The sequence below is a fragment of the Hoplias malabaricus genome, chromosome 17, assembly GCF_029633855.1.
Source record: "Hoplias malabaricus isolate fHopMal1 chromosome 17, fHopMal1.hap1, whole genome shotgun sequence".
NCBI classification, from domain to species: Eukaryota; Metazoa; Chordata; class Actinopteri; order Characiformes; family Erythrinidae; genus Hoplias; species Hoplias malabaricus.
In genome coordinates this window covers 15,269,223-15,341,311 of record NC_089816.1, presented here as the reverse complement: position 1 = coordinate 15,341,311, position 72,089 = coordinate 15,269,223, and the positions used below count along the sequence as shown (strand labels likewise).

Genomic DNA, 72,089 nt, shown 5'->3' with positions numbered 1-72,089 from the left:
CCTTATGGCTAATGGGCTGGGCCCATGAGGGCTACTGTCAAGGGAGAAGGCATAAGCATCCAGGTTCCCCTCCTCCTCCTCCGCCTCCTGGTTACATCCACAAAACGGACACAGGAACTAAGAGCCCAGTGCATGAATATGGGGCTCTTGAATTAATGTCTGAATTTTTTTAAACTGAATATCGTCGCTGTCCAAAGAAAACCGCGTTTCTCCAAAATAGTAACTTCACAGGAGGAGGAAAAAAACGTCTTAGCTTTCAGTGGAAGTCAATGTAAAAAGATTTTATTTCAAGTAATTTTGCAGCATTTTGATTGGTCCCTTTCCTCATGACATTTTCACACAATGTGAAGGAAACCTAATGTAGAAGTAAATAATGCAGTAAACTCAAAATCTTCAAAAATGGAGATACATGCTTTCCTTTCTACAGCAATGATGTTTGAAATGAGTTTTTTTTTTAAATCTGAGTATTTCACCACATCACAATTTCAAGATTATCAAATGCCGTCTAAATAGAATTAAAATATTAAAAAATGAATTCAGTGTCTGTAAGTGCTTACCCAGAAACACTGGCCACACTCCTCACAGAGAGTCACCCGGAGGAAACCCACGCAGACACAGGGAGAACACACCACACTCCTCACAGAGAGTCACCCGGAGGAAACCCACACAGACACAGGGAGAACACACCACACTCCTCACAGACAGTCACCCGGAGGAAACCCACGCAGACACAGAGAGAACACACCACACTCCTCACAGAGAGTCACCCGAAGGAAACCCACACAGACACAGGGAGAACACATCAACTCCTCACAGACAGTCACCCGGAGGAAACCCACGCAGACACAGAGAGAACACACCACACTCCTCACAGAGAGTCACCCGGAGGAAACCCACACAGACACAGGGAGAACACACCACACTCTTCACAGACAGTCACCCGGAGGAAACCCACGCAGACACAGAGAGAACACACCACACTCCTAACAGAGAGTCACCTGGAGGAAACCCATGCAGACACAGGGAGAACACACCACACTCCTCACAGACAGTCACCCGGGGGAAACCCACACAGACAAAGGGAGAACACCACACTCCTTACAGAGAGTCACCCGGAGGAAACCCACACAGACAAAGGGAGAACACCACACTCCTCACAGACAGTCACCTGGAGGAAATCCATGCAGACACAGAGAGAACACACCACACTCCTCACAGACAGTCACCTGAAGGAAACCCACACAGACACAGAGAGAACACACCACACTCCTCACAGACAGTCACCCGGAGGAAACCCACGCGGACACAGGGAGAACACACCACACTTCTCACAGACAGTCACCCCAGGACCCTACAGCTGTGTGACTGTGACACTACCTGCTGCGCCACAGTGCCACCCTTATAGTTCAGATCCTGTGCCCTGTCTATAAGGTGTGTTCCTGCCTTGTGTCTGTAGGGAGCATGTTAGCCTTCACTGCTCTTCACTACTCTACTCTTTAAGCAAGGCTTTCCAGGAGATGCTGAAATATTGCCAGCTGGATCATAACGGCTACGCTCCATCTCATCCCAAATATACTGAAACTGCATCATCCCCCCAGAGAACGAAGCACTAATCATTATTCCTCTGTGGCTAGGGGAGGTCACTACTGACCAACACATGGCCATCCCCCATTACCCAAACTAAATATGGCCAGCCCATCAATTAAAATCATACAAATTTACCACATATTCACATGCAGCCTGTTTCTGTTCACAAACGAGGCCCCAGTCATACGCACTGAGCCGAAAGGATTCTTCTACAGTGTTGTCCTCACACTCAATTGACTGTGTGCTTATGTGTGTGATTGTGTGTGTGTGTGTGTGTGTGTGAGAAAGAGAGAGAGTGAGAAAGAGCAAGTCATTATGTATAATTTGAGCGAGCACGTGGACAAATGTGTGTACAGAGCTTTCAATCACCTTTATGAAAGGCTCCTAGTGTGTGTGTGTGTGTGTGTGTGTGTGTGTGTGTGTGAGTGAGAGAGAGAGAGAGGCTGCTTGTATTGTGCTCCATTAATCTTAATGGAAGCTGAATACTTGAAGGTCCTCCACTGTCAGCTTCATTGGCAAACTCTCAGCACCCACAAATCACAACAGCAAACAGTTTTACACACTGCAAAATATGAAATCTAAGCAAGTAAAATTGACTTAAATCTAGTCTAAATATCTAGTGTTACTCATTTGGAAATTGTTGTAAGGATATAATAAGATTATTCAGCTTATTTCTAACTTTTTTTACCTGTTGTAAGTCATTTTATCTACTTTTTTTATCTACATTTTATATATTTTATTCTATCTTTATTCCATTGGCAGATGTTTTTTCTTAATTCAAGAAATAACATAAAATGATGCTTAAAAGAAGCAAAAATATCACAATTGTCTTTATCCAACAACGGAAGCTTGTGGTCGTTTGAAGTGGTTCAACTGCTCCTTGGATCGGTGGCCAACGAAAGTATCCATTAAGAACTGGACACTGCAAAAAGGAAATAAAAAACGATACATGGAGCTGCATTCAGTGCCAAACAACAACAGCATGGCAGTGCACGATGAGAAAACAATGCTTAACCTTACCGAAGCCTTTGTTGTGGTTTACAAAGCCCCAAGTTCCTGTTAGAGACAGTGATTTGAGATGTCACCGGCTACATTTCAGGGTGGGTTTGGGGCTGTGGTAGCACATAAAGAACCAGGCACCAGGGACCAAACAGAGAGGCCAGTAGAGTAGTGTATTGTTGGAAGGCATCATTACCCTGCTGAAAAAAACAGCATGACCAGTTCAGTTTAGCTGGACTAAAAGAATGATCAACCTGACCAAAGCTAGACAACAAGCATGACCAAGCAGACCATGCTGGATGACCCCCATGACCAGGCTGGTTGAGAGCTGGGCGACACGGCGGTGCCTCAGGTAGGTGTCGCAGTCACACAGCTCCAGGAACCTGGAGGTTGTGGGTTCGAGTCCTGCTCCGGCTGACTGTCAGTGAGGAGTGTGGTGTGTTCTCCCTGTGTCTGCGTGGGTTTCCTCCGGGTGACTGTCAGTGAGGAGTGTGGTGTGTTCTCCCTGTGTCTGCGTGGGTTTCCTCCGGGTGACTGTCAGTGAGGAGTGTGGTGTGTTCTCCCTGTGTCTGCGTGGGTTTCCTCCGGGTGACTGTCAGTGAGGAGTGTGGTGTGTTCTCCCTGTGTCTGCGTGGGTTTCCTCCGGATGACTGTCTGTGAGGAGTGTGGTGTGTTCTCCCTGTGTCTGCGTGGGTTTCCTCCAGGTGACTGTCTGTGAGGAGTGTGGTGTGTTCTCCCTGTGTCTGCGTGGGTTTCCTCCGGGTGACTGTCTGTGAGGAGTGTGGTGTGTTCTCTTTTAAAGGCATGCCCTCACTAAAGCTCGCTCAGCATATCTGGCCTCGCTGATCTCCAATAATAAAAATAATCCAAGAGCACTGTTTAGTGTGTTTTTTAGAATTACAAAAAATCCAGCAGGTTCTGAACAACTAATTCCAGCAACTCTCACCAGTAAAGATTTTATGGACTTTTTAAATAATAAAATTGAGAATATTAGACAACAAACTCAAGCCACAGGATCAAATCCATCCTGGCTGCCACCCGATGTGAATGATATAAAACATAATATAACTGTAAAAGAAAGACTTGAAACCTTTTACCCACTCCCACAATCAGAACTAGAGAAGATTATCACCTCCGCAAACTTGCACACTTGATGCAATTCCCACAAAGTTGCTCAAAGAAGTACTACCAGCTATTATTGATCCTCTTTTAACTATAGTAAACTCATCCCTTAGTCTGGGCCATGTACCCAAAGCTTTTAAACTAGCAGTTATTAAACCTATGATCAAGAAACCAAATCTTGATGCTAGTACACTGTCTAATTACAGGCCTATTTCTAATTTGCCATTTCTGTCTAAGATCTTAGAAAGAGCTGTGGCCCAACAACTTAGTTCATATCTACATAAGAATCATATATATGAAAAATTCCAATCTGGATTCAGGCAACATCATAGTACAGAGACAGCTCTAGTCAAGATAACAAATGATCTTCTTCTTGCCTCTGATCAAGGCCACGTATCCCTGTTGGTGCTTCTTGACCTAAGCGCAGCCTTCAATACAACAGACCACAATATTCTCATAGAAAGGTTAGAAAACATGGTTGGAATCACAGGGACAGCCCTATTATGGTTCAAATCTTACTTAACGGAACGTTACCTATTCGTAAAAGTAAACAATCTAAATTCAAATTATTCTAAAGTAAGATTTGGAATTCCACAAGGCTCTATTTTAGGACCATTATTATTTACATTATACATGTTACCGCTAGGCACAGTTATAAGAAACCATGACATTAACTTTCACTGTTACGCAGACGACACACAATTGTATATTTCAGCCAAGCCCGATGACAAACACAGATTAAAGAAAATAGAGGACTGTGTAAAAGACGTGAAAAGCTGGATGTTGCGTAACTTCCTCCAGAGGTCCTGCTTTTGGGTCCAAAAGTGGCAAGAAATAAATTATCAGATTTAATTTTAAATCTCGCTGACTCTCCAATTAAACCTGGTTCAGCAGCAAAAAATCTTGGTGTCATAATTGACCCGGATTTATCATTTGATCAACACATAGGTAGTATCACTAGGACAGCTTTTTTACATCTTCGCAATATCGCTAAGATTAGAAATGCCTTATCCCTCCAGGACGCAGAAACATTAGTACATGCCTTTATTACTTCAAGGCTTGACTACTGTAATGCACTACTGTCAGGATGCACCAGCAGCAATTTAAGAAAACTTCAACTAGTTCAAAATGCTGCAGCTAGGGTCCTCACTAAAACTAGAAAATTTGAACATATCAGCCCAGTTTTATCATCACTTCATTGGCTGCCTGTTAAATTCCGCATTGACTACAAAATTTTGTTATTAACATATAAAGCTCTACATGGGCTTGCTCCTGAATATCTTCAAGATACAATTTCCTATTATGAGCCTCCACGTTCACTCAGATCACAGACTACTGGATTTTTAATTGTTCCCAGAATTCAGAAGGCCTCAGCTGGGGGAAGAGCCTTTTCTTATAAAGCCCCCCAACTCTGGAATGATCTTCCAGAAAATGTTCGGGACTCAGACACAGTCACAATCTTCAAATGTAGGCTAAAAACTCATTTGTTTAGTTTATCATTTGGTACCTAATGCTCCCCCATAGATAAAGGCGGCAGATCCGGGGGGTCCATGGACACAGGGAATTATAGTAAACTGAGACGCTGGTGCTGTCGTTCCGCCGCTTCTCGCGATCACTCAGGTTTGTTGACGGTGGAGCGGAGGGATGCCAGTGTTTCAGGATGCTCCCGTGTCTGTGTGTCCTCCTGGTTCTCTCCTTTTAGTTAAATCTGTCATAGTTAGATCTGCCGGAGTCATTAGCCACACTCTGGAAATGTTCATATTTTCTACTTTACAAACACAAAACAGTTCAAAACTAATTCCATCCCTTTACATCTTTCCGAGTAAACAACTGCCCACCTGTCTGTCTGGACACTGATGGATGACTGTCGAGACCCTCCTCCGTGCTTCAGACCAGCTGCCCACGCTCCAGCAACCACCAAGTGCCTTGATGCTGTCCCTACACTGAAGTTCTCATGGACTACTAATTATTATTACCGGTAGATTGACCAGAGGAGGATAGGTCACCCCTTGTGAGCCTTGGTTCCTCCCAAGGTTTCTTCCTCAGCCTGGGGAGATTTTCCTTGCCACGGTCGCCCCTGGCTTGCTCACTTGAGGGTTTTACATTTGTTTTTACATTTCATGTCAAATCTTTGTCTTACTGGAATTCTGTGAAGCTGCTTTGTGAAACATCAGTTGTGAAAAGCGCTATATAAATAAATTTGATTTGATTTGATTTGACTTTTTCCCGCCCACTGCACGCCCTGCCTTAGCAGTTTAGCGCGGTGGATTCCAACTGTCCCGTTTTTATCGCGATTTTAATTATTTTTGCTGTGTGTGAAGAGCGAAACAGACGGGAGTTGTTCTGGCGTTGCATCCTGGGATTGCCTTTGCGCCTTAAAATTCAGCCAGATTAAGTTATCTTAGTAGGCAGCATAAAGAGGTGTCTAAGAATTGGCACAGCCTATGTGTCGGGAGCGTGCACACTGTGACGTAAAATGCTCTCTAGTTAGACAGCGCACTAGGTTTTGGGACAGACCCATACACATCTGTTATCATAGTTCTGACATAAAATTGTCATGAATTCTGTCCAGTCAAGACAGTGGTCAACACTGTAAGAGGTCACCATGGGAAAAGCCAACAGGCTGTTATCCCAGAACAAGGAAGAATCAAGAGTAAATCTCGAGATGATCGGAACATGTCTAAGGCTGTTATACGTGTTAGACTTTCAATGCCAACCTTAGCAAACATCTCTGCTACTAACGTGTAAAAGCGAGCGCTCCTGCCGACCTCTAATTGGCCGCGTGTGTTTGAAGGCTACGATGGTGTCAGGGCCTCTGGGACATTCACCTTTCTAAGGCAATAACAAAATAAGCAATTGTCTCGCAGATAGCACCTTTAATTAGCCCGGCCACATTTCCCAACACCAGCTCCTACTCATTAGACCTGTGAGGGACTAGGGGCCAATCAGAGGCCTCGGCCTTGGGGGGTCCTGATCTGACATCATTAAGGTAATGTGTGTGCGGGGGGGATGATTTGCCTCTGTGGGCTGGTCACTGTTACACTGTGTTTGGTGTGTGTGTGTGTGTGTGTGTGTGTGTAATTCTGGTATACTACTGGTTTTACTTAATCTCTGGGCAACTAATGAGGCCATAATGTGAGGAGAGATGCTCGTCTAATGTTGGGGCGGTCTTAGATGTCACACACTGCTACATTCATTTGAATGAGAAGTCTTTCTTGTTGCCAGTGTTTACTGCACAAGTTTAAATTTAAGTGTTGCACTGTTCTCACTGATTAAATCAAAGGTCAAGGCACAGTCCCTGTAAACACAGTAATACATCATTCTCTATGTGTGTATGAGGGTTGAGGGGTATGTATTCACCTGTTGCTGTGTCCCCCGGGTGTGTGATTGCATCTCTGTGGGGAAAGTAGCGCTTTGTTTCTGGTCCAGTCTAATGTGGCAAAAACAAGCTGGCGCCTCCCTCAGGTGAAGACAGCCTGCTGCGGCCAGGGAGCATTTAACAGTGAATAGACACTGGTCACGATGGACACTCACACCCATGCACAGCTGTGTGCAAAACGTTGGACACCCCTGGTCACTTGACATTCTTTTGTTGATTTTTTTGGTGAAAAGTAAGCGAACACATCCTCTTTGTTTTAACTTAAATATGGCACAAATTGAAGTGCAGAATATTTTAAAACCTGTTTGTCGAAATGGGGCTGCAGTTAATGACGCTGCCTGACAGCTCCAGGATCTTGGGGTCCTGATCTCACCTGTGAGGGTGTGTTCTCCCTGTGTCTGCGTGGGTTTCCAAAACATGAATGAATCAATGAACATGCAAAACAAAACAAACAAAAACAGTAAACAAGTATTCAATAGACAAATGTGTTTTTCCTGTAGAGACCGTGTCCTTATTTTCACACAGAAACCAGACCAAACATTTGCATAAGACACTACTGTATAAAAGTCAGAGGCCAGTGTTTTATTTATTCAATTTCTAGTCAAAGCTCCCACTATTAGAGAACCACTGTCACTGAAACAACCCACAAGTGTTTAGTTCTATGGGTCTGAAAGGAAGTGGAGCTGTCTAGAAGCTCTTTCAGAGCTCTTTCATTTTCAGTGAAACACAAACCTAATCACAAAGTCCTGATCATTTTAAATGTCATCATCATTTCCGCTTATCCTCTTTATCCACACTGTAAAAATTGCTGTAAATTTACAGCGAGTCTGCTACAGTATTTTACTGTAAATCACAGTATTTACAGTAAATTATTGTATTATTCAAATACAGTAATAAGCTGTAAATTTGAAATACAGTAGTGTTCCTATAAAAATACAGTAAATGGCTGGGAACTCTGCTGCCAGTATTTTACTGTAAAATTTACAAGACATTTTTGACAGCGTATATATGAAGTTTTATTTAAGTGTTTTGGACATGACAATAGACTACAAGGGAAGCTAATCCAGATAATACAGCATTAGCTTCCCTCTGCTGCCAGAATTTTACTGTAAAATTTACAAGAATTATTTTACAGTGCATTCTGTGCATTTTAAATTTGTACCTGGGAGTTCATCGCTCCTGAGAAGCAGGAAAGGCAACCACCTTTAAGACTAAAATGTAAATTAATGTAAAACATATGAAGGAATCTTCATAAATCACTCTATTGCTTGATAAATGTGGTAAACAAACACAAACCCTGCCTTAAGTTCAGTGTTATGCGAGGTTTAAAGGCTGATTTTCAATGTTGGGTTGCCAGTAATTCACATTAACCTCACCAAATATATTTAGTAAACAATATATTAATACACTCTGTATGAATCTTGTGCGTGGTCTTTAAGTCAAATGTGTACAAACTCACACTTTAAGACCAGTCTGTCGCAGCACTACGGTGTGCTTTCTTCAAAATTAATCAGAAAAGCACCAGAAGAAATTTGAGTGCAAAGTTAAAACCAAGTCTCTCATCCTTCCATGAAGTGACCACCTCAGGTCTGGCTCTAAAACGCTGGCCCACTCATATGACAACAGTTGGGACAGGGGTTATTCCCCACTGATGACAGGTCTAAAGCATTGTCCTGCTATTCACATGACCATTCCATGCATTCTTCTCCCAACAGCGAGACCTTTCAGCCTCATATCTCCACAGCCTCATGTAAAGGAATGAAGCTGCTCTCCAAAATGCCCCAGCATCCTCCCGCATCCTCCCACCCCGGCCTATTTGTATGGAAAACAGAGGTTACGCCTTGACCCCACCCTCTATCAATCAAAACACTCACAATGCCCCTCCATCTGTCTGCTGATGTGCAGCAGCACTGCGCCTCCGTCCTTCCTCCTGTGAATAGAAGGCCGCCCCCGAGAGATCCACTGACCCCCCCCCACTAAACTCCCACCTCCACTGCTGACCAATACTCAGGGGGGCCATTAAAATCACAAACATCATTGGGCCGTAATGATCAGCAAAAGATTCACTTCCTCTCACTGTTTTTTTTTTTCCAGGGTTGTCCCTGGCTCTCTGTGGCCCACCACTTTCTCCGTAACCCCTCAGAATGACCCCTCAAAGTGATGCCTCTGAGTGACCTCCCTGGCCTCCAGTGGCAATCCACAGCAAGTTGTGTCTCCAGCAGCAGGGCGTAGACGAAGCTAGCCTGAGTAGACTGATAAATCAATGTGAAGGGAGTTGAAGGAGTTGCCCAGATGCCCAATGATTTCTCTGGGCCCACTGTAAGGACATTTGTTATGTATCAACATTGAAAGTGTTCTTTAATAATTTAGGAGAGTGTATTCTGCATTAAATCATCACTACTATTATCAGTTATCATAAACCACCCGCTCCAGGTGACTGTCTGTGAGGAGTGTGGTGTGTTCTCCCCGTGTCCGCGTGGGTTTCCTCCAGGTGACTGTCTGTGAGGAGTGTGGTGTGTTCTCCCCGTGTCCGCGTGGGTTTCCTCCGGGTGCTCCGGTTTCCTCCCACAGTCCAAAAACACACGTTGGTAGGTGGATTGGCGACTCAAAAGGTGTGTGTGTGTGAGGGAATGTGTGTTGCCCTGTGAAGGACTGGCGCCCTCTCCAGGGTGTGTTCCTGCCTTGCGCCCAATGATTCCAGGTAGGTTCTGGACCCAATGCGACCCTGAACTGGATGAGGGTTACAGATAATGAATGAATGAATAAACCACCCTACCATCACCTGAACCGTCAAAAGCTCCCAACCAGACGTCAACAGTGACATAATCAGAGACCAATTATATTGAGATAAGTCATGCATCTCTCTCTCCTCATTTCAGGGCAGAAACAGAACTCCGTCTCAGTTCAACATCTCCTTGAAAAACAATAGCCTCTGTCTGCCTCCGCCACTCCTTGCCCTCAAACTCATTGATTGCGCAACTGTCTGCCACTCGGTGATAAAAGTGTTTCTCCCACGATCTCAACTCTTTTGTCTCCAAAACGGTGTAATTTCAGAGATTGAAGTCCTGGCTGGTGGCTTCATCCCCTGCTTCTGACAACAATAGTCCCTGAATGCTTTCAGCAATGATGGATAAATTGCCGGGTAGTAAAATATTATATCTAAGGTAGGTGATGGGGCCTTTTCTACGGGGCTGCTCTCTCTCTATCAGGCTCATGGCAGCTGCAGTAATTATAGTCTGTTCAACTGTCTCTCTCTTTCTCTCTGTATCTGTATCTCACTCTCTCTCTCTTCTCTTATTTGTCCCCAGCTCTTCTACAGGAGCAATTGGACAGTAATGGTCAGAATTAATATCTGTGGCCTGACTGGCATTTTCAAAGACACTGACAGCCCCCGGAGACTGACCTTTTCTGATCACTGACCAAAAAAAAAAAAAAAAAAAATCTCGCATCTTTAACGGGAAAAGCATAATTATGAGGTGAAAGATGGACGCTGGGCCTAAATGTGCTGCTTTTGGTTGTACTGAGGCTTATGAGTATACATTCGGGGGATCAACACCTGTTATTTGGCAGGGAATTGATGAGCCAGGCTTGAGAAGTGATCATCCGATTGCTTTTGGCTGGTCTGGAGATGTCAAATAACCTCCCGGTGTCTAAATGCAAACAGACACGCAGAAAAGGCCAAAAAGTTTATTAACAAAAGGGGAAATCCAAGAGAATTGTCGAGAACACGCAAGGGGTAAACACACCAGCAGACACACAGGCAAAACACAGTCGTAAGTCCTAGAAGACATCCAAATAGTCAAAAACAGAAAGTGAAACGAAGTCCAAGAACGGAGAGGCAAAACCGTAGTCAAGGAATCAATAAATCAAAAACACAGTTAGACAAAAGGCTTGGTTAGTTAGACTCTTAGTTAGAGCGAGTTAATACAAGTTGGGGCGGCACGGTGGTGCAGCAGGTAGGTGTCGCAGTCACACAGCTCCATGGAACTGGAGGTTGTGGGTTTGATTCCTGCTCTGAAAAGGAGTCTGTGAGGAATGTGGTGTGTTCTCCCTGTGTCTGCTTGGGTTTCCTCCGGGTGACTGTCTGTGAGGAGTGTGGTGTGTTCTCCCCGTGTCCGCGTGGGTTTCCTCCGGGTGCTCCGGTTTCCTCCCACAGTCCAAAAACACACGTTGGTAGGTGGATTGGCGACTCAAAAGGTGTGTGTGTGTGAGGGAATGTGTGTTGCCCTGTGAAGGACTGGCGCCCTCTCCAGGGTGTGTTCCTGCCTTGCGCCCAATGATTCCAGGTAGGTTCTGGACCCAATGCGACCCTGAACTGGATGAGGGTTACAGATAATGAATGAATGAATAAACCACCCTACCATCACCTGAACCGTCAAAAGCTCCCAACCAGACGTCAACAGTGACATAATCAGAGACCAATTATATTGAGATAAGTCATGCATCTCTCTCTCCTCATTTCAGGGCAGAAACAGAACTCCGTCTCAGTTCAACATCTCCTTGAAAAACAATAGCCTCTGTCTGCCTCCGCCACTCCTTGCCCTCAAACTCATTGATTGCGCAACTGTCTGCCACTCGGTGATAAAAGTGTTTCTCCCACGATCTCAACTCTTTTGTCTCCAAAACGGTGTAATTTCAGAGATTGAAGTCCTGGCTGGTGGCTTCATCCCCTGCTTCTGACAACAATAGTCCCTGAATGCTTTCAGCAATGATGGATAAATTGCCGGGTAGTAAAATATTATATCTAAGGTAGGTGATGGGGCCTTTTCTACGGGGCTGCTCTCTCTCTATCAGGCTCATGGCAGCTGCAGTAATTATAGTCTGTTCAACTGTCTCTCTCTTTCTCTCTGTATCTGTATCTCACTCTCTCTCTCTTCTCTTATTTGTCCCCAGCTCTTCTACAGGAGCAATTGGACAGTAATGGTCAGAATTAATATCTGTGGCCTGACTGGCATTTTCAAAGACACTGACAGCCCCCGGAGACTGACCTTTTCTGATCACTGACCAAAAAAAAAAAAAAAAAAAATCTCGCATCTTTAACGGGAAAAGCATAATTATGAGGTGAAAGATGGACGCTGGGCCTAAATGTGCTGCTTTTGGTTGTACTGAGGCTTATGAGTATACATTCGGGGGATCAACACCTGTTATTTGGCAGGGAATTGATGAGCCAGGCTTGAGAAGTGATCATCCGATTGCTTTTGGCTGGTCTGGAGATGTCAAATAACCTCCCGGTGTCTAAATGCAAACAGACACGCAGAAAAGGCCAAAAAGTTTATTAACAAAAGGGGAAATCCAAGAGAATTGTCGAGAACACGCAAGGGGTAAACACACCAGCAGACACACAGGCAAAACACAGTCGTAAGTCCTAGAAGACATCCAAATAGTCAAAAACAGAAAGTGAAACGAAGTCCAAGAACGGAGAGGCAAAACCGTAGTCAAGGAATCAATAAATCAAAAACACAGTTAGACAAAAGGCTTGGTTAGTTAGACTCTTAGTTAGAGCGAGTTAATACAAGTTGGGGCGGCACGGTGGTGCAGCAGGTAGGTGTCGCAGTCACACAGCTCCATGGAACTGGAGGTTGTGGGTTTGATTCCTGCTCTGAAAAGGAGTCTGTGAGGAATGTGGTGTGTTCTCCCTGTGTCTGCTTGGGTTTCCTCCGGGTGACTGTCTGTGAGGAGTGTGGTGTGTTCTCTCTGTGTCTGCGTGGGTTTCCTCCGGGTGACTGTCTGTGAGGAGTGTGGTGTGTTCTCCCTGTGTCTGCTTGGGTTTCCTCCGGGTGACTGTCTGTGAGGAGTGTGGTGTGTTCTCTCTGTGTCTGCGTGGGCTTCCTCCGGGTGCCCCGGTTTCCTCCCACAGTCCATAAACACACGTTGGTAGGTGGATTGTCGACTCAAAAGTGTCCGTAGGTGTGAGTCAATGTGTGAGTGTGTGTGTTGCCCTGTGAAGGACTGGCGCCCCCTCCAGGGTGTGTTCCTACCTTGCGCCCAATGATTGCTCTGGACCTACCGCGACCCTGAATTGGATAAGCGCTTACAGATAATGAATGAATAAGAAAGGCTTTGACACATGTGCAAGTAGTCCATAATCAGGAGAGTTGGATCTGTGATAGGTTGATGGGGTGGCAGGAGTCATGTGACAGTCGGAGGAGTTCTGGGAAGTGGAGTTTTTGGGATCAGGATTCAGAGTTAGTTCACCAGTCATGACTAGGGATGGCACAATACCACTTTTTTTTATTTCTTTGAAAAAAATGTTTTCCAGCAGCGTTTGTTGATGCGAAACATTTTTCTTCTTAGCATTCGAGGCCTTGATACATTTCGTGTACTCCTTTCCGTGGTGTTTCTGTAAGTGTTTAATCATGTTCGTGGTGTTAAAGTTCCCAACACTGCTACCACCTCGTGAGACAGTAGCATTACACAAATCACACTCGGCGGTCTTGCTGTTTTCTTCGTTGACTGTGAAGTAACTCCACACTGCTGATATGTTTACAGGCCTCTCACAACAATCGCTCTATCACGTGATGCCTGCCGGTCCGATGCAAAAAGTGCTGCACTGGCTTACGGCATGTTGCAAATTTCACCCCAAAAAATGTTTTGTTTTATATTTAATGGACCGGATTGCATGTTTTGTCCCTTTTTTCCGGTATCCGATCCAGCAATTTAGGCCAGAATCAGACCGATAACGATACTGAATATCGGATCGGTGCATCCCTAGTCATGACACTAAAAAAGCAAGTAAACATCAGAAGCAGCTCACAAATAAAGAACACTGTATTTCCACATATTTCTAATCAATCAATATTACTATTTAAAGTGCACACATTTTGAACACAGACGTTCAGTTATACAGACATTTATAATTGCATAATTGCTTAACTGCGATTCTCTGGAGCAGCTGCACATGAGCCTAAGCTCACCACGCTGAATGTCAGGCCTGCGCCAGAGAAGTATAAACCGCCCTCCAGGCTTGGGCTGTGGAAAGATAAGCTGTTCTCTGGAGTGATGGAGCACAACCCAATACCTGTGGCATGAGCTGGAGTGAAGTGGTGAACTAATTACCCAATATCAGGACCTGACCTCCCTGACCCTTTCACGTCCGAATGCCATCAAATGCTTACAGCGACTTTCCAACATCTAGCCAAGAACCTTCCCAGAAAAAGTAGAGGCTGTTACTGCGGCAAATGAGGACAAGCTCCCTATTGATATAATTTCAGATCAAACATTAGATAAGCACCCGTCCACAAACTTTTGGCCATATAGTGTGTAATGCCTTTAATTAGGACTTAAAAAATAGACTAAAGGTCAGAAGTTTCTTCTGAACTCAAGAGTAGCTCCACTCTTCTAGAATGGATTTAGACTGGATATTGGAACACTTCAATGAGGATTTAATGGCGTTCAGCCGTGATAACTTTAATGAGATCAGGTACAGGTGTTGCTTGATTAGTTCTGGATCACAAGCATCATCCCAAAGGTATCTGGTGGAGCTCCATCACTATAGGAGCTCAGTTCCACTACTCCGCAGTAGCCATTGGTTCCTGTCACCTTTCTCTACAAAGAACCACTTCATGGGCACAATCTCAATGAATTTAATGAGAAAAAAGAACAACAACAAATAAAATAACAGGGAGAAAAAAGAGTGATTCTGATTTTACGCTGCTTCTGAATCGTCCCATCTCATTTTCTGAGTGTCTCCAATCAGCGAGCGACTCATTATCTTTTAAAGCAACAGGTCATTCTGAACAGGCCTGTTTAGACAAGTGGGATTTGATCCTTGTGGTATTTTGACCATAGCACATCACAGATGTTACATTAAAATCCAGATCTGTGCTCACTTGTGGAAAATGGGGGAATTTGTCCTCTGCAGAAGCTCCTGGGTCATCCATGTTGAATTCAATCTTGTAGCTCATTAAAACAACCTCAAATGTCTGCGTGGGTTTCCTCCGGGTGACTGTCTGTGAGGAGTGTGGTGTGTTCTCCCTGTGTCTGCGTGGATTTCCTCTGGGTGACTGTCTGTGAGGAGTGCGGTATGTTCTCCCTGTGTCTGTGTGGGTTTCCTCCGGGTGACTGTCTGTGAGGAGTGTGGTGTGTTCTCCCTGTGTCTGCATGGGTTTCCTCCGGGTCACTGTCTGTGAGGAGTGTGGTATGTTCTCCCTGTGTCTGCGTGGGTTTCCTCCGGGTGACTGTCTGTGAGGAGTGTGGTGTGTTCTCCCTGTGTCTGCGTGGATTTCCTCTTGGTGACTGTCTGTGAGCAGTGTGGTGTGTTCTCCCTGTGTCTGCGTGGGTTTCCTCCGGGTGACTGTCTGTGAGCAGTGTGGTGTGTTCTCCCTGTGTCTGCATGGGTTTCCTCCGGGTGACTGTCTGTGAGGAGTGTGGTATGTTCTCCCTGTGTCTGCGTGGGTTTCCTCCGGGTGACTGTCTGTAAGGAGTGTGGTGTGTTCTACCTGTGTCTGTGTGGGTTTCCTCCAGGTGACATCAACAATTTCACTGATTGCATATCAATGTAATTACATGTACAGCACTGTGCAGAAGTCTTAGGCACCTAAGATAATGATATATATTTAAACTAATGCCTTCTCAGTGAGTGTGGGGCTTGTATAAAGTTATATATAATCACAGTAAATACAAATAAATAATAATATAAACTAATAATAAATATAAGATAATGTTTTTGTGTAAAGTAGTAGACGAGAGTGAGTTTGAAGAACAATGTTTTGTTCAGATTCTCCTTGATTTGCATGAATTTGTTTTATTCAACAGCACACATTATTTAAAATCATTATTTATTCACCGTTAAAACTAGGTACTGGATGATCACCTCAAATAGTACGGACTCCACCAGGAGAGATTTGGACAAAGTTAAACCAACACATTCACACACAGAGGATCACACTGGAGTAATGCGATTGGGTTTTATTCTAATGTTGGGTTTTCTTTGTTGTTTGTTTGTTTGTTACTGCTCAGATAAATACCTTTTTAAATCTCTCAATCTCTGGTGCCTAAAACTTTCCACAGTACTGTATAGTACAGCACAGTCAGTGATGGTGAATGAGTGAATGAATGGATGAATGAATGATGCTAAAGCAGTTTAATGGCACTTGGTTTACAAACATTCTTTAAAGTAAACCGATTACCGTTTCGGCTCAAACTCCAATGGCTCCAACTCCCATTTACAGTGGCAGGAAAGGTAAAAGCCCCCCACCACCTCAGAGTGAGCTGCGAGAGGGACGAGTGCGCCACCCATGGCCCGCTCGCCTCACCCACGCTGCCGCGACTGAGCCTCGCACGGACGAGATCCCCCCGCTCTTCAATTTGTCCTCCCGAGGATTGTCTTTTATTGATGACTTTCTAGGTCAGCGACCCTCTGCGCTTCTCTAAAGGATCTAAGAGGCACCCAGATGGGCCTGCTCAAGAAGGAGCCCATTGTGGTAGCTTTTCTATAGTGTCTTACAAATGAAATGCGCAGAAGCCATTAGCCCTGGCTGGATTGTTTTATGGGCTGGGTGCCTCTCTCGCAGGGGGTAATGATGACAGTGCAGGCCACAGATCAGTCATCCCAACAATTGTGGGCAAGGCCCTTTCTTAAGACAAGAGGCTTTTTTTTTCTGGGCTCTCTTCTCTCCCATTGCTTTTCATTGGGAATAAACTCCTGGCCGCCTTTACAATGGAGAGCCAAGATGTTGAGACTTTTGTGAGCTCTGCTGAAAGTGCAAACAATCTGGAGCTCCGCCTCAGGACTCCCCCAGAGTGTGTACACCAAGTGGAGAAATGTTGAGGCTCAAGGTGAATCATTTACCAGCACATGAAGTGTGTATAGACTTGATTAGACACTGAATGTGAGAGACATTGTCCTTTGCTGAGGACTGTCTAGGTCACCGACCCTTTCTAGGTCACCTATACCATCATATGCAAAGGTTGTCCAAGGTTTGTAACTGAAAATAAATGCACATCTTCTGTGGAGAACACAATACTTTTCAAATATTGCACTGAAAATACTTAAAGAGTGTAGAAGATGCCAGCGAACTACTGGGTTCCCCCAGTTACGGAGCCAGGGCTGTGTACAAACACTGGAGCTTTTTCCAACATACTTTTATAGTCCTACCTAGTAACATCATACACCTCAATGCATTCCATGAAGGACCTGGCTTCAGATCTGGCCTCCTTTAGAACTTTTCTTTTGACTGAATGAGTGAGTGTGAAAAGTCCTCAATGACTTTTAGAAGTATCTTGAACCCAATCCTGGGTTAAATAAACAAAAATTCAAGAACCTTCCAGATCACCTTATTGTCCTTCAGCTTCTTTTAAAAGTGTCCCTTGAGGTCAACATGGCATTGTTGTGCCTTCAGGATCCATTCATTCACGAATAAAACAGTCTGCAGAAACACGTGAGCTACAGTCTCTGATTGTAGTTATGTGTAATAGAGTGGACAGTGAATGGGCGCAGTGTTTAAAAACTTTGCTGTGTCTGATCCACTCGCACCAGGACGCCACCACCACATCAGTGTCACTGCAGCGTTGAGAATGATCCACCACTGCACCCCTGTCTTGCGTCCCATGGGGGTCCTGACCATTACCAAAGGGTGAAAGGAGGTTTAAAAAGTATGCAAAGCAGCCGATGGATGAATGTTATTGTAGAACTACAAACTGCACCTGTATGATCAAAGGAGCTGATAAAAAAGGACAGTGAGTGTAGAGACAAAGTAATATCTACGTACCACAGTGGACCTCAATAGAGCAATGTGCGTCTCTGAACCTGGCAAGTTCTGAGTTGGGCAGGTGAGGCCTGTGCTGCGTTTTCTTCAGGGAGTGGAAAGGCAGGTGTCAGCTTTCCCCTCATTCAGCCCGAGCCCTGTGTAAACTCCCCGAGTGTGGCCCTCCTGAACTCAGCAGATAAAGCTCCAGCTAACACTGACATCACCTTATTGAATTAGAGGCTGTTTGTGCGGCAGCCACCAGGGAAGCCACCTCCACCTCTGCTTCTCACCTGTTGACAGGTGGGAGGTAAGTCATTGCTACCTCAGAGGAAATTAGCGCGCGACTTGGTTTGGACGCCAGCTGGGCGTTTTACAAGCCTGAGCTTTTGATGTGAATTGTTTGACAGCCCTTTGTCCGAGAGAAATGCAAAGGTAACACTAGGGCAAAACAAGTAAGGACCCTGAGGCTGATTACAGAATCAAACCTTCTAAGATCCAGACTCACCTTAACATCGGCACAAAGGAACATTTTAATTAAGAAGTCAGCACATTTTAAAGGAAGCATGTTATGGAGTATTCATTTCTGGAAGTATCCGCCGCCCACCAACCCACACACTGTGCAGCAAGACCACCCAGTCAGTCATTTGTGGGCGGCAAAAGTCCGAAAACATGAGTCATTTTCATTCTGCTCCGATTCTGTCAAGTGCAGATGCTTTAGACTTGTCCTGCACCCTCGTATTCATGTGAGCGTACTAAGACGATATTAAACACAGCCAAATGGACACAACCTGCGTGGAGAAATAAGAGCACAGAGTAAAAATGGAGAAAACGAGAACGAAGAATAAATCGCTTCTGCTCCTCACTGCTGCGTACTGGAGTCGGGGCGAACAGAGAGCGGCTCATTATCGTTTAAAGGGACAATTTGCACACGGCTGTTTAGACAGGGGCAGAATGCTGTAGTGTTGGATCCTTGTGGTGTTTTGACCAAAGCAGGTCACAAACCCCAGCTCTGTGTTGACTTGTGGAAATGGGGAGACTACGTCGCCCTTAAATAATAGTCAGACATGTTGACAGCGGTGGTGATAGGAACCATCTGAAGACTCTAAAAGCTCTGCCACTAAAAGCTTTCACATGAAATGGCTATGAATGGTCTGTCTAAAGCCTAAGGCTCTGTTTAACAATAGCTTTGTGAGAGAAGCTATGACATATAAAACATCCTTTTCTACTAAAAACCTTAATCGTGGCAAGGTACACACAGGATGTTATGAGGACAATAGTCCACGGTACCACCACCATGACCAGAATTATTGTTACACATGAAAACTGGAAGTGAACCACAAGTGAACACAGTTCTGGGTCTTAGCGAAACATCTGTGCTTTGGTCAAAACCCCACAAGGACCAAACCCCAAAGCAGCATTCTTCCCACATCAGCGTTGTTAAGAACGGCCGGTTTCAGCACTGTTTCTTTAAATGATAATGAGCCGCCGTTCACCCCGAGAGCCAAGAGCACAGCAGTGAGAAGCGAGGAGCAGATGCTCAGGTTTTTAGCTGTTTTTGCTCAGTTCTCTTTCTTCTCCATTCTCATTTGCAACTGCTAATTCTGGATAAACCATGCTCACTCACTTTTCTTTTCCCTCTGTTTATACGCTTGTCTTTCTTTAAATAATCACTTGTTTAGTGCATGTGTAGTCTACCAACACACAAACTGTAAAATATTCCACCAAAAGTCAATGGGCATGGTTTATCCAGAAGAATTAGCAGTTCTGAATTATTTAATCACATATAAAGGGTTTGCAAGCTTTGGAAAGGCTCTCATCTCACATTACAGCAGCGCTGTCTCTGAAGCTTTAACCAACCAACCAAAACCGCAGTGATCTCCCCCTAATAATCAAAAGCATCCCAGTTTAGAGATGCCACCCGGCCCTGATAACACAGATCAGTGTCTTCACCCCTATTTGGAGCTGTGGCCCGATTATCATATGTAATTTGTGAGTTGGGGCTGAGGGACTGGGGGACTCCTTTAATCCTCTTTGGCTGGCAGCTGCCTGGACCTCTCCTCCCATGTTTTGCTAATTTGAGTCTGTGATGTGGTACACTTGTTTAGCGCTGATTGCTATCAGCAGCTCAAACGCTGGGGAAGAAGGGACCTGGGGAGCCTGCTAGACCCATCTAAGGCCTTATCTCGCCACATTTGCATAAGAGGCAGGGGGCTTTGATAAGGGATAAGCAGGTGACACGCATTTTCTTATGGTGGGCCATGACCCTAACGCGGTGAGAGCAGTGGAAGTGGCTGTTGATCGACACTGATAAAAGACAAGGTGTTTAATAAGCGGTGGGATTAGCAGGATTAGAGGGAATCCTTCAGGGAGGGATGTATGTCACATATGGAGACACTGACCCTTCCATGGGATACTGAAAGAGTCAACAAGTAAACGCCATGAATGAAATAAGATTGTAGCTTAGCAGTGAAACCGCCTTTTGTCTGAACGGTTACCCCAGGTGGTTAGGACTTTCCAAATCTGATGATGTCCGTACTCCGTTAGCAGCTCGTCTTCTTGCCCTCCTCGTGGCCTCCAAGAGGGTCCCAAAAGACGTGTTAACACGGCAACAATAACCTACCTTCTCACTGCCCAACACTAAAGCCTGTGCTAGCGAAAGGAGAAGTCTGTGCTGAGAAGGGCATTGTTTAACACTAGTAGGTGTGTTTTCAATTCAGGACCCCCTGCCTCTGAGCTTTTACAGCTCCCTCCAGCTTCCCACAGTGCTTGAGTGGCCAGAGCACTTTCACTGTACTCGCACAGTCATTTAGGACAGTGTCCTGCCCCTGTTTATCGATCCCATCCCACTGACTGACTCCACAATTTCCCCACACTCTGCAGTGGGCCTGGAACTTGTGCTAGCCATTCCTGCCCTCTGGATCTCAACCCCCAGGACGCTGCTGAGTGGCCGAGTGAAGTCCATGCCCTGTCCGAGCAGTGTGTCAGAATACAGAGCTGGAAGAGTCAAGAGATGATGGGATTCTTGAGTGAAAGGCAGAAGGGCATCACAGCTGGACCATGGTATCCAAGGTATTCCAGCTTTTCAGACCACCATTCATTCTATTTTCCTGTGTAAAGGCCCTGATTGGTAATTCCTGCACAACAATTGTAGATGCTGGAGTGTTTCTTACCAGTAGTCCATTAAAAACAGACAATAGCAATGAAGGGACTTTTGTTTGCAAGCACATTCAGGCATCCCAACACCTCTGCCATTCAAACCTCAAAACCAAAAGGCTTCCTTGCATTTGACAGATCAGTGAGTGGGACTAATCTAGCATCTGGACTCCATTTGTGATCAGCGGATTCACAACAGCATGCAGTAAAGTCCCGGGAGACATGTGGCCGGGTAAAAACACAATCAGGACATTGGATTTAACCCTGTCTATGGAAACCTGTGTGGAGTAATGGAGCCTCAGCCTCAGCTGCGAATGACCAGCTTGTTCATGATCGGAATCCTGTTTGATTCCCAGCAGCCCCTCTGAGGACCCCCGCCCTCGCCGTGAGCCGTACCACCCGCCACTGATCTGGCGACAGAGAGCCAGCCCGCCACATATGGATCCTCCCTTGATATCATTCAGCCAGCGTGTAATCTTATTATGCAAAGTCTTAATCCGCACCTATGTCCCAATGCCCCGAGGATGGCAATATTGCGATATCAAGGTGCTGGGGGTCATGTTGTGTGATCCCAGCTCTGTTCTTTTGAGAAGATTGGGGTTGGGTTGGGGGGGCGTGCTCAGTGTTGTCTCCCATGAGTCCAAAAAACTGGACCGGGAAAGGGATAGATATATAGAGAGAATATATATATATAAGTGCTGCCAAATCATTGCAAGTTACTAAAATAACAAGGTGCAATACATACATTGTTTTATATAGGCATTATCCTATATGTAGGACGTTGGTGGAGTGTAGTCCACCAACAAAAAGTATTAAGCCAACACAAACTGTGCAGCCACAGATGAGCTCCAAGTTTACATTTGCCTGGGTTGACCAATGAGGTGGGTGTGTCTAACAGAGTGGACAGTGAGTGGACACAGGGTTTAGAAAACTCACAGTGGCACTGCTGTTTCTGATCCACATGTAAAAGCACAACACACTAACACACCACCACAGCACTGAGAATGCTCCACCACCGACATCATACCTGCTCCGTGGTGGTCCCGTGGGGGTGCTGACCGTCCAGCTACTAAAAGTAGATGGCGCAACAGATGGACACCAGTCTGGTGTAGGTGTAGAAACAAAGACGTGGTCATAATGTTATGGCTGATCGGTGGTGTGTGTGTATATATATATATATATATATATGACAGAGAGAAAGAGATCTTTTTTTTTGTTTGTTTTGAAAGGATGAGATTGACATGAGGTCTCCAGCCAGGATTAGACTCGGTTTGAAGCGGTGGGATTTTTCCAGCAGACACATTATTGGACGGGGGAATAAGAGGCCACCAGCGAGGCGAAATTGGATCAGGATTGGCATTCGCTGTGAGTCAGCGGCGGCAGCTAAAACAGCAGCTGCCCTGCCGATTTCTCTCTCCTTTCAGGTGGAGCCACCTCCAGTGACTTGGAAAGAGAGAGGATGGGAAGAGAGGGAGGGGAGGTGGAGAGAGAGAGAGAGAGAGAGAGAGAGAGAGATACGGTGAGGGTGATAATTTTGAGGTCTGTGAGGTTTAGCAGCGGTGTAATGAGATTAAGTGTAACACCTTTGCGAGTGAAAAAAGCCACCTGGTGCTGTAACGGGCAGAAAGAGAGAGAGAGAAAGAGAGAGAGGGAGAGAGGGAGAGAACTAATCCGTTCCCATCTCTGGGACGTCATTGAGAAAGACCGCCAGTGATTTCCGCTCTGATAGCCTCTGGTTAATTCCACCACCAGGAAAGACCAGAGCGAGCAAGAGAGAGAGAGAGAGAGAGAGAGAGAGAGAGAGAGAGAGAGAGAGAGAGAGAGGGGGGGGGGTGGGAAGGGTTGAGCTTATTATCCGTAACTAAAGCTCTGAAAACATGCAGACAACACGTCATTCTGGAGTTCAAAGGAGAGATGTCTTCATACAGCACACATTTCTTGCATGACTCATCTGAAATCCTCCAGATCTTCATGCTTAGTTAAGTGAAGTAGAAACAGGTCCTGATGCAGACTTCAACACACTATACAACCAAACACATCCCTATGTGTACGGTCAACTTGTTCAATACCAAACATTAGCTAAAGGGGTATAAAGCCTCTGAGCACGGAGCTGTGAAACATGAAGTTCTAGCGAGCAATATGCAATACCTTTAAAATGAATAGGTGCGGCATTTGTGATCGATAACTAAGCATCCGACATCAGTACCAGACCTTGCTAATGAGGCTGAATGGCATCAAATCCTCACAGAAATGTTCCAATATCTAGAAAACTACTGACCGTAGAGTGGCCTGAAAGTAGTCTGTGTCCCACAGTGGGTTTCTACAACCCACTCACTGGTCCTGACGGGCCTGGCTATGATGTGTCCTCGGCTGACACTGGACATTTAATCACATACCTAGCACGCAAGCTAGTGTCATACTGTCATAGTGCTACCAAACAATTAAATATTTGCATGTTTATGTAGTAATTATTAAAAAGGAAGTGGGACTTTCTGCAAGGTCATGTTACCTAAAAACTGACCCGTGTACCAGAAACCTACAAGTAAACAAGAGGAAGACAACACAGAATCAAAACACAGACCCAATTAACTAGTTTGAATGAGAGGTTGATGGAGTATACCTTAAATGCTTCAACAAATAAGAAACTCAGAAGCAAACTGTTTCAGTAACTAGGCACAATAAGTAGTTCACGGCTGCCACTGGACATTAGGAAAATCCTAACCCTGAATTCCAAGTGATACAACATTGCCTCGATCCACTGACCCACTGCCTTGCAATCAGCCCTCTTTCTTGAGGGATGTCAGGTTTGTTTTTCTAGCAAAACGCAGCTACAAACACAGACCACTAGCAAAACTGAGAGGGTTCAGATCTGTTGGTGAACAGCTAATAGCTAATTGTCTTCTTTGTAAATCAAAAGGTTTAAAGAAAGTTGAATAAAGAAATATAATCTCAGAATCAACCTAGAACATTACTCAAGAAATGTACTTGCTAGGCTAACCCTGGTGGCGGGAATCTCTTCTTGGGAGGGTTGGATAATCCAACCCTTAAAATAACCTGAAATCTGAGATGTCAGAACCTTTTCAAATAACCATAACCTCAATAAGGTAGAACATTCCCAAATAATCAGAGCGTCCATAGTGTAGAACGGTCTCCAATAGCCAGGATTTTGACATAGGAGAACGTTCTCATAACTTTCAGAGGGAAAAGTCTTCTCAAATAACATCTTGGAAAGTCCATAGAGAAGAACTTTTTCAAACAGCCAGGATTTGGCCATAAATAGCCAGGATATGGCCATGTTAGAACTTTTTTAATTACCCAGGATATGGCCATGTTAGAACTTTTTTTATTACACAGGATATGGCCATGTTAGAACTTTTTTAATTACCCAGGATATGGCCATGTTAGAACCTTTTTAAATACCCAGGATATGGCCATGTTAGAACCTTTTTAAATACCCAGGATATGGCCATGTTAGAACATTTAAAAATAGCCAGGATTTGGCCATGTTAGAACCTTTTCAAATAGCCAGGATTTGGTCATGTTAGAACCTTTTCAAATAGCCAGGATTTGGTCATGTTAGAACCTTTAGAAATAGCCAGGATTTGGTCATGTTAGAACCTTTAAAAACAGCCAGGATCTGGCCATGTTAGAACCTTTAAAAATAGCCAGGATTTGGTCATGTTAGAACCTTTAAAAACAGCCAGGATTTGGCCATGTTAGAACCTTTAATAACAGCCAGGATTTGGACATGTTAGAACCTTTAAAAATAGCCAGAATTTGGCCATATTAGAATCTTTAAAAACAGCCAGGATTTGGCTATGTTAGAACCTTTAAAAATAGCCAGGATTTGGCCATGTTAGAACCTTTAAAAACAGCCAGGATTTGGACATGTTAGAACCTTTAAAAATAGCCAGAATTTGGCCATATTAGAATCTTTAAAAACAGCCAGGATTTGGCTATGTTAGAACCTTTTCAAATAGCCAGGATTTGGCCATGATAGAACCTTTAAAAATAGCCAGGATTTGGCCATGTTAGTATCTTTTCATATAGCCAGGATTTGGTCATGTTAGAACCTTTAAAAATAGCCAGGATTTGGCCATGTTAGAAGTTTTTCAAATAGCCAGGATTTGGTCATGTTAGAACCTTTAAAAATAGCCAGGATTTGGCCATGTTAGTACCTTTTCAAATAGATAGGATTTGGCCATGTTAGAACCTTTAAAAATAGTCAGGATTTGGCCATGTTAGTACCTTTTCAAATAGCCAGGATTTGGTCATGTTAGAACCTTTAGAAATAGCCAGGATTTGGTCATGTTAGAACCTTTAAAAACAGCCAGGATTTGGACATGTTAGAACCTTTAAAAATAGCCAGAATTTGGCCATATTAGAATCTTTAAAAACAGCCAGGATTTGGCTATGTTAGAACCTTTTCAAATAGCCAGGTTTTGGCCATGATAGAACCTTTAAAAATAGCCAGGATTTGGCCATGTTAGTATCTTTTCAAATAGCCAGGATTTGGTCATGTTAGAACCTTTAAAAATAGCCAGGATTTGGCCATGTTAGAAGTTTTTCAAATAGCCAGGATTTGGTCATGTTAGAACCTTTAAAAATAGCCAGGATTTGGCCATGTTAGAACCTTTAAAAATAGCCAGGATTTGGCCATGTTAGAACCTTTAAAAATAGCCAGGATTTGGCCATGTTAGAACCTTTAAAAACAGCCAGGATTTGGCCATGTTAGAACCTTTAAAAATAGCCAGGATTTGGCCATGTTAGAACCTTTAAAAATAGCCAGGATTTGGCCATGTTAGAACCTTTTCACATAGCCAGAACTTCCATAGAATAGAACCTAGAACCTTTTCAGAACTTCCACAGGGTAGAACCTTCTCAAACTGTCAGGACTCATATAGGACTCATCTTTCAGTTCACCTTTACATACATCAAGGGGTCTAGTAATGGACCATGGTTAAAAGTCTCATGACTGAATAACAGCAGAGGGCAGTGTGTTTCAGGAGCCCCTCAGAATGTGGAGGGTGGGGATGGGGGACAAGGAATGAACTCAACAGCTGGGCTGCAGTAAAGGCTTCTGAACGATACACAGTGTAATTCCTCCCAATTATCACAATGATCACTACATCGCACTCCAAGCAGCTACCAATCAGCGCCATGACTGATGGCCAATAACCAATTAGCAGTCTGGCTCATGGTAAATTTGGACCTCGCAGCCAAACATGGCTTAGTCAGACTACACCCTTCAACATCCAACCTCCAGTTTACAGTTAATGGCCGATTATCTGCTAGCTAGCCCCCTGGGAGGCGCAGCTACAAAACAACATTGGCCTCGCAAGTCACAGAAAGCCTGTGTGCGCCAATCTGAATGACATGAGAACATTTAGAAGCAGACACATGGGGGCCTTTCCAGTGATGGGGTCAACATAATGAACACAAGGGAGGGAGCAGAGTGTGTGTGTGTGTGAGTGTGCGAGGGAGGGGGTTGCCGTTTGTGTGATTAACAATCTGGGGTTATTTTTAAGTCAGGTTCAGGCAAGTCTGGGCTTGCATTGGGCTTGAGGGGTGGGGGATGGGGGCACTCCAGGGCCCGCAGGCTTCTCCAAGCTCCAGCAGTGTCGCTCACATCGGGGACGCCATCACAGCCAGACTCCCCTCTGGCAACTGCTTTCACAACAAACGTGTAAATAGGCTTTTAAACACGACTGTTGTATCCAACTTTCACTTGTCTGCTAGCATCAGTGCAGTTAGCTGGGGTTTTGTTGTTGTTAGCTAAAAATTAGCTTACAATCCTTGAGGGCTCAATCCTCCTCCAGTAACAGCGTTTAGAACAAATGTGCACAAAGACCTTCATATACAAGTACTATATTGCTTTCACCTAGCATGTGGTGCTAGCTAAGGCAGAGGTTACTGTTTTTTGTTTTTGTGTGTGTGTGAGTTTTTGTTGAAAGCTAATTTTTGTCTATGTTGCCATCACTGAGAACAGACTTTTAAAATCACAGCTAGCATTGTCAAGGTTAGTGAAGGCTGAGGTAAACTGAATTAATTACAAAAACACACCTCTGCCTTATCCCAGCAATGCTAGCAGGAATAGGTGTGTTTTGTAGCAGAATTTGCTTCTATTTTGAAGGCACAGAGGATTTATCATGTTTTCTTTTTCTGTGTTTTCTAATTTCCCAGTGTGATGTTAGCCAACACATACGTTTGTTAGCAAATTACAGGACTGAGCAGCTAGCTTTCACCTCAATGCATGCTAAGCCTGAATTTGTTTTTGTTTTTAATGACACTGGGAGGATTGTTCATTTTTAACCAATTGTTGCACATTAGCTGTGTGAATAGGTTTTAAATACAACAGCTGTATCAATTTTCACTGTTTCCTTTTTTGTTTTTGCTTCCATTTTGATGGCACAGAGAGGATTTAGGATGTTTTCCACAAGTGTTTCAAATTGTAGTTACACTATATAATCTGCTAGCATTTGTGGGATTAGCCAAGTGGTGGGTTTTTAGCAGAAACTTGAAAAACTATCTGTTTTTGGTGGACTGAAAGGACAGGGCTGCTCTGGTAACTGCTGTTACAATAAATGACCCTCTATTCTTTCATCTCTCAGCTTGATATTAGCCTAAATGGGTGTCTGTTACCTAAAATAACAGAAATGAGCAGTTAGCATTCACCTCAAAACATGCTAAGCCCAAATTAGGCTGTTTATGAATGCCTTGGTAGGATAATGTTCCTCTAGCAACTACTTTCACAACGTGTAAATAGGCTTTTAGATATGACTATTATATTCAAGTTTCACTCATTTTTCTACTAGCACTGGTAGTGTGATCAGCTGAGGAAGAGAGGGTCCTGAGGTTTTGTTTGGGAAATTTGTTCCTTTTGATGGCACTGAGAGGATTTAAGATGATTCATGTCAATGTTACAAGGTGGGTTTAATGCTAGCAAATGCACACTCTATCTCTCTCTCTCTCTCTCTCTCACACACACACACACACACACACACACAGAAGTCCAGGATTGTACTGAGGGCTGTTAGTGTTAGTGCCAGTTGAGTGAGCTGGATGATGGGTTGGGCAGCGAACCTCTGGCTCTCTGACACAGTCTCCGTCATAAACAAAGAAACAATGAGAGCACAGGCACAGTGCAGCCAACAATCCAACAGCCCCCACCACACAAACACACACACACACACAAACTCTACCCAGCGTAATTTACCTACCACACTCAGTAAGAGAAAAATCACAACTATAAAATTCAACCAGCAAATAACCAAAGGAAAAGTGAACCAATTGCTATCGTTATTAAAAAAAAACATTACGTTGGCTTTGACAAGACTTAAGCAAGTTTACACCTGACCCTCTAAAATAGTGGTGTTCTCCCATTCCTAGTGAACTATTTCAGTCCAAAGGCAGTTACTGCTTAAAGGGTGATTTAAACAATTTACCATAGAATTACATGACAAAGCTGTAAACAAGGTCACACCTAGTGGACTGATTTGCTGTGTCCTCGTCAGGAACTATTCAAACGTATATGACCTTCATGAACAATTTGCATTAGTTCTGACATAAACCTTTCAGTTGAAATTTACAGGGGATCCTCGACTTACGACGTTGATCCGTTCCTACGTCATAAACCGGTTTTCGGTGTAAGTCGGAACATACGTACATACTGTACGTAAATAACATACTGTAAGCACTTATCCTATCCTCACACCTATCCTCCTCGGTCCCGAGCCGCATAACCGTGTATTCTTCCACCGCGCACAACAAACACGAAGTTTGCTTTATGACGTTTACGACGCATAACCACTTAAGTCGAAACAAGGCTTTATACAGTAAATGGGAGATGTGTCGTTACCACGAAACATCGTAACTCGGGACTGACGTAACCCGAGGACCTCCTGTATTTAGTTTAATCCAGTCACGATGGATATACACTGTTGCTCTCTAAAGAAAAACATCTATGTCTAAAATAGTAAGTTAATAGGAGATGGAAAAAAACCTTCTTAACTTTCATTGGAAGTCAATTTTAAAAAAATCCCACACATTTCTATGAGCATTTCTATTGGTCCATTCACCATGACATTTTCACACCATGTGAAGGGCAGCTGCTGTGTTCATATCAGAAACTCAAAGTACACAAATATAGAAATACAGGGACAATATGCAAAATACCGCACAGAAATATATTTTTAATAAACATTACATAGAGACAGTTGTAGATATTAATTTCTTAGTGACTGAATTCTGCATAAACTGTGGGGAACATAATGTATGTAATACATGTCAGATAGGACCACTATAAACCACTTTTCATGTTGTGTAATGTTTATGATACACCAGCCACATCATTAAAACACTGACAGGTGAATAATCTCTTTAAAGTGGCACCTATTGTGGGTGTAATGAAGTTGATGCTAGCAGCAGGAACAAATGGCCAAACTGTGATAATGGGTCATAATGGTTTGGTCAGGTTTACTGGGGTTTTCCTAGGATGCAGTGGTTTGTAACTACCAGAAGTGGACTGAGTATAATTGTTCAGGGATTGTTTGAGGAACATGATACAGTGTTGACTTGGGCTCCACATTTCAGTCTGAATGAGGCTATGTGTGGTGCGCTAGAAAAGGTTGTAATGGCTGATGTATATTAGAGCCTTTGGCCTCTCTGGCAGAGGATCTAATGGAATGGAAGCTGCTATAAGCTGAACACAAACAGTACTTATATATATATATATATATATATATATATATATATATATATATATATATATATACACACACACAGGGTGGGCCATTTATATGGATATACCTTAATAAAATGGGAATGGTTGGTGATATTAACTTCCTGTTTGTGGCACATTAGTATATGGGAGGGGGAAAACTTTTCAAGATGGATGGTGACCATGGCGGCCATTTTGGATCCAACTTTTGTGTTTTCAATGGGAAGAGGGTCACGTGACAAACATATTGGGAATTTCACAAGAAAAACAATGGTGTGCTTGGTTTTAACATAACTTTATTATTTCATGAGTTATTTACAAGTTTCTGACCACTTATAAAATGTGTTCAAAGTGCTGTCCATTGTGTTGGATTGTCAATGCAACCCTCTTCTCCCACTCTTCACACACTGATAGCAACACCGCAGGAGAAATGCTAGCACAGGCTTCCAGTATCCGTAGTTTCAGTTGCTATATATATATATATATATATATATATATATATATATATATATATATATGTGTGTGTGTGTGTGTATGTATATATAAAGACAGGACCTGGAGGTTGTGGGTTCTATTGACTGTCTGTGAGGAGTGTGTTGTGTTCTCCCTGTATCCGCGTGGGTTTCCTCCGGGTGACTGTCTGTGAGGAGTGTTGTGTGTTCTCCCTGTGTCCACGTGGGTTTCCTCCGGGTGACTGTGAGGAGTGTGGTGTGTTCTCTCTGTGTCTGCGTGGGTTTCCTCTGGGTGCTCCGGTTTCCTCCCACAGTCCAAAAACACATGTTGGTAGGTTGATTGGTGACTCAAAAGTGTCCGTAGGTGTGAGTGTGTGAGTGAATGTGTGTGTGTGTGTGTGTGTGTCTGTGTTGCCCTGTGAAGGACTGGCGCCCCCTCCAGGGTGTGTTTCTGCCTTGCGCCCAGTGATTCCAGGAAGGCTTTGGACCCACGATGACCCTGAATTGGATAAGCGTTACAGAGAATGGATGGATGGATGGATGGATATATAAACACACACATGTATATATAAGAAAAAATGTATAGTATCGTCATAATTTAACTAGGATCTTTAACTGTTCCTGAGATAAAACACATTACACATTAGTGTTTAAGCTATGAGCCATTTGTTCATGTCTACAGCCTGTGAATGCACCACTGAAACTACCATCTGTATTTGCTCTCAGGATTCAAAGCGGAAGCTGGAACTGAGACGTCTGAATCCCTCCTCCTGATCTTTAAAGTAAACAGTAAAGCTCGGCTGAACAAAGAACTGCTTTTGAAACATTGATACAGCAGCCCAAACACACAGACGCAAACATTCTTTCTTTCCTCTTGGTACTTGAAAGACTATTTAGAGTCGACAAAATCAATAGAAGAAAGGTTTGAGATCTGCAGCAAAGCGGAGTTAGCGTGACGCTGTTGCTACTTATTTTTGCCTGATTAACAAAAAACCCCCCCAAGTAAAACTCAACTCAGTTTTCCGTTGCCTTCTAGACCATGATCGGCCAATCAGGAGCTAACACCTGCTGGTGCCTGTGAAGGCCAACTTTTGTGTGGTTAACCCCGTGAGCCCAGGGACACAATTACATTTGTGGTCTTGGCCAAATGTGGGAAGCCATTTTAAAGATTTGCACTGGGATATAAACTTAGAGGAGGGGGGTGTGTCCTCTTTTGTCTGCTTGAGATTACGGCAGGGAGAGAGCGGGAGGAAAGAGAAAGCAGAGAAAGTTAATTAAATGAAAATAGTGGCTTTCTGCCCCTCCACCTCCGAGCGTCGGGCCTTCACTGACGGAAACGCTTTTCAGGGATACCTGTGAAGTGAGTGGGAGATCAGTGAAACCCACCGGTTCTCACTTGACGGGGGTTTAAGGTTACCGCTGCCATTCTCACACACATACACACACACACCATGGGACTTCCACGCCTCCAATAATGTGAGAAAATACATTAAGCATCGGAGGTCATACTGGGCCAGGTTCACCTGCTGATGTGCTAAACTTTTTACTTCCATTTTCACACAAAGACATTAGGGGCCTAATTGAAAGCTTGCGGCGTTTATATTAGAAGGCTAAATGTGTCCAGCTGGCTTTCACTAATTATTAGCGATATTAGCATTTCATTTTTTCACTGTACTCCAGGCACAGGGGCACTTTTTTTCTTGCTGATACTGAAATATTGAGTATTGACCAGAAATTTGGATTTGAATCAAAATGAAAAACAAAAAAGTCCAACTATAAGTTGTGTGAGGTCTGTTTTGCAACTGCCCTGTGTTGTTATGGGTGATGCGAGGGGGGCTGTATTTCATGTCTAGGGCTCGATCCTTGCCTACACTATTCGTGAGGAGTCCTGTGCTTCCTCCCTGTGTCTGTGTGGGTTTCCTCAAAGTGCTCCAGTTATCTCTCACCGTCAAAACACATGGTGCTAGAGGGTAGTGCTGGGCGATATGAGCACAAATCAATATCATGATTAATTGTACATTTTAAACATGATTATGTTTAATTAACCATTATTTTGTTTTTGTATTTTTGACCACCTCATAGTGCAGAGTTCAGAGTCAGTGATGTTGTCGGTAAGAGATAAAACGCAGTGACAGTGACACGTGATGGTATAACTGACAGTAAGGACTGGACATGTAACAGTATGGTGTAGTTCAGCACAGTTCAGACAGCAGGAGATCAGTAGTATCCCTGCAGTAAGGAGAGTCTCGTTCTAAAGCACTGCATGTGCTTCTCTGTTTGTCCACTGTAGTGTGCAGGGGGTGTGAAGTATTGTCTATAACAGCCAGCAGCTTGTTAAGTGTCCATTTTTCTGCCACCACTTCCAGAGTGTCCAGTTTGACTCCAACAACAGAGCCAGCCTACTTGATTATTTTGTGTGATTGTGCTTTGGTCGCTGTTTTTTCTCTGTCTACATTTGACTTCTTTTCATTCATTCATTGTCTGTAAGCGCTTATGCATTTCAGGGTCGCGGTGGGTCCGGAGCCTACCCGGAATCATTGGGCACAAGGCGGGCACACACTCAGACATACGGACACTTTTGAGTCGTCAATCCACCTACCAACGTGTGTTTTTGGACCATGGGAGGAAACCGGAGCACCCGGAGGAAACCCACACAGACACAGAGAGAACACACCACACTCCTCACAGACAGTAACCCCGAAGGAAACCCACACATACACAGGGAAAACATGCCACACTCCTCACAGACAGTCACATGGAGAAAACCCACACAGATACAGGGAGAACACGCCACACTCCTCACAGACAGTCACCTGGAGGAAACCCACGCAGACACAGGGAGAACACACCACACTCCTCACAGGCAGTCACCCGGAGGAAACCCACGCAGACACAGGGAGAACACGCCACACCCGGAGGAAACCCACGCAGACACAGGGAGAACACGCCACACCCGGAGGAAACCCACGCAGACACAGGGAGAACACGCCACACCCGGAGGAAACCCACGCAGACACAGGGAGAACACACCACACTCCTCACAGGCAGTCACCCGGAGGAAACACACGCAGACACAGGGAGAACACGCCACACCCGGAGGAAACCCACGCAGACACAGGGAGAACACACCACACTCCTCACAGACAGTCACCCGGAGCGGGACTCGAACCAACAACCTCTAGGTCCCTGGAGCTGTGTGACTGTGACACCTACCTGAGGCACCACCGTGCCACCCTTCTTTTTGCTTTGTGTCATCTTAATTATAGTCAAACACAGCATGCCCAAACCACAGACGAGGTGATTTTCTTTGGTACGGGAGCAGAACCACATGACTACAACTTAGTAGCATGGTTTTAAAGGGACAGTACATGAACACACAGTGGGGACAAAATGGAATAAAATGATCAATATAATGAGAATTATATAGAGAAGATCATGTCGATTAATTATTATTATTAGTTAGATATTATGAAGGACAATGATCAAATACCCGCTTTACAGGTAGGAATCCTCGCACAATACATTTCAGCTCTGCCCAAATCTGCTGGTGGTTGCCAGTCCAAAGAAATGTGTGTTCCCATCATTGAGAGAAAAAATCATTTGTCTGTTTGATGGAATTCAGTGGACAAAGTTCTCAAGATGCTTTGAAATCCTGCTGTTTAGGGAATAACAACAATGTCTCACCAGAACAATGGCGGAACACAAAGGAATCACCAGTTGAAAGGGTACCTTCAGTCAACTATTAGCAACCATGCTAAAACTGTAATACCCAGCGGCCTGTTGAGCTCTGATACTGCTAGGGGACCGTCTGGACCTGGTGTTAAAATGGGTCCTGTAAGTGGAATTAGTCCATGTGCAGATCTGCATGCGAGTATAAAAACGCAGCCAGTTTGTCCACATCCATCTTCCAGTATTATTTGTGCTCCTCTCGTTGTTGCTGGGGAGATGGAGGACCTTTGCTTTGAAGCACTAGGTTTAATCACATTGCGGTGAATGGATGTCAAGGCCCTGGTTTCCTCACAGCTGTCACCCTCAGCTTGCTCTTCAGGGGCCTGGGTCTAAATCTCTATGTAGCTGCTTTGCTGTTAATTGCGAAAAGCAGATAAAGTCCAATTTGTTGGAGCTAAATTTACATCGAGCCCTGGGGCAGTTCGTTCTTATTTCGTTCAGTGTTTTTTGCAGAAAACTGCAGGGAACATCGCCTACTGTTTTTTCACAACTCAGCAGCGGACAGATTTAAGTCCTGTCCAAGATCCACACTTTCTAGGAAGAGTTTCATATTTAAAAAATTCAAAAATTACAAAATGATGAATGCCTTTAAACCGGGTACTAGATGTATTTCCATTATTACTTCTATTTAACCAGCACTGCTGTCACTATTCCAGTGTCTGTCGTTTGGATGTCATGGCGTGCATTTAGTGCATTAGTCAACAATAAGTGTGATGATGTGTGTTTAATCAAAAATGTTATTACAGATAGAAAGCAAATGACAGAACTACATCCAATAAATGTAATTAAGAATGCACTCATCTCAATTTTAAAAGCCAAAAACAAGTAAAAGCTGGAAGACGTGTCCACTGTCCAGTGTGAAATCTGGAGTGCAGACCAGGTGAAAAGTTAGGCCCTCACAAAAATAGCACGACGATGCCCATCACTGGAGTACAATGTGTTGTTGATCCTGTCTGCACATATAGGGGGGACAGCAGACGTAATTAGAGCTTTGACATGCCCACTCTCTAAAAGTGATGAGATTATCCCTAATTGATGTCAGTATGGATTAGGATTCGGTCCACTGCAGGCCCACTGGCAGGTCCAGCTTCGGCCCGGCCGCCAGGAGGGGACGCCGATGAAAAGCGTGGTTTTTGCTCCACTCAAGCCGCTTCTTCTGTGAGAGGACGGATTTCAGCAAACAGCCTAATGACTCCGTTTGAAGTCTTAATCAACCCGTGACCTTCTTCCAATGATGTAACCCCCACAGATCCCCTGATTATTGGAAAAAGTGGGACAATAAGACCGAAAAAGAGAGGGATCGCGCTCGGCTAGCGAAGTGTGGAGGCAGATTGTGTCTTCTTTGTGAGGAAGGGAAAAACACATTTATTTACATGCAAACAAAGTTAACAAGAGCTAAGAGGTTACTGAGCCATACTGTCCCCACAAAGCCAGGCGGAGGGGGGTGCTGGGGAAAAAAAAAAAAAAAGCCACGTTGCTCTGGTTGGCGTCTGGTCTGGTCTGTGAAAAAGAGCACACGTGGCTCGGAGGGAATGACCTAGGGGCTTTTAGGAAAGAGAAAGACGCGACCCACTTACTCAAAGAGTTACTGGGTGACGCAGTAACTGGGAAGTAGGCTTCTGTGAGAATTTAATTCGTTAAAATATGTCCTACAACAAAATGAGAGACCGCAGCACATCCAGGATTTTAAAGGAAAAGGAATTGATTGGAATCAACAGCTGAGAAATGAACACTAATATGTACTTTTCCTCTTTTTAATAAAATATTCAGTATTACATTATTAAAATTCACATTATTTGACACAAATGAGACATACATTTCATATATAAACCTTGCCTAAAGAAACTTTTAGAGGCATCAGCTTTGTGTCACCACCAGTGGAAACAATGGAGACTTTCGCAAAGAAAGTTTCTCATAAATTGAGCATTTTACATAAAGATTCCCTAGAGAACCTGGAGGTTATGGGTTCGATTCCCACTCCGGTGATTGTCTGTGAGGAGTGTGGTGTGTTCTCCCTGTGTCCGTGTGTGTTTCCTCCGGGTGACTGTCTGTGAGGAGTGTGGTGTGTTCTACCTGTGTCTGTGTGGGTTTCCTCCAGGTGCTCCGGTTTCCTCCCACAGTACAAAAAACACACTTTGGTAGGTGGATTAGCGACTCAAAAGTGTCCGTAAGTTTGAGTGTGTGTTGCCCTGTGAAGGACTGGCGCCCCCTCCAGGGTGTATTCCTGTCTTGCGCCCAATGATTCCAGGTAGGCTCTGGACCCACCGTGACCCTGAACTGGATAAGCGTTACAGATAATGGATGGATGGATGGACATACAGATTCCACCGATGCTTGCGATGGATTAGGGTGGATATGTATATTTTGGATCCATCCACCGAATGAGGACAAGATAAACCTTTTCTGATCAACGCCACTCAGCCACACGCTCACACTGTCCGAACGCTTCATGTAGATCTCTTCACTTCAATACTGAGCGAGCATGTGTCACAGCACACCACAGAACCTTCCTCTTCCTCTGCCTCGTCCTTCTCCAGGTGAAACTCCCCACCACAGCGACAGTCGTAGGAGTACCATTCATTCTCTGAAACGCAGGGGAAATACGGACTGAAGGACAGCCACAAAAGACATCATCACAGCAGCCGAGGTCTGAGAAGATCACTTCACTGCCTCTAGTCACTTTTCCCCTCATGGTTTTTGTGGGAACCTTCTTTTTTTCACAAATTAGCACATTACTTATTTTATTTATTACTATTTTAGCCTCAGTTTATAATTCTAAGAGACAGGCCTTTAATGGCCTGACAATGGTTTTATGGTTGATACAGTGTATAGTTGACAGCAGCCTTCCAGAGACTGGTGCAGATGTAGCCTGTGTTCAGGGTGAAAGTGGTTCTCATTAGTGATCATTATGTTTGGACGTGGTTTTACTCACCACTGTCCCAGTCCATGTCCTCCAATGTGACACAGGCATCCACTGGCCAGCTTTGCTTCAGTTCTTGAGCTGCACATGTACACACACATGAACAGAGAGGATTACAACACCGGCAACGTTAAGAAAAGACATAATTCTTGCTTCTAAATATGGTGTGTGTTCAGCACAGTTTCATAGCGATCACTGGTTGTAATAAGAGTGAGGCAGGGGACTCACCTAGAAGCCTCCACTGTTTCTCATTGCTCTGAGCTTGAGCACTACACTGTGTTAACCTTTTAACACAAGACACCCCCGGCCTGTGGTGAAGGTGGGAGCAAAGCTGGCGGACACCTCGCACATATGTAAGTGCGAGGAGCAAACACTCACCACCTTAAATATTAACTGCATGATCATCAAGGTCAGAAAAGGAAGCACTAAGCCATTTCACAGACAGAAAACTCTAAAATCACTTCAGGTTAAACATGGCATGCTCAGAAAGGGCCCCGCTACTCCTCTGACGGCACCCAAACAAAGAGCTCGACGCCAGGAAGAAACGGAGCTCTCAAATAAAAAAAAGAGCAGGATTCTTGTATCTCAGAAAAGTAGCAAGTACAGGGTCTCAAACCGCCGAGGGCTGTCACTGAATGTGAATATACATTAAGAGTGTGAAAGAATATGAAAATATGAAACATGACAATTAATTGTCACAGGAACAAAACGAGGAGGGAAGAGATATGAAAGACCAAGATGTAACACATCCGGAGAAAGAGGAAGAAAAAGAAAAAAAAAAAAACCCGCCGCTGTTGTGAGAGAATGGTAATTAGCACGTCCCCGTGCCACTTTTCAACATGTTTGCCTTTAATTAGCCCAGAGACTGCCCTGAGCGCGTGCCATTACAGTTTTGGCTGCATATCATTTCTAAAGTCTGGCAAAGAAATTTGCACCGTTAATTCCCATGCTGTAAAAACGTGGTTGAGGTGGAGATGAGGAAAAACGTGTCGATACCTTAAACAAAAGGCTCATCGGAAATGCGCTTCGCACGTACCGAGGCGGTGTTCAAATTAGTGAAACGTTCTCATTAACCCGTCAAGCTACTATGCATATTTATCACCGGAAACATATGAGGAACAGTAATGATCCAGGACTTCAGAGTTGGATCATTACGACCGTCCAGCAGCTGACGATCACAACGTCTTGCCCAGGACTGGAATCAGCAGGTAGATGGTACTGAAGCCTGATTGGGAATGGTAGAAAAAGAAGCTGAGCCAGCTAATGGCTGCGTCCGAGGACAAACAACTTCAATATAATCTAATAAACCTGCGTGTAATTTTATAATTACATTTTATTCGGTGGTAGTGTCGTAGTCACACAGCGCCAAGGACCTGGAGGTTGTGGGTTCGAGTACCTCTCCAGGTGACTGTCTGTGAGGAGTGTGGTGTGTTCTCCCTGTGTCTGCGTGGGTTTCCTCCGGGTGACTGTCTGTGAGGAGTGTGGTGTGTTCTCCCTATGTCTGTGTGGGTTTCCTCCGGGGGACCCACCCCAACAGCCCAGACTCAGCACAAGAAAGAACTCAGTGGACAGATATTTTCTGTTGATAGCCAAAAAATAATAAATAATAGCAATGAATGTTAATTCAAAACTAGGGCTGCAACTAATGATTATTTTGATAGTCGATTAATCTGTCGATTATTTTTTCGATTAATCGATTATTCATCGAATAAAAAGGAAGACAAGCCAAATGTGGTTTCCTGTCTGTTACTAACATATTCAGGACACCATCAGTGAGAACAGCTGCTTGCTGTAGTGTGCAGATCTTCTTCAAAACTGTTTTTATCTGAGGTGAGAGAGAAAGTGTAGATATGAACATCTTTTTTAAGTTAATAACTACAGATCTAAAATGCAGACAACGATGCAGGCAAATTGAAATTACATAAATATTGGATATTGGATGATGCTGCCATGTGCTGAGAATAAAAGGGAAATTCATCTAACACATGATCAGATATGGTTAAGATATTTAAGATTTTAGAGAACTAATGTTGTAATTGTATAAGGAACACACACCCTGCCATTATTAAAAATTAGCGTTTACATGAAGAATTAACCCGACAGTTACATTAATTTAATATTTATCAATATTTAACACAGTGTTTATAATGTAATATACACTTGGCTGTGATACTCAAACACTAACACGCAATGCCAGTCAGAAAAGACCTTGAAAAAGGCTTTAAATATATTATTTAAAAATGATTTTTTTAACTCTGAATGTAACTGCCGCCACATTTAAGGTGGAACGGAAAACTCGCTAAATACAAGAGTGATATAAATTTACTAAAAATGAGACATCTTGTTTGACTACTCCAGCAGGCTCTAGTGACATTGAGTGAGAGAAAAACTAACGTCGCTAACATTAGCTCGACTAAAACTACGGCCTGTTTTGGAACTGCTGGTCGAGCTGACACATTTAAGGTGGAAGAGAAAACTCGGGGGGATGCTAAAGCTTGTTCGCTAAACGCGAGTGTAATATCAATGTACTAAGAAAAACAAATGTTGTTTAACTACTCTAGCAGGCTCTAGTAACATTGAGTGAGAGAAAAAGTAGAATTAACTTACTATACTTTATCTCTTTCACACATAGCTCCAACAGGCTTCATTTTCAGGTGCTCATGCAGTGATGATGTGCTGCTGTGCCATGCGAGATCAGCTGTGCACATGTTGCACCTAACGCTGTTCCTTGAAGGCGTTAATGTAAAGTGTTCCCATACTTTTGATGACTTGGGTCGTACATTTTTCTCTCTGCTTGTGCTAACATTATCCTCTGCTGTGACCGCCTCCACCATTTTTCAAACCCTTCTCTCAGAGTTTGTCACGTGTATTAACTGTACCTATGTGTATAATAACTTACACCCAACTAATCGATTATTAAATTAGTTGCAAACTATTTTAACAATCGATTTAATCGATTAGTTGTTGCAGCCCTATTCAAAACAAAAACAGAGGTGTACATTTTAACCCAGAGATATTCAAAGTGTGTGGTGGGGGAAAGAGGGAATTGAAGGGAATTTTTAAAACAACGTGATCAAAAGTTAAACCTTTATATTTTCATACTTCATTTTTTTGTAAATGTATTAAAAGTTGGTTTATTTTATTTTTATAGAATAAAGAGTCCACATTAGTGTCAAGTGGGAAATGCAGCATCATGGAGTTTAGGGGCTTATGGACCCCTGGATGAGAAGAGAACCCCCCACGTCCCACAACCCATCAGAGCAGAAGCTTGTATATATGAGCAAAAACGTGGAAAAGCTATAATACATAATAAAAGTCCTAGACAAATGCAATCATATAGCCTGATTTTTTGTTTTTTATATATACACATATGCTGTGGTAGTTTACAACCAGATAAGTTTGTTTTAAAAAAACCTGGCAATGTGGGGCCTCCAGAGGAAAAAGTTTGAACACCTCTGTTTTCACCGAACCAGTCTCTGTCCTACTGTATCTGTAGGGCTCAATTCCTCAGCTCGGAATGTGAGATGACAGCAGCGCTTAATTTCTCCTCCCATTGTTTTGTGTTCCAAATCAGTGACCGAGGCCACGCCCTGCATCGTCTCCTATTGGCTGAGGCAGGGTCGCGTCACAGTGATTTTCACACATTGTCATGTGCGTGCTTGTGTCTGTTGCCCATCGCTGCAATGTTTTCATTCAAATCAAATGCAAGGGACGTGTTTCTGACAGATAATGATGTTGTTGTGAAGACAGTCTTGGGCCTTCCTGCTAGCCTGTGTCTTTCTTCGCACTGCATTCATTTAACCTGCAGAGTGCTGGAGGTAAAGAGCCTGTTTGGTGCATGTTAGATAGCTAATAAAAATTTGAAAATATACAGGACCCCCCCCCCCTACAGGCTGCTGTAATAAGGCTGGTTTGTAAGCTCAAATGTGAGCAGGAGCTTTGACAGATAACAGATGGTAAAAGTCAACTATATGTGGAACCAAGGGATACCATTAAACTCCAATAAGAGGTTTGATCCTACAATGGTCTCGGTGCAGGTCCACACGGGTCAGTGGGTTCTGGTTCTGGATGAAAGCTATCATAAGAGATGGGTCCAAAGCACAGCTGCCGTCACAGCCAGACAGTGTTTATTTGGCTATGAGATGATGCTGACAGCTAAAATGATGAGTAATTACCAAGCATGAGTGGGCAACGGACTGAGATGGAACAGAGCTGGAAAGAACCGCGGCCTGGTCGAGGCTGCTAAACACACCTCTGCACCAAACAGACGCCTCACAGCGCGCAAACGTAAACAGGGAATAAAAAAAAAACGTAGTCGCAAATACATGCATCGATAGCATTCCTCGCTTTTTACACAAAAAATGGTACAGACTTCTGCCACTGACGTCCGCAGCGGTAAAGCTTTTCCCGTTCTTCGTATCGCTTAAAGAACAGCACCTTCAAATATTCATGACCTCATCCTACTTTCATAAATGAGTAGGGGGGCATGAATATGCTGAAACATTGAATAGCAAATGGCAGTGTGAGGGTTAAACCACTTCCACGAGCCACCGCAGCAAACAACAAACACAGCCCAGTCAATAACTACTCACGTTTGGCTCTGGAGGAAAAGGCCACAGGGCATGTTGCTTCTGTTAGGCTGGGATTAGTGCATCCTTTGAGCTGAGGCTGAATCAATCGCCAGCCTTAATTACAGCTGACCTCATCACACAGCCACATAAGCCACGGTAGCTTCAATTTGAGCAGCTTTCTACCTGTAATCTACATTATCACACCTAAGACAAGAGGGCAGTCTAAAGCCCCGCTCGGGCTAGATTAGTGTAACTTGGGGACGTTCAGTAATTTAAGTGATTACAGACCAAATCCAGGCTTCAAATGGAGTGTGTGGATTATTTACAATCTCTCCCAAGTAACTGTGGAGCAGAGAAATAAAAGAATTTATAAAATAAAAGAGAAAAAGAAAATGAAAGAGAACCAGGCAAAAACAGCTAAAAGAGCAGAGCTTCTGATCCTTGCTCCTTACTGCTGTGCGCTCGGGGTCGGGGTGAACAGCGAGCGACTCGTTATCATTTAAAGGAACAGGCGCTGAAACCAGCTGTTCTGAAGAGGGTTGTTTAGACAGGGAAGAATGCCGCTGTGGGTTTTGATCCTTGTGGTATTTTGATCAACGCAGGTTACAGAGCTGTGTTCACTTGCGACTGAAAACATTAATTACAAGTGAAGTTTGTGAGACCTCCTGTGAGTCCTGCTTCATGTGTCGACTATGGTGAAGAACACAGCCTTGTTGAACCCCCTCAATTTGCAGTGGAGGACAACACAGCCCTTAATGGGGGCTAGTACACAAGGCTAAGGCGAGCCTGGGCTCTTCCAGCACACAGAAACATGGGGTGTGTCCACCAAAGAGAGGCCAGTCAGAATGAGCCCCCTGACTAAAGGCTGCCCAGGACACCCTCTCACCCCCTCTTAATGGTGCGCCAGGCCAGGGATGTACATTTATTGAAGGTCCTAATGGAGGGCTGGGGGGAGAGCTTTCCTCAGGCAAAAGGGGAGAGACACAGCCTATCACTTCATGTAAGAATAGGCCATGTGTGATAGACCTGACCTACATTCATTCTCTCTCTCTCTCTCTCTCTCTCTCTCAGCTCGAAGGAAGCAATTCTCCGCACTGAGCAAAGGAAGAAGACAAGCCTATAGAGGGAGCCTCTTATGATGCACATCTTTAATGTTGCCATGTTCCATATAATTCCCTTCCCCCTTCATTTTCAGAGGCAAGACCTATTTCTGTCTTTTCCAGCCTTTAATCTCCAGATGTAAGTCATAAATATAAGCCCCTCCAATCCAACAATTGCCTGGATTTTTTGTTGAAGCTCATTAACATAGCATTAAAATATCCCAAAGCACACTCTGTACAATGTTTATTGAGGGAACGCTTGGACACAAACCCGCTCCTAAGCCGTTCTAAATGGCCTAGTTAACAGTCCATCTCATCTGACCTTTCCACAGGCCCACCAGTCAGACAGGCCTCGCTGACTAATAACACCACACAGCGCTGTGTATCACCACTAAACAAGACATGCTGCAAGGATTAGAAATAAATAAATAAAAAACCTTATAGCAATTATGGTTAATATTTTAGTTCTTTATTAATACTAGACACTAAAATATGTTTTTTATATATAATTTAAATATTTAGGTTGGTGTCGCAGTCACACAGCTCCAGGGAACTGGAGGTTGTGGGTTCGAGTCCCGCTCCGGGTGACTCTCTGTGTGGAGTGTGGTGTGTTCTTCCTGTGTCTGCGTGGGTTTCCTCCGGGTGACTGTCTGTGAGGAGTGTGGTGTGTTCTCTCTGTGTCTGCGTGGGTTTCCTCCGGGTGCTCCGGTTTCCTCCCACAGTCCAAAAACACACTTTGGTAGGTGGATTGGCGACTCAAAAGTGTCCGTAGGTGTGAGTGTGTGAGTGAATGTGTGTGTGTGAGTGTCTGTGCCGCCCTGTGAAAGACGTCCAGGGTGTATTCCCACCTTGCGCCCAATGATTCCAGGTAGGCTCTGGACCCACCGCGATCCTGAACTGGATAAGGGTTACAGATAATGAATGAATGAATGTATATTTACTGTCCATTTTCTCAGCTCCACTGACCACACAGAAGCACTTTGTAGAGCTACAATTACAGACTGTAGGCCATGGACCACACTTTGTTAGTCCCCTTTAAGACTGATGTTGACACTGATGTTGTGGTGGTGTGTTGGTAAGAGTGGATCAGACACAGCAGTGCTGCTCAAATTTTTAGACTATTAGACATACCTACTTCCACCTTGTAGATGTAAAGTCAGAGACAGTAGCAGTGAGTCAGTGACACTGCAGCGCTAAGTATGATCCACCACCACATCATAACTGCTAAGTATGCAGAGCTACAGATGGACTCCACTTTGTAATAATAGAACTACAACGTGCTGAGAGAATGAAAAACGAGTGCAGAAACAAGGAGGTGATCATAAAATTAAGGCTGATCGAAGTATATCTGCATGAATGTTATTTAAATCTGATCTCAAACTTTGGATAGCGATCCAAAAACCCTGAAGTATACTGCATTTCTCGTGGATTAGAGAGGGACATAGATGATTTCAGACCTGGAATTAAAGGAACAAGCAAGAAGACTCAGAAGTGTTGTTGAGGGAGAAGGTACCCACCCCTTAACTGAAGGTCAAACATCTTCCTGCTCTCCTCATTGCTCAACACCTTCCAGGCCTGGTCCACATCTATGAACCTCTGCAGGTGCAGGTCAGCCTCCTCCTCTGAAAGGCCGGGCTTCTGCTTGTCTGGGTGCAACTGCCAATCAGAAGAGTCAACAGAGCGAACAATAATAGCCATTCAGAGCGGGAATCAATTTATAACTTGCAGCTTTATGGCGTCAAAATAGGTTCTAACGTTCTGAGAACCAAAAAACAGAATCCATGACCAATAAATGTCATTTTATAATTGAAAAAATTCATTAATATTGAGAGTTATAAAAACAGGTTGGTAAATATAATATTTCTGTATTTAATAGACTTTTTTGAGTTTAATATTCTTGAAGAATCTGTTTTCGCTTTCATTCCGCCTTTTCTCAGTTGCGCTTCTCACAATTCTTGCTTTCACCTCCAGAAGTTATTCGCTTTTGAGTTTTTAATGGGGGGATGGGATCTAGACAGTCATTGGCTGCTGAAGTACAGCCCCGCCCACCCAGCCGATTCTGCACACCCCGCTACGTGAGCGTGCTAGTCTTACCCTGATTGGAAAATGACCGATGGGCAAACACAGGTAAACCATATCAACTATTTTTAACGATTATGTCTTTTAGTAACGCACAGTTTCTCACAGAAGCTTAGAGTCATTTTCCAATCAGGGTTAGGTTGTGCAGAATGTGCTGAGTGGGCGGAGCTTAACTTCAGCAGCCAATGACTGTCTAGATCCCGCCCCCCCTCGTCAAAAGCGAGAAACTTTTGGAGGCAAAAGCGAGACTGAGAGAAGCGCGAGTGAGAAAAGTCAGAATGAAAATAAAAACGGATTATTCAAGAACATTAAACTCAAATAAGACGATTAAATACAGAACTATTCTCGTTACAAACCTGTTTTTATAACTCTCAATAATAATATTGTCTAAATGTCTAAATGAAAGACAAAGTGGGGGTGGCACGGTGGCGCAGCAGGTAGTGTCGCAGTCACACAGCTCCAGGGGCCTGGAGGTTGTGGGTTCGATTCCCGCTCCTGGTGACTGTCTGTGAGGAGTTGGTGTGTTCTCCCCGTGTCTGTGTGGGTTTCCTCCGGGTGCTCCGGTTTCCTCCCACAGTCCAAAAACACACGTTGCAGGTGGATTGGCGACTCAAAAGTGTCCGTAGGTGTGAGTGAATGTGTGTGTATCTGTGTTGCTCTGTGAAGGACGGGCTCCCCTCCAGGGTGTATTCCCGCCTTGCGCCCAATGATTCCAGGTAGGCTCTGGACCCCCCGCGACCCTAAATTGGATAAGCGGTTACAGATAATGGATGGATGGATGAAGACAAAGTGGGTGGCACAGTGGCGCAGCAGGTAGGTGTCGCAGTCACACAGCTCCAGGGTCCTGGAAGTTGTGGGTTCAATTCCCACTCCGGGTGACTGTCTGTGAGTGTGGTGTGTTCTCCCTGTGTCTGCGTGGGTTTCCTCCGGGTGACTGTATGTGAGTGTGGTGTGTTCTCCCTGTGTCTGCGTGGGTTTCCTCCGGGTGACTGTCTGTGAGGAGTGTGGTGTGTTCTCCCTGTGTCTGTGTGGGTTTCCTCCGGGTGACTGTTTGTGACCGTTGGTAGGTGGATTGGCGACTCAAAAGTGTCCTTCTGATTGAATGTGTGAGTTGCCCTGTGAAGGACTGGCGCCCCCTCCAGGGTGTATTCCTGCTTTGCGCCCAATGATTCCAGGTAGGCTCTGGACCCACCGCGACCCTGAACTGGATAAGCGATTACAGATAATGAATGAATGAATGAGGACAAAGTGTTGACAGAAACAAAAAAACAATTTAAATATCACTGCTTTTATTTGAGCTGTGTGTTAGTGTCATGAGTACATCCTCAATATGGCGGCTACTCTGTACTGTGACATCAGCTGCAACCCATGAGTTCACGTCCTGATGTGCATTTATGCTGGACAACGGACTACAAGAGGCAGAGTAGATCAAACAGAATGCAGCACAAAAAGCAAGAGGGTCAGGGAATCATAGGACAGTACGTGCCCTGAGACTGGAGCAGGCCAGAGGCCACCCCTCACCTCCAGCCAAAAACACTGCAGACAGCATCTCTACTCCACAACCCAAAATATGACAAACTGAGCCTATGCATTATGTCATGGCTTTGACTAAAAAGATTATGTAGCAGCAGATAGCTCAGAGGAATGTTCTCTGACCAGTGCGGGGTGTTTTGACGCTCCTGTTTGTTTGGATCTGCTCTTATAGCGGAGAGTGATTCTGCTCCTGAGGGCTGTGCTCTGGCCTTCCGTTAGCGTGGGTCCCGCTCCTGCAGGGCTCTGCGCTGGGCCATGGGAGAACCAAAGAGGTTGAAGAGGGCAAACGGAAAACAACTTAGATCCTTTCTACTAGGCATTCAAGCGGGCCGCTGATTGCGCTCTGGCACTGGCCGGCAGAGCATTGCGTGTGTTTGTGTTTTTGGATGGCTGCTGCGGTTCAGGAGCTGAATTGCTGCCAAAGTCAGATAATGATGCATGGGGTGATACTGGACTACAATAACCAACAGTCCTGGGCTAGCCAATTACTGTCCGCTGCAATTATATTTTTAATTTTAAGTAACAGGAAGACTGACCAGAATTCAACTAATCATTTCAAGCAATTACTTTTAAAACTAATTAAAATTTAAGGGCGGTTGTGTTTTCTAATCACTCTGTGTGTTGTGTGTTTCCCCTTTCTCCCACCTCCCATCCCCTCTATGCCTCTTGTATTTTTGTTGTTGCTTTCACGCTCTTAAATGGACAAGCTGCCCATCTGAATGGGACGAGAGGGAGGGAAAAGGACATCGACTTTAACAACAAGCCAAAAATTAACTTCCTGATTGAGAGAATCATTAACAGCCTCAGTGCAGAGCCAAATCTGAAGCAGCATTTTGCGTTGTGACTAAAGGGTTGTTGAGGGGGGTGGGGGGTATGGGCGGTGGTGGGCCGCGAAGGGGTCGGCTGCCTCTGCCAAGCACTGTCCAGCCTATTACAAAGTATTTCTCAGTGATGGCAGTGTTACAATTTAAAAAGGCAAAGATGTTACAAAAGAGGGTCCGGAGAAGAAAAGGTGGAAAACATTTCTCTAAAATGCTGGCCGTGGTCACGCAAGTCACGAACAGGCTCTGGGAGAGAAGCGCTGGTGTCCTGGCACTGACAGCGGGCTGATGGATGGGAGAGGGGTCAGAGCGTTTATCTGTGATTGACCTCATGGCTCTGCGCTTTCTGAGTTCTGTATGTTTCTTGCTGAAAGGAAAAACTCCATTGGTCAGAGTTAAGACCAGCTAACTGTGCTTTACAGACTGTTGTGATTGGAAGGTAGCATCAGAAACTCACAGTTATTATTAATACGTTAAAGCATTAGGGGCGGGGCCACTTAGGAGCCTTTGTGAGATACCGATTTGCTTTTATTATTCATTCATTATCTGTAACCATTATCCAGTTCAGGGTCGCGGTGGGTCCAGAGCCTACCTGGAATCATTGGGCGCAAGGCGGGAATACACCCTGGAGGGGGCGCCAGTCCTTCACAGGGCAACACAGACACACACACACACTCACACCTACGGACACTTTGAGTCGCCAATCCACCTACCAACGTGTGTTTTTGGACTGTGGGAGGAAACCGGAGCACCCGGAGGAAACCCACACAGACACGGAGAACACACCACACTCATCACAGACAGTCACCCGGAGGAAACCCACGCAGACACAGGGAGAACACACCACACTCCTCACAGACAGTCACCCGGAGGAAACCCACACAGACACAGGGAGAACACACCACACTCATCACAGACAGTCACCCGGAGGAAACCCACACAGACACAGGGAGAACACACCACACTCCTCACAGACACTCACCGGGAGCGGGAATTGAACCCACAACCTCTAGATCCCTGGAGCTGTGTGACTGCGACACTACCTGCTGCACCACCGTGCCGCCTGGTTTTTCTTTGTTGTTGATGTTTTTTTTAAAAATCATTTTCTGAATGAATGTGGAAGACATTAAAACTGTAAAGGAACACATATGGAATTATGTAGTAAACAACAAAAAAAGTTGCACAAACAAGAATATGTTTTATACTTTAGACCCTTCACAGTAGCCCCCTCTTGATTTGATGACAGCTTCACACACTCTCTCCGTTCTCTCAGTCGGCTTCATGAGGTCGTCACCTGAAACGGTTTTCAGTGAACAGCCGTGGCCTCGTCGAGATTTAATCTGTAGAACTGCTCACCTTCTTAATGTGTTTGAGGCTATAACTGGGGTTGTGCAGAGGTAGGGGCTGGTACACAGTTGTATACAGTGAACAGCCCTATTCCAGCAATGAGTAATGAGGAGATGTGTCCAAACTTTTGATGGGTACTGTATGTGCACTATATCTGTCATTCCTTCCTTCCTTTTTAATTGTACACACAATTTCATGTACTCTGATACTAGTCTTATATTTTTGCCACCTGCATTTCATATCATAAGTGACTATAAAATACCAGAAGCATAGCTACTTAAGTGGCGTTCCCACATCTGAACCTGAGCTAATTTAAGTATCCTCACACGCAGCTTAGATGTTCCTCATATTGAACCAATATCAATACTTTGACTAAGCAATTATTTGAAAATACAGTCATAATGCTGATATTTCCTTAATGAGTCCATCTATTTGGACAGTCATTGGTCAGCCGCTTGAAGGGACATCCTCTGTCTTTGATATATGCTTCAACAGGCAATGGTCTTTTGAAGTAGAAGAGCATCGAACAAAGTAGAATTCACATGCCAAGTTAAAAGTTTCCGTCTTTGGTTTTTTCAAAGCTCTCCTTAATTAAAGCTACAGGAATAGTCTAACCTCAAACACCTTTGATTCAGCTGATACACAGGGTCCCTGCAGAGAGGATTACACTGACTTGCGTGTGGGAACCCGCTTACACATCCCAGATCCGGAGTGGGAGCAGACAGAGAGCCGCTGGCCAATCAAACGAAAGCATTAACAGAAGTTAACTAAACCTCAATACATACGTTACCTTGTATTACTGAGCTTTTATTTATTTATTTATTTTAAAATGGACTCGTTAGCCTTTTTTCAACCAATCTCCATCTTCTGTAGCACATGGTCCATTAACATTAGAAAATATTTCAGCACGACTGGCTACTTTTAAAAAGGGACCAGAAGACTAGAAGTACACTTACAACCAAAGTCAATAAGCAGCTGCTGAATCCTGGCAAGTATTTATGCAAATTTCTTCCATGGCATTTGTTAATTAAGCTGTGAATCTGCCAAATTGAATCATTTAAGAATTGGAAGTGGGTTTCCAGAGAGGAGAATTTTGGCAATATATTATGTAAATAATACATTAACATAACAGTCTGGACTTCACCAGGAAAGTGCATTTTACCAGAACTGCGTGGGTTTCCTCTGGGTGACTGTCTGTGTGGAGTGTGGTGTGTTTTCCCTGTGTCTGTGTGGGTTTCCTCCGGGTGCTCCGGTTTCCTCCCACGGTACAAAAACACACATTGGTAGGTGGATTGGCGACTCAAAAAGTGTCCGTAGGTGTGAGTGTGTGAGTGTGTGTGTGTGTTGCCCTGTGAAGGACTGGCACCCCCTCCAGAGTGTATTCCCACCTTGCGCCCAATGATTCCAGGTACGCTCTGGACCCACCGCGACCCTGACCTGGATAAGCACTTACAGATAATGAATGAATGAATGAATGAATGAGGCTATTCCGCTTTAAACACCCCAGCTTCCATCACAATGAGCTCTTCCACTTTCCCACTTTGTCACTGTGAAACAAACAACTATACAACCTCCCCAGTCTGGGAGGAATCTCCTTCTCCTCTGTACAAAGCCCATACTCACTGCATCTTTACATAACAGCACAAAAGTTACGTAATCATAAAGAAAACAACTCCATGCTAATAAGTAGCCTATTCTGAATAACACAAGATACTGCGGAAAGTAGCTGTTATTACATAAAGCCTCATCTTCGGGCCGAAGCAGAGCTCTTGTCACTGCCACTAACCCCAAAACACACAAAGAGCCATTGGTGTCGAAGGCAGCTAACAGTGGGAAACATCAAAACAAGCCTGGCAGCAGGTCCTTCAGAGAGCTCCTGGAGGAACTGGAGGCAGACTGAGCACACCCGACTCTTCCCTCCAGCCAGAGTAAACCCCTGCAGGTTAAAGAAGTGGCTCTGCTGCCTTCACCTTGGAGCATGGAGCCACAGGTCCATAGGTGTGAACTGAAGCTTAGCCTTCTGCTGTAGCACCACAAACATCTCCCTGGGTGACTGCAGTCCAGTGGGAATGGACAGGTCCACTACCACTCTGTGTTCAGACATGCTGCTGTAAAGGTGTGGTAAAGACTTAATGTAATTATTATTATTATATATTTAGCTGGTTTGGTGGAGTATTCTGAAAGTAAGGTGCTAAGCTTGTAGCTGTGATGTGTGTGTGTGTGTGTGTTTATATATAGGGGTTAAACGGATATTACATCTGTGCCACACTGTGGAGACTTCCCACATTTCTTTTGTGTTTCTGTTCACCTGAGACAGCCGAGGTGCTTTCAATAAACATAAACTGCAATGAGACGCTGTGTCTTCTCTCTCTCTCTCGCTCCCTCTCTCTCTTTATCCACCCCTCCCCTCTCTGCTTCCACTCTAGAGTTACACGCTTTAATTGCTGTCTCTTTGCACGCGTTGTAAAATATTCATTTACCGGGGCTAATGGAGCTTGGAGAGCAGAACCACAATATAAAGGGCCGGCCAATTTGGAGCGCTGACCGGCTCTGGCCATACATCAGGCAGCACTGGGTTTCACTGTGGCTGCATGAGCCTAGGGGACACACCCACACACACACTCTCTCTCTCTCTCTCATACACACACACACACACACACACACACACACACACACACACACACACACACACACACACACACACACACACACAGTGGGCCTGCAGCGCTGGAGCAGGGGCCACAGCCAAGGCCAGCAGCATCACACTACTGCCACCTAATGTCAGCCCCTCCCATACTACACACACTCACAGAGACCAAGGCAAAAGTTTGGGCATCACTGGTCTAATGATATTTGCTCCTTAAATCCTTTTTTTACTCATTAAATTATAATTCAGCACATGAACAAATTCTGCTTAAAACACCGACTACATTAGATTTAAGTCAAAGTATCAGTAGCTATTGTCTTCAGTCGTTCATTTTGTTGCTTTCCCTGTCCTACATTTTTGGCATTCTCCGCCCAAGTCGCTGGGTTCCAAGGTCAGGCACTTGGCGTGTAACTACATCCGAAGCTGTGCTAATCTGTAATATTCTATTAAACTAAACCACGCTTGAGAATTCAAAGAGAACATACACTGTAAAAAATGTCTTGTAAATTTTACAGTAAAATACTGGCAACAGAGTTCCCAGTGATTTACTGTATTTTTACAGGAACACTACTGTATTTCAAATTTACAGCATATTACTGTAATTGAATAATACAATAATTTACTGTAAATACTGTGATTTACAATAAAATACTGGCAGCAGACTCGCTGTCAATTTACAGCATTTATAGCACAGGATTAAACCTAACTGTATGCAATTCTTCAAAAGGCACCTCAGAATGACTCTTCCCAGAAATGTTATGAAGAACGACTCCTGCGCAGACTCAGAGGCCTGGAGGAGAACCCCTCAGCATTGCTCTTCTGATTGCTCCACAAGCGTCCTGGTGGATTTACGACAGAGCGTGGTAATTGAAATGGGTTTGAGATTAAAATGAGCAGATTAAACCTCACTGAGTGGGACGCCTAAACATGTATTCAATTATTACAAGCCAAACAGAGTACAACTCCAGTTACCAGCCATTTCCAGGAGGACCGCCATGCTGAGATTACTCGAGGAACTGCAACGGAGACTCAGCAAGTGATTACACCTTACTTCCTTCGCCCTTTCCTCATCCTGTCATGCTTTCACAAGTTTGATCAGAGGTTTCACACAGAATGAGACACAGAATCATCATATGATACATAAGAGAATCAATTACAATGTTTGATGATGACTTTCTGAGTCACGCAACGCTGCCAGTGGTTTGAAGGTAAAATAGACGACCTGCTCTGACAGCAGATACCTCTTAATGACAACATGTTCAAACAGTGTGGCACTAAACAGGGCAAGGGTGAGCATAAGGACAGATCAATCAAGCTAAATCAATCAAAACCCCTAACAAAAGCGCTTGCAATACCGGGGACTTAAAATAGCTCCATAAAAGCAGTGGAACTGACTCCTAAATATAATCTGATGTGGAAATATATCCTTCGGAAAACTCGTGTGTGATAACTGTGTGCAGTTGACTAATATGTCTGGCTACAAAAGATACGTATGTATATACCTATAACGTTTTTTCACCTTGTGGCTTGGCCCATTGTATTGGTGTAGGAGTTCCTGAACTTCTAGAGGCACCACAGGTTTGAAGCTACAATGTAAACACACTGCTATGGGTCAGAATATTCAGGGCATGCCATTGTTTGAAAAAGTGTATCAGACAATTTAAAACTAGATCAGATGGGGTTCAGATGAAAATCCAGAGACTAGTTCGCGAAAATAGATTTTGCAAATTAGCATAATCTAAGTGGGCGGAGCTTAGTGGTTGTACGTACCTTTTTGATTCACCGTTGACCCAAGGATCATGAAGAAAATAAAATATCGTCTCTATGCCACACGGGGTGGAAAATCTTTTAACGAAAGTGTTTTCTTTCGCTGTAGCGCCCCCTTGAGGCCAATCAGGCTGATATTTTGCGCCTGAGCATTTACTATCTGTTGACCAAGTATCAAGTCTGTAGGCCTTACGGTCTGGGCTGTGCGATTAATAATAAAAATCTGAACAATTATAAGAGGGTTCCTTGTACTAGTGCTCGGAACCCTGAAAGTAATACCTTGTTCAGTGCATGTTCACATCAATTTGGGGATCTGGAGCCCACCCTGTCACTTTTTAGGGGCTGCCTTACAATCTCTCCAATCACAGCCCTGGATCAATGTTTACATGAGAGCTGAAAGACAAGGTTAAATGCCGCAAAACAGACAGAACAAGCACTGAGTAAAAACTGTGGAAACGAGAACAGAGAAGAAAGACAACAGAGCAAAAAAGGCTTGTGCTCATCACTTCTGTGTGCTTGGGTCGAGGTGAACAGTGAGCGGCTCATTATCATTTAAAGGACCAGGCGCTGAAACCGGCCGTTCACTTTAAAAAGTATATCAAACAATTGTCACCCCCTCATGGAAAACAAATCAAGAATCAATTTGAGATCAGCACTTAATTATTTGCACAAGTGTGTAATTAGCTTCTACGAGTTTTAGAACAGTCAGGCAATCTGGCTCTAGCCCTGGGGGCCTTTATTACATGCACCCAATGAAAGAGACCTCATTTGCATTTGAGCAGGTCTCACTGTGAGAAAACGGGGGTCTGATGGGGGCTGCTGTCATGTTGCAGGTCCAGGTGATACCGCATCACCTGGAACTCAAGGCCCGTCTTTAACATGATTCAATGGTGTCGGACACCTGCACCCAACAGAAAATAACCACAGTCTAGAACTCTCGCAGCAAATAAAGGGGTAGTCCACATGTTACCTGAGCCCAGCGTCGTTTGATTTCCCTGCTCCAGCATCTGGTCATTAACTGCTGAGCCGAATCAGGTGCGTTTGAGCAGGGACATCTCAAAACAATGAGAGGCTTCAGCCCTCCATGATTAGCCCCCTGGATTTGACCATCTTTGGGCATGTGTAGTTTCACATTTAATGATTGGTGCTGGTTTCAGATTCGACACAAATAGCCTCTTTTCACATTGAGGCTACACACTGTTCCGTTCCCTGTTAAGATTTATCTGATGGCATCAGGCTTTTGTTCTCATTTTTTTTTTATCACCGTTAGCAAAATCTAGTTATTATCCATGCATACACTGTAAAAAAAAATTCTTGTAAATTTTACAGTAAAATACTGGCAGCAGAGTTCCCAGCCATTTACTGTATTTTTACAGGAACACTACTGTATTTCAAATTTACAGCATATTACTGTAATTGAAAAATACAATAATTTACTGTAAATACTATGATTTACAATAAAATACTGGCAGCAGACTCGCTGTATATTTACAGCAATTTTTTACAGTGTAGGTTTCACTAGAGAGAGTGCGAGAGGGACACGAGAGCGGGGACATTGTGGTCAGTTCACTACAGAGAGAGAGAGAGAGAGAGAGAGAGAGAGAGAGAGAGGGATGCGAGCTTTGCTCCACAGGTCTAAAGTGTTTCTGAATTATCCCAACACCAGGTTCAGTTTCACTGCTGTTAATATCAAATAACATTGTTGCTGGTATAATCAATCGTAAACGCAATGCATTGAGATACCAAATATTTGCCTCTCAGCTGCTAGTTTTCAGTTATTTTGATTGACATCACTATAGTCTTAAGCTATAATTATACCTGTCAGTGTTCGCAGTGTTCCTTGAGAATGCCATTAGTCACATGTCAAACAGTGTTGCAACCTTGGTGTTGCTTACTTCATTTAGTTCATGAAGTCAAATTTGAACATGCCTGCAGCTAGTCCTCAGAGAGCATGGACAAATATTTATTATTTCAAACTGCAGTGCTAAATTATGCACATTAAACAAGATTAAGGAAACAGTTAATCAAAGGAAGTTGACACATACCACGAGGACCAGCCTCTGGTACTTCTGTTTCAGCTCCTGTAGATCATCACCTGGGGCAGCCCCCAGGATGGAATACCAGTTTTTCTGCAGATTGCTCGCCATATTCCTGCAAATGACATAAAACACAATGTGGTTGGGAAGTGACGGTACAGTGACGAAAGATGCATTAAAGACATGGTTCTCTCTGACCAACCTACAGCATTCAGCACAAACTGGGAAAAAAATAGCAAACAACAACAAATTTGCCGTTCTGAGGTCACAGATGATAGTCATTGTTTAATTCAAGAAGAGCTTAACTGATTAATGACAAATGGACATTTCTGGAGATTAATTTAACATTTCTAAATGTAATATTATTCCCAGAATGAATAATGTAGATTAAATGTATATATACATTTATACAGATTGGCTTTGTTTATCTAAAATGGTGTATTGTAGTGACATTTACGTCTTGAAAATAGGAGCTACAACACAAACATGTCCATTTAATTTCTATATACATTTTTGGCCAGCATTTTATTTTGAAACTCAAGTCTCAAACACAGTCTCAACTGAAACATGGTCGCAAATATCAGGCATTACATTCTAATTATGATTGTCACCAATGGCACAACCACTGTAAACAAGCTGGATGTGGTAAATGTCAACAACAGTGTATTTCTGCTCCTTGAAAATTTTTTGTATTACATTTTAAAGACTTTTTCCAGTGAAAATCAAGTTTTTCACTGTGTGGTTTTATTTATACACAACATAGAAGTATCTTTCAAGACATAAACAGTCAGCTCCATGGCTCAGCCTAAAACTGCAGTGTTCTGAAGACAACCTCAAATGGGTGGATTCAGACAGCAACAGTTTGTGATGTCACAAACCTAGGGAATCCAATTTCGTCAACTTGCAGATGGTAGAGACTGAGACAGGAAACCACTGCACTTTAATAGATGTTCACATACTGATCAAGGCGATGGTGTAAAGCTACATCCAAGTTATTCTGCAAGGTATATTTTTCCTTTAACTTTTACAACCATTTTAGAACAGTGTAATTACGACAGGTTTTTTTTTTTTGTCACAACACTTTTGGAATCCCTTTCCTAACGCTCATATGTAAATTGTTAAATACACTTGCTTTTTCCTATTTATATATAACACTGTATATTTAAATAGTGCAATATTTAATGCATATTATATGTACAGATTATTAAAATAAAAGATGTAAGTTAAGCTGTGTACATACTGTAATTTGTCTGTTATTTTGTACTACGTTTTCTTATTTACTAAGTAAACTGCGTAGTTTAAAATGTAAAAACACTAAAACTTGAGGCGTGAAACTGTGGGAAAAAGTTGAAAACAGTTGAAGTTAGCTTCTTAAACGAATATTTCGTTCCACTTTAAGAGGTGTAGCCGTTATTCACTGACACTGAATGAGAGCTCTCCAGCCTCCTTGAACTGTTCCGTTCCACCTTAAATAGTTAAGCAGCTACAGACTTCAGCCGAAGCTCTCCTGTGCGGTGAATTTTCCGTTCCACCTTAAATAGTTAAGCAGCTACAGACTTCAGCCGAAGCTCTCCTGTTCGCCGGCTTGTTCGGTGAATTTTCCGTTCCACCTTAAATGCTGCAACAGACTTAAGCCTCGGGAGGGACTAAACTAAACGGTTCACCAAAGTAACGTTAAAGGGGGTTAGGCTCCGAAGAGGCAGGTAACAGCTTAGGACGAATAATAACAGATAAAATACGAAAATACAAACCTTATTTTAGAAACATTCTCACTTTCTGCTCAGACTCGCCACTGTAAACAGAGCTTCGCTGGTTCTGCCAAGAGAAAACACAACAGACACTTAAATCCAGTGTATTCGTGTAAGACAATCAAAGAGTAGTACACCAAGTATCCGAGCTAATATTACTGATAATATTAAACGCGTTTAATTAAACCGTTAGCGCTTTCATTGACTAGTAGAGAACAATGTGGAACAGCAGAGTCTTGCTTCCACCCGAGTCCTTTTCACAGCGACACATCAGTGTCGAAGCTGCATTGCATCGCACTGAAAGGGAAACTCCGCCATATTTAAAATTTTCTGCAGATTTAAAACCTCACACCTGGCCATCGTTTAAACCCCTAAACCCATTTCTGTTCATAAAATATACGCCCTTAGAAGTAAAGGAAATATTATTGACATTTAGCTGCCCTCTCACCGCACAATTTGATAGGATTGTTTCCTTAGGTTTACTTAATCACAAACCCTTGCTGTCTAAATCTGCCTTTTCGGGCCTGTCTTTAGAAACTGATGGATTACTTCACTCACAATTCGTTTTCTAGTATTTAAATATCACATGGATATCTTTAGAAAAGTGGACACTTTTCACTGGAGAATTAGGTCATTTGTTATATATAGAGTGCCAGTCAAAGGTTTGGGCACAGCTCCTCATTAGTCATTGGTGGAACAGGGCTAGTCACTTTATAGAACTGTGTACCAGCCCCTACCTCTGCACAACCCCAGTTATAGTCTCAAACACATTAAGAAGGGAGCGGTTCTACATATTAACTCTCGACGAGACCACAGCTGTTCACTGAAAACCATTCCAGGTGATGACCTCATGAAGCTGAGAGAACACAAACACTGTCATCAAAACAAAAGGGGGCTACTTTGAAGAATTTAAAGTATAAAACATATTCTGGTTTGTGTAACATTTTAACATATTTCCATATGTTCCTTAAAAAAGAGTATAAAAATACTCTTTTCATTCATTCATTCATTCATTATTTGTAACCGCTTATCCAGTTCAGGGTCGCGGTGGGTCCAGAGCCTACCTGGAATCATTGGGCGCAAGGCGGGAATACACCCTGGAGGGGGCGCCACTCACACCTACGGACACTTCTGAGCCCCCAATCCACCTACCTACATGTGTTTTTGGACTGTGGGAGGAAACCGGAGCACCCAGAGGAAACCCACGCGGACACAGGGAGAACACACCAACTCCTCACAGACAGTCACCCGGAGTGGGAATCGAACCCACAACCTCCAGGGCCCTAGAGCTGTGTGACTGCGACACTACGTGCTGCGCCACCGTGCCGCATAAAAATACTCTTAAAAAACAAAAATAAAAAAAGTCTTACCCAATAGTAATCAACAGATCATTAATATGTTCTGAGACTGTACAAAAAATATATATTTAATGGGCAGTTTTATGGACAGTTTTTCACAGCCACCTGTGTTTTGGACTGTGAAAGTAAATGGAGCCAGAGAACTCTTTACAGACAGTGCTCAGAATGAACCAAGGACCCTGCAGGTGTGAGACACTGACTTAAGGAAAATATAATCTGTAAGTTTGTTCCCTGTAGAGGTTATGTCAACTTACAAAATGAGCTAAACCTGCCTTTTAACTAGGGGTCTCATTATAAGGGTCTTTCTTTCCCTACACCTAGAGGACAGACTAATCAACTGATTGTGAGACTGACAGATTCAGATCAGTGCAGACATGTGTAAAGCAGTCTGTTTCTACTGATCATTGTCTCAGTGTGAGATCAGGGTGTGAAATGTTGTTGGGTGATTGTTAATTGTGCTGAGCGTTATTAATAAATAAATAAATAATACATTAATTAATTAAGAAACAAGTGGGCATCGGAGAAGAACAGATCACACTGAACGCGTCTCAGCCGCTCTGCATCTCACTGCTAATTACCAAACTGTTTAATGAGCATTTTGATAGATGCCACATGTGACAGACAACAAACATATTCTTTATTCCTTTTGGTACTTTTACCGTGTGGATAGCAGCAGATCATTTCAGTTCATTTAGTGTCTGTTTTCCGTTCTGACCTAGTGTTCAACTGACATTTTTACAATGTAACTTCAAACTGACCTATACATCCTGTGTTTTTAAATCTTTACATGATCTGTCTCCTGACTACCTGTCTGCTCTGTTGTCCAGACACACTCCTTCATGCCGAACTACACAGGTATGGGACAGAGCTTTCAGTGTCGCAGGCCCAAAGTTATAGATCTCTATCCCCCTGCATCTTCATCTCTGCCCATCATTTGCAACCTTTAATAAGCAATTAAAAACCTTTCTTTTTTTATTTATTTTTTTATTTTTCTCATTTACTCCTCACTGCTTTATTTATTATCGTTTTACCTTGTTGTCCCTTGTGTTCTTTTAATGATTATACTTTGATGGTCAGGTCAGGTTCCAGCTTTTTCTAATCTTTTCACATGCAGTTCTCTTGAAGCCTATCCCTCATTTAGGAATGAAGTTTGAGTAATGAACACAGACACATCATAAACATTTGTCATAGTTCAAACCAGAAGTTTGCTTTCACATGATAAATCCAGAGATGATACATGTGCTTGATACCTTTTTTTCTCCTCAATAATATATACTGAGTAAAAGTATGTACTATTCTACTCACATTATTCGTTCATTCATTATCTGTAACTCTTATCCAGTTCAGGGTCAAGATGGGTTCAGAGCCTACCTGGAATCATTGGCGCAAGGCAGGAATACACCCTGGAGGGGGCGCCAGTCCTTCACAGGGCAACACACAGACACACACACACACATTCACTCACACAGAGAACACACCACACTCCTAACAGACAGTCACCTGGAGGAAACCCACACAGACACAGGGAGAACACACCACACTCCTCACAGACAGTCACCCGGAGGAAACCCACGCGGACACAGGGAGAACACACCACACTCCTCACAGATAGTCACCCGGAGGAAACCCACGCGGACACAGGGAGAACACACCACACTCCTCACAGATAGTCACCCGGAGGAAACCCACACGGACACAGGGAGAACACACCACACTCCTCACACACAGTCACCCAGAGAAAACCCACACGGACACAAGGAGAACACACCACACTCCTCACAGACAGTCACCTGGAGGAAACCCACGCGGACACAGGGTGAACACACCACACTCCTCACTGAGAGTCACCCGGGGGAAACCCACGCAGACACAGAGAGAACACACCACACTCCTCACAGACAGTCACCTGGAGTGGGACTCGAATCCACAACCTTTCTCCCGGATGTATAAACCACCACTGAGTCTGTACCATTTGCCACTAAAACCAATACCCTTGGTCAGCTCAGCACCATGTAGGAGAACACTACCTACCCATGTCTGTACAGTATTTTGGCTGGGGAGAAGCAGTGGCACCCAGATTCTCAGACTACCCATCTCTGGAAGGTGTTCTTATAGGATATTGGTTGAGCTGCCTGTTAGCTTCTGAATTAAAGTATGTGTAACTATGGCGTATAACATGTCTTGACTGCACTCCATTAATCCAGGCAGAAGCTCTTGGAGATGTTTGTAAAAACCCTGGAGGTGTTAATCAGTCCTCACTCTCATAAACACACACATGGGTGAACCTCTTTAACTGACCCTCGTTGCCTACCTCTAACTGTACACACACCAACATGAGCCTAAAACCAAGTGCCAATCTATAATTACTCCATGTGTTAATTAAAGATGAGGAACTAGCATAAGATTCAGCAAACTAATTAGCAAATACCAATGTGATTTAAACCACAGTGTCTTATGTTTGTGTGTGTGTGTGTGAGAGAGAGAGAGAGAGAGAGAAAAAGAGAGACTGTTCCATAGTTTATAATATTCCTGACCCAGAAAAAAAACAGCTGTTGCAGGGCTCATCATCACTGCTGATGATAACTTCTCTCATGAGCTCTAAAAGAAACAGAAGAAATCGTTTGGGGACTTTGTACAAATGAGATGTACTTAATTATATTAATTACCTCATTTTGTTAGAAGTTTAAATATAGTTTGGAAACAATGTTAATTTGACAGATTTTCTTCCACGTTGTGGGTGTTGAAATGTAATCACTGCAGTGTAGAGAATCTCACCAACTCTCAGGTCTTTACAGTGCTGGAGACATCAGTGGTCACCCATCGCTGTGTTTTCAATAACCACAGAAACACAACAGATCGCCTGAGCTTTCTTATACAATGAAGAGGGTACAATTAGGTGTAATGCCCTGCTCTTTGTTCTGTGATTTATTTGTTTGTTTGTTTGTTTTTAGGTTATTTGTCAATGATTTAACAAAATATGTAATTGAAAATTTAAAGTTTTACATTTAAACATACTTTTCATACATTTACGTATTTTAAAAGTAATATCTGGGAATATTAGTTTTTTTTCAAATGTCGATAATATGTATTTTTTTCACAATTAGTTGTAGATTTTATTTGTTTTTGAGACTCTAAAATTTCAAAAACATTAATAATAATAATAAAAAAAATTAAAAATCAGAAATTCCAAACATGCCATCTGAATGTGAAAAACAGTTTTTTAACGGTAATAAATAAAAAACGAAAAAAATATAATATGCAGGAAAAAATGAAAATAACGAGACTTGAAATATGAGAATATTTGTGGAAATGAACATATAAATATATACTAAATAAATAAATACAGAATTGAATGTAATTGGATAACCTTCGTGTTCTCCCTGTGTCTGTGTGGGTTTCCTCCGGGTGACTGTCTGTGAGGAGTGTGGTGTGTTCTCTCTGTGCCTGCGTGGGTTTCCTCCGGGTGACTGTCTGTTGGTAGGTGGATTGGCGACTCAAAAAGTGTCCGTAGGTGTGAGTGTGTGAGTGAATGTGTGTGTGTGTCTGTGTGTGTGTGTGTGTCTGTGTGTCTGGCGCCCCCTCCAGGGTGTATTCCTGCCTTGTGCCCAATGATTCCAGGTAGGCTCTGGACCCACCGTGACCCTGAACTGGATAAGGGTTACAGACAATGAATGATGAATGAATGAATGGATAACCTTCCGTTACAAATTTAAGAATTTCAATAGCATTTAATAAATAAATAAATTAAGTAAGGAAGAATGAAAGAAAGGAAATGACATATTGGACCCTTGCTCCATGAACCACAACACTGACACTCCTTCCTCATTAAATCTGAATATGGACAACGTTTTCAGTTTTCAGTAAAAGCTCCAGTTCGGGTTAACGGTGGAGGTTGAGTTCTCCTGTGGTGGGTGACTGGGGGCAGCTTTTACTCACAGGAGCAGGTGCTGCGTAAGCCAGATACTATGAGTGATTGAGGAACTCAGTGACCCACGCATGAATTTCACCCAGAAACCTGGCTCTTGAGAAGTTTACCGGGGGTCACCTGTGGTGTCCGTGCTTTCGAGGGGTCATTAGTTAAAGGCAGGGATCAGGGTTCTGCATGAGCATGTGTGTGTGTGTGTGTGTTTGTGACAAGAACATAAGTGTCATTTTCATAACAGAGCACTAATTCTATGTGCATCTATTTCTGAAAAAATGTTTTTAAATTATTGGAGGAGGATTTTTGTGTGTGTGTTTGTATGAGAGAGAGAGAGGTCAGAGAGCGAGAGAGAAAGCGAGAGAGACAGAGAGAGATACAGAGAGCGAGAGAGAAAGAGAGAGAGAGAAAGAGAAAGAGAGAGAGAGAGAGAGAGGCAGAGAGAGAAAGCCAGAGATACAGAGAGAGAGAGAGAGAAAGCGAGAGAGACAGAGAGATACAGAGAGCGAGAGAGAAAGAGAGAGAGAGAAAGAGAGAGAGAGAGAGGCAGAGAGAGAAAGCCAAAGATACAGAGAGAGAGAGAGAGAGAGAAAGAAAAAGAGAGAGAAAGAGAGAGACAGAGAGAGATACAGAGAGAGAGATACAGAGAGCAAGAGAGAGAGAAAGAGAGAGAGAGAGATACGGAGAGCGAGAGAGAGAGAGAGACAGAGATGTCAGGTGCAGCTCAATGTGACCCTCTCCCCAGAGCCAAAGTCTCCAAACTTCTCCATCTCCGGCAGCGTGTGCGTGGGTAGCTGGAGGCCAGCGATGCCAAGCCTCTAATTAAATCCACTCTCAGCCAGTGTTAGAAACAGACTCAAAGAGGAGACCACAGAACAGAGCGAGTCTTAGAAATTATTTAGAACAGAGGGGTTTTCTCTGGGTGGGATAAGAAAACTATGGAAAGCTATGGCAGTGAACAGGCTGTAGGAGAGTAGGAGTATTGTTCTGTAATAATACATTTAAACAGTTTGGAGCATGTGTTTTTTCAAAAATATGAAACCATCAGAGTAGTGTATAAAATCAGTTCATTGGCAGATCCTGCACAGGATGGAAGGTGAGTTTATAAAAAACAGACAAAGAGAGACACTGAGAAGTAAAGTAGTCCCAAAATCTCGCAGCACAGATACAGTAACAAACATGGGATGTAGATCATTATAATATTGCCCACTGTAGTTATAAGGGGAGGCACACTGGCGCGGCACGTAGTGTCACTCTCCCACTGCTCCAGGTTCAAACCTCACCCTGGGTCACGTTCCATTAGGAGTGTGGTGTGTTCTCCCTGTGTCTGCGTGGGTTTCCTCCGGGTGACTGTCTGTGAGGAGTGTGGTGTGTTCTCCCTGTGTCTGCGTGGGTTTCCTCCTGCATGGGCATACAAGTTTTTGGGTTCTTTAATAAAAAACAAACATTAAACTCTTTGTATAATGTCATTAGTTGATCATCAAATAAGAAAAAGTAAGAATGACTGCTTTAGTTTTTCCCTCCTGGAAACCTGCCCTGGTCCAAACGCCCTTCTGGCTCCGCCCCTAAGCAGTGATTCACACCTGCAGTGATTCAGGGACCCCTGAAGTCTCCTCTATCCAACCCTCTGGTCCGGTCCTGTGTGGTTAAGTCTTCATGCAAAACCTGTGTTGGTGGATTTCTGAGTGCTGCCACTTTTTGGACATTTTGCCTTCATTTTATTTGGATTCTGACGGTGGATTTGCCTGCTATGTGTTTGCCTGTGTTTTGACCATGAGCCTGTTTGATGACATAAAACTATTCAGCATGTGCCTCCATCCTCTGCAGAGGATCAATCAAAGTGTCTGTAATATTTGATAAAACAGTTGATAATCATTATAAAAGTGGCCCTATACTTTACAAACAATAAATAATTAAATAAATAATTAAATAAATAAATAAATAAATAAATAAATAAATAAATAAATAAATAATAAAATTCTCCTAAAGTCACTGGTCCAACAAATTCTTGAAGATTGTAGTGAAAAAAGTCGAAAGTATGTATCTCTTCATTCCTTCTTCTCTATTTTTTTTCTGTTCCCTGTTGGCATTTTTGGCACTCTGTTCACAAGTTGCCCGGTTACATGGCCTGGCACATCTCTGGTAACTGTGTAAGAAGAAGGGATAATCTGTAATTTGCTGGAGAGCAAAGACCCTCTGCTCATCGTAAATTTTCATGTCTTGAGGAACAAAGCCTTGTTTACAGTCCACGTAGCTGTAGATACTATCCATTGAAGTTTGAAGCACAAGGTCTGTACCACCAGGGGCCCCTTCACCCCCACCCTGTGCCCAATGGAAGTTACACTGCACCGATACACTGGACCTGCAAGTGGTGGGTCCATATGGACTCGGAAACAGAATTTCTGCTCTTTGCTCCTCACAGCTGTGCGCTCGGGGTCGGGGCGAACTGTGAGCGGCTCTTTGTCCTTCTAAAGGAACGGGTGCTGAAACCGGTCGTTCTGCCGAAGGCTGTTCAGTCGGAGAGGACGCTGCTGTGGTGTTTGATCCTTGTGATGTGTTGACAAAAGCAGGTCACAGATGATTCGTTAAGATTGCGTTCCCTTGTGTAAAAGCGGAGGATATGTTCTCTTTAATTGTTCTTTTCACATGAAGGATGCGTACGTTTTAGTAAAGGTTCTAGAAAACCAAAGCGGGTAAACGTTAGCGCAGTGTGGCTATAATAAGCATGAAAATCACTGGGAACTGTTTGTTTACAGCGCACTTCAGTGGTGCTGGATTGTGTGTGTGTGTGTGTGTGTATACATATATGTGTCTGTGTGTTTGCCCGTCGCCTTTACCATGGGTGAGGATCGACAGTGCCCCCTGAATGGTCCATTGAAGCCCCCCTTTATTCTCCACGAGTACCAACCACTTGTAATTCAAGTAGAGTGGGCAGCTTTGTCCAGGGGCCGCTCATTGTTCCCCGTCGCCATGCACAGAGCGGCCCCCCGCCGACCCCGCCGCGGAGATGAGAGGAAGAAAGCGGGGCGAGGAAGAAAAGGAGGAGAAAGAAGATCCACGAGAAGAAAGGAGGAAACAGCCTGTGTGTCTCGGCCCCGCCGTGGGGGCACGGAGGAATTCAAGACCCTGGAACTGGGCCAAGCTCCTGCCCACCACTGTCCAGACCTACAACACAGGGCCATCACATTCACGGCTCCTCTGCTCAATACACTGACAGTCCCAAAGAATACAGGGGGCTTTCTTGGGACGCTGACAAGTCAGGCACTGGACTTGCTTCATGTATGTATATCATTTCCATATTAATATCATGCAAACGTTTGGGGACCCCCTGCTAGAACGGCATGTTTTATCGAGGGCCCATTGAAAGAGGAGAGAGGGGATGAGGAGGGATGCTTGCACGACCGCTGGCACCTGGGACGAGGGATGAGCAAGGCCCTCAGAGGAAAGACAGCATGTTTAATCTCGGGATTAAGGAGTTATATCTCAGCATGACATACACACACAAACACACACACACACACACACACACACACACACTGTACTCACCCTGCCTCAGCAGCCAATGCAAATTGAACACAATAGTCCCCTCCATGAAAAAAGGCTGAAGAGGGGCTTTGACGGACAGCCGTTTGGCAGAGGGCCCCGAGGAGGTCCGGGTCCCCCGCTAGCCACATTCTCCACAGGCCTCAGCTCCCCGTCCTCCGCCACCATCCACCACTCGCTGCTGGCGTTTTGTTTTCCAGCGAGAATGCCAGCCACATGGGGGCTGCAGTCAAAGAGCTTCAGAGGGCCCAGACATTTCAGACTATGTGTTTAGAAACTCCGCCAAAGAGAGGGTGTTTTCCATTCAATTAAGGACCACTAGCACCAAATAGCCCCCTTCCTTCCTTTTCTCTCCCAGACTCGGGCCTGTCCTAATTGAGCTGAATCGAATCAAGCAACTGGAAGAAATGTGTGTTTTTTTTTTCAGCAGCGTGTGTTGGCGTAAATCTGCGCTAATATGGATGAATATTTGTCTAAGAAAGACAACACTTAATCATTGGATCAGCCGCACGTACATTCATCCTTCATTAAACACACATTCGTTCATCCTCCATTAAGCATTCCGTCCTGAGGCCATTCCGAAGCTCTATGACTTCCGTGACATAGGGATTCTCACGCTCGCTTCGGTGCATGACCCCACCCTGTCAGGGATGCTTTCTTTAGATTTTAATATGTTATGCTTTGTCAGGACCTGATCTCTGACAGACTGCTCTCAAGGTGAGTTTGTACGTATCTGACTGAAAGAACATTCCCAGGATTCCTACAATGTGCACTAAACATAACTGGCGCTTGGGAAATGTTGACTCGATGTGTGGATGTTTTGATGAATTTCTGGCATCTTGAAAATCAGCTTTTAAACTTCCTCTAGTCCTAAACTTAACTCAGAGTCTAATTGTAAGCTCAATTAGGTAAAAAAAAAACAAAAGAACAACAACAGTTTACAGCACTGTTTCTGTACAGAGCAAAGTATTCAATGAAACAGTTCCACCAGTGGCCAGGAGCCCATGTATCCATTTTTGAAGCTTGTGTTGCCTGGCCCATGGCCTCTGAGCTGGTAGCGTTGTTCTCAGAACCTGCGTGTCGATGTGAACTCGAGCTGAACTCAGTCTGACACTTTACTCAGGTGTTACAGGTGCTAGCGAGCCTAACCTCAAATTCCAAGTGACACATTATTGCCTGGATCCATAGAAGCTGAGCTGTGGAATTGGCCCTCCTTCTTGAAGAATGTCAGTCATGTTTTTTCCCCTAATCACACCCACATGGGGAGTGGCTAAGAAACAAATACTAAGCCCAGTTTCAGTGCTCTGTTTAACGTACGTTGACTCACGCCTCGGAAGGGTGGCACACCTACGTAAGTCCACACAACTGTCACTAAACCTGCTGCCATAAAATGTTAGGCAACTTTTGGAACAGAAGATTAGTCTTAGGTTAAATTTAAGGTTAAGGTTAAGGTCAAGGACAAGGTTATCATTTATTTTACAGTGGGTAGTGATGTAGAGCTATGAAGTGTTAACTGTATTTGGTACGCAATGTATGAGAACATACCCTGGAATCCTGAAATCATCTTTGTGGCAATGACCATGCCAGCTTTCCCCAGCCCTTTATACCCATCAGCGCACTGCAGCAGAATGTTTCTTATTAAAGCAACACTAAGTAGTATTTTTCAAGTTCTTACAACGAGGCTAGTTTCTAGTCTTTTGTAGTCAAAGGCAGATTGGACGTCTAGTGTCATACATTCACTGTAAAAAAATTGCTGTAAATTTACAGCGAGTCTGCTACAGTATTTTATTGTAAATCGCAGTATTTACAGTAAATTATTGTATTATTCAATTACAGTAATATGCTGTAAATTTGAAATACAGTAGTGTTCCTGTAAAAATACGGTAAATGGCTGGGAACTCTGCTGCCAGTATTTAAAAAAAAAAACCCAGAGATGTAGATATACATCTAAAATAAAAAACCAGCCCTGAAGTGGTTTGTGGTTCATTCCGCTTCACACAAATTAGACAGAGAAGTCCAGTCACAATGTCAGAAGAACAGCCGTGGCCTTTCTACAACAATTCTCTGTACCAATTTCCAAGTTAAACAAAGCCATATATTAAGAAAGATTGATTTTCACATTTCATTTCTTTGATCTAGACGCCATGCCTCTAGTGCTGCATGGATTTCTTCCAGGAGGAAAAGGATTGATAGGCTACATTACTGCACTTCTTTGGATTTTGGGTCACACTTAGTCAATTGTCATTGGCTGGAGAGAAATGACTTGCCTTTAAAACACACCTCTCAGAACTCCCGGAGGAGCTGATGTCAATGAGGAGAGATGCACTGAAACATAAACTATTGATTCACAGCTTGGAAAAAAAGGGGGCAGAGAGAAACACAAGGAAATGCAACTCCCCCGACCATTGAACCTATAGACTACAGACCTATAGACTGTGCACCACGTATCAGTGAGACCTCTCTCGTAACCAAGCTGTGAGACTGTGAGAAGTGCATGAACTTCTGCCTTGGCTTAAAGGAGCAATATGTCATTTCATCACTGAACAGTAAGCAAACAATGTTTATTTTTAAAAAAATAATTATTTGTATTTTCAAAGTTAGGGTTCCAAAGACTGCTACTAATGAAAGATGAATCAAATTATTTTGTAGTCTCTGAATTAACCAGGTGTGGCACAGTGGTGCAGCAGGTAGTGTCACTGTCACACAGCTCCAGGGACCTGAAGATTGTGGGTTCGATTCCTGCTCCGGGTGACTGTCTGTGAGGAGTGTGGTGTGTTCTCCTTGTGTCTGCGTGGGTTTCCTCCAGGTGACTGCCTGTGAGGAATGTGGTGTGTTCTCCCTGTGTCTGCATGTGTTTCCTCCGGGTGACTGTCTGTGTGGTGTGTTCTTCTTGTGTCCGCGTGGGTTTCCTCCGGGTGACTGTCTGTGAGGAGTGTGGTATGTTCTCCCTGTGTCTGCGTGGGTTTCCTCCAGGTGACTGTCTGTGAGGAGTGTGGTGTGTTCTCTCTATGTCTGCGTGGATTTCCTCCGGGTGACTGTCTGTGAGGAGTGTGGTGTGTTCTCCCTGTGTCTGTGTGGGTTTCCTCCAGGTGACTGTCTGTGAGGAGTGTGGTGTGTTCTCCCTATGTCTGCGTGGGTTTCCTCCGGGTGACTGTCTGTGAGGAGTGTGGTGTGTTCTCCCTGTGTCTGTGTGGGTTTCCTCCGGGTGCTCCGGTTTCCTCCCACAGTCCAAAAACACACGTTGGTAGGTGGATTGGCGACTCAAAAGTGTCCGTAGGTGTGAGTGTGTGAGTGAATGTGTGTATTGCCCTGTGAAGGACTGGTGCCACCTCCAGGGTATATTCCAGCCTTGCGCCCAATGACTCCAGGTAGGCGACCCTGAACTGGATAAGCGGTTACAGATAATGAATGAATGAATGAATGAATTACCAGATTCAACTCAACAGAGCAGACCCCCAGCTGAAGATGCAGGAAGTGCACTAAGCAGGGAGTAAGGGGCCATTTCAGAAGCAGACAAAATTATTGCCAGAATCAAATAGGAAGTCATTATTATTGTCTGCAGAAGATTTAGAAAGTTGATGGACAGTTTCCCATAACCCAAGTTTCTTCTGAAATCAAGGGTATTAGTAGATATTTTGGGTCTTGTTTTTGGAAGCTCTTCTAGGAAGGCTTCACACCACACGCTGGACGCTTGCTGTAACTTTACCCATCTGTGGTACTGCATAGGAGCAATGAACACACACCCAGAGTGCAGACAACCATCCGGTGCACACAAGGAACAGTCAGGGTTTAGGTACATTGCTCAAGGGTATTCGGCTGTGGACTGAGGGAGGAGGGCAATGCTGTTCCTTCACTGCCACCGCCCCCAATTCTCCTGCTGGTCATGGGAATTGAACCAGTTACCTTCCCGTCCCAAGCCCTGTTCTCTAACCACTAAGTCACAGCTGCCCCCCAGTTATGTTTTATATAAAAATAAAATACAAAACACTAGGTGTGCTCCTTTATCTATCACTTGGCATCGAACATGGTGACCTTACATCCAGCTGCTCCAGAGTGTCCCGTTTCTAGAAAATCAATATTCATGTCCACAAAGGTTGCACCTTAAAGTATCAGTGTTCAGTAAGACATAACCCCTGAGACAATGTGGTACGAGGGTACAATTGCAAGAGTACCAGGGTGGTACTGAGACGTCTCTTTCGGAAAAGGGCACCTCGTGGGTTCACGTGCTATTTCTGTTGGCCCGGGAGATGCTGGAAAACGATGCCATCCAACAGCCATGTTTATTTATGAGCCCTTCGCCGGGCGCCAAGTTTGGCGGGCCGGAACTTCTGTGCCGCAGCTGTGTTTCCTTGGCTGTGTTTCACGGCGACACGCATGGCTGTTCTGCGTGGTTGGCACGGTGTGTGTTCTCCTGCTTTGCTGGATCAGCAAGCTTAACCCACTGAAATCTGCCGCCAGTGCCATGGGCTTTGACTGATAATCAATCTTGCGCGAGGCTGCTCGACAGTTGTCACTGGGACTGGGACACACACACACACACACACACACACAGGCAGGAGGAAGAGAGGGTGGAGCAGGTGGCAGATGGGGTCTGTCTGCTGAGAGAGAAACACTAGGTGCACCCAGGCCTGCCCCATGTGCAATGGTGTGTTTGTGTGTGTGTGTGTGTGTGTGTGTGTGTGTGTGTATTTCTAACTGTAGGTGTACCACCCACACGTGCCAAGAGAGGTGCGTGTGCATATGTGTGTGTTCCCTCTTTCTCAAGATCAGCCCACAATTCAGTGCAAGTTCAAATGTTCATTGTTTTTTTATGGAATGTTTTACAGGGATACATTATGCCCCTCCCAGCAAAGGTCCAAACCTCCAGATTTATGCTGGGTCTCATAGCTTTACAAAGTTGCTTTTAATTAACGGCATGTTTTCATACATAAGACCCACTGGTTTAGAATGACATAACCAACTCTGTCCATTCATCTTCATGACTTTGGTCTGCATGCCCCAGCTTTACTTATATTCTCACGTCCCTCTCGCGCTCTCTAGCTACATCCATCAATTTGATTGGCTCGAATGAGATAAGCTATTACTGCATTAAATGGATTCGCTACACCTGTTGTCTAATGTCATAAACATTTTATTTATTCTCATAATTTGTTACATATTGGTCTAATATGTATAATAGGTGTTTCCAATAAAGTGGCCGGGTGAAATTACATTGTCAGTGTTTCCAATAAAGTGGCCAGAGGGTGCAAGACAGGTGTCTGTAATAAAGTCGGAAGATAGTTAGAGTGCAAGATCAGTGTTTCTAATAAAGTGGCCAGTGGGTGTTCAGGGAGTCATTAAGGAGTAGATAGATGTTTGAAATGCGGTGGATGATGAACGTGTGAATCATGTCATAGCTCCTACACTGAGGACTTCTCCCCCAGGTGTACAGCTGGAGCCATTTGGGACGGAGCTCTTCATTCCAGCAGCTGAAAGCAGCTCGGTTCACACTGTGAAAAAATCATTAGCCTGTTTCCATTACACTGTTGTTTTTTTCCAAACAATATGTGTCAGACTGGGGCCAATCAGGAAGCTCAGAGCTGTCAGAGAGTTCAGAGAGAGAAGAGCCTGCTTCCTTTCTCACACGATTGTGCTCAGGTATATAAAAAACCAGTGCTGCCACAGGTGTGAGGCGTGTGCATGTGTGTGTGTGTGTGTGAGAAAGCGCTAGCTGTCTGCTCGTGTTTTCCACTGTGTGCATCGCGAGGCTGATGCGTGCTGAAGGGCTGTGATTGACACGGACGAGGTGTGAGAAGCTAAAACACAGAAATAACTGAAAAAAATAAAAAGTCTTAATTACTCTGTCATTCTGGGTAAACTTCTCTAGAAGTCCACCTCGGGTAAATGAAGCATGGAAGGAAAGGGGCGGGGCCAAAAACAACAAAACATTCCTGTAAAAACCCTTCCGTGTGAAATGACAGTGTGCGTGGGTAACTTCAGTGGAGCAGGAGACATTGAACAGTAACACATCAGTTTATTTCAGTTAAACACTGACAGACTCAGTGCCCAGTGAGTGGGGCATTAAACCCAGGACAGCGTGATACTGTCCACAGGTGTGAGTGTGTGAGCGACTGGGTGAGTGTGTAAGTGACTGGGTGAGTGTGTGAAACTGTCCACAGGTGTAAGTGTGTGAGCGACTGGGTGGGTGTGTGAGTGACTGGGTGAGTGTGTGAAACTGTCCACAGGTGTGAGTGTGTGAGTGACTGGGTGAGTGTGTGACACTGTCCACAGGTGTGAGTGTGTGAGTGACTGGGTGAGTGTGTGACACTGTCCACAGGTGTGAGTGTGTGAAAGACTGTGTGAGTGACTGGGTGAGTGTGTGACACTGTCCACAGGTGTGAGTGTGTGTGAGTAACTGGGTGAGTGTGTGACACTGTCCACAGGTGTGAGTGTGTGAGTGACTGGGTGAGTGTGTGACACTGTCCACAGGTGTCAGTGTGTTAGTGAGTGGGTGAGTGTGGGATACTGTCCACAGGTGTGAGTGTGTGAGTGACTGGGTGAGTGTGTGACACTGTCCACAGGTGTGAGTGTGTGAGTGACTGGATGAGTGTGTGACACTGTCCACAGGTGTGAGTGTGTGAGTGACTGGATGAGTGTGTGACACTGTCCACAGGTGTGAGTGTGTGAGTGACTGGATGAGTGTGTGACACTGTCCACAGGTGTGAGTGTGTGTGAGTGACTGGGTGAGTGTGTGACACTGTCCACAGGTGTGAGTGACTGGATGAGTGTGTGACACTGTCCACAGGTGTGAGTGTGTGAGTGACTGGGTGAGTGTGTGACACTGTCCACAGGTGTCAGTGTGTTAGTGAGTGGGTGAGTGTGGGATACTGTCC

General features: G+C 44.0%; 1 protein-coding gene across 1 annotated transcript; it reads right to left on the bottom strand.

Annotated features, from left to right (window-relative positions):
* Positions 1-35,605: 35,605 nt before the first annotated feature.
* dnajc24 (DnaJ (Hsp40) homolog, subfamily C, member 24) lies at positions 35,606-56,671 on the bottom strand. The gene is made up of 6 exons (XM_066649552.1): positions 56,585-56,671; positions 56,401-56,464; positions 54,659-54,764; positions 43,937-44,075; positions 36,761-36,829; positions 35,606-36,412 (listed from the first exon to the last, which is right to left on the bottom strand). The coding sequence occupies exons 3-6, from the start codon at positions 54,758-54,760 to the stop codon at positions 36,276-36,278; spliced, it is 447 nt and encodes a 148-aa protein (XP_066505649.1). The 5' UTR covers positions 54,761-54,764; positions 56,401-56,464; positions 56,585-56,671; the 3' UTR covers positions 35,606-36,275.
* Between the last annotated feature and the right edge of the window lie 15,418 nt (positions 56,672-72,089).

Coding starts and splice junctions, on each gene's coding strand:
- dnajc24 (XM_066649552.1), bottom strand. CDS start 54,760: ATGGCGAGCAATCTGCAGAAAAACTGGTATTCCATCCTGGGGGCTGCC. Junction 44,076..54,658: donor ACCAGAGGCTGGTCCTCGTG/GTATGTGTCAAC, acceptor TCTGATTGGCAG/TTGCACCCAGACAAGCAGAA. Junction 36,830..43,936: donor GTTTGACCTTCAGTTAAGGG/GTGGGTACCTTC, acceptor GTACATGTGCAG/CTCAAGAACTGAAGCAAAGC.